A 70,231-nucleotide genomic window follows, 5' to 3' on the forward strand; every position below is an offset into this window, starting at 1 on the left:
TGCTAGATACAGTAATTCCTAAATTTTAGGGTAAGGATAGGGTACTATAACAAGTATATGCACAAGCTGACAAGCTCATAACAAATTAAAAATAAAAAATAAATAACAAAAAATTGTAAACAAGTATCTTCTTATATTGTAAAATCCGTCAAGGTCACTGTAGGTCTACAGTTGTTTGAACAGTAAAGTTCTTTTCTTGCCCTTCTGTTTTTATTTTTCATTTTTCACGAGCTGTCCTTCCCAATCATTAGCCCTTCACCTTCTGTCAAGTTCTTTTTTCCATCCACGGCTTTCTTCGCCCACTATGCTTCTTCTCCATCTTTTGTTATTTCTTCTTTCAATGATCTAAATTCTTTCTTCTTCTTTATTTTTCTCTTAAATTATTTATGTTCAGCTAACATTAAATAATAATTAAGTTAAATAAACCAAAATCTTCTACCACTTCTCTCCTCTCTATAATGCTTTAAATTAAATAAAATAAAATTTTCCTACCTCCTGTGCATTGCACGGGTTAAATTCTAGTTTTAATTATAAAATAAGATGTTCACAATAAGTTGCAAATAAAAATAAAAAGAAAAATAAAACTATATTTTTCAATTATACTAAATATCAATCTTCATCTCCATTCACCTCACTATAATTCCCCATAAGCTCTTCCAACTCCAACTCATTACTCATCTCGAGAAACATAGAGAGACAAGAGGAAAATAGGGAGAGGAATTCAATTTCCTTCATCTCATTATCATTCTCAAAATCTTATTACAAACTGACTGACTCTTCTATTTACAACCTAATACCCTTAACTCTAATTAACTAACTAAGCTAACTACCCATTAACCCCTTAACTACTCCTTATCTATTTATTTATTTATTACATAACACACTGAGAGACACTTTGTTGCAAAAGGAGAGAGATTCATTAAACAATAAAAAGTAGTGGGGTGGGATGAAAGTGAGTATAGTGACAAGCGGTAGTATCTGATACAAAATCAAAATATTTGAAGACAAGGCTGGCCAAGAAAGTGCCATCATGACGCTAGGTACAAATAAACCAGTGAAATAGGACTAGGAAATGTAACTTGATGGGTTTAAACTTTAAAGAGTACAAGGGCGAATCCTACATGGCTAACTTGACGAAACAAGTAATTGAAGAGGCTAGATCTGAAAATCTCAAGTCTTTAATGCTGATAAGGCTACAGTTGATTTGTTATATGATAAGTGGGATTGAATGATAGAAGCAGTAAAGGAACTGAATTACAAGCATGAGAGAAAGGAACTTTTCAAGCGTTCAATCTTTCATGAAGTTTTAGAGTATCGTAAATCAAGAATATTGGTCACTGACTATGTTATAACATGAAATAAGTCCATAAATATACGGAAAGAAGATCATTATTAAACACCTTCATATCAGTCCTTCTTATATTCATATAATGGAAAGAACTCATAAGCACCAAGATTCTCCTTTCCCCCGTCTATCAGTCTATCTTCCGTTCTTAATCTATCTAACTAAAAGCTATATTATACATTTCCAAATTTTGTTACAATTTATCTATTTCTAATTTTTCCATTCCTCAGCAAACCACAACTAAAGCGAAATGGCCACACGCCGAGTGATAGAGACAAATAACTAAAGCAAAATCTTACCTCAGATTGCCACCAGGCGAATTGACGAAGAGTCTAATATCTTTTGTGGAATCTTGAGCATCCAGAAGCAGCAGCTGACTGATAATTGCATCAGCCACAAAATCGTCGATACTGCTACCCAAGAAAACAATCCTTTCCCTAAGCAATAGCCCCATCGCATCAGTTTCAGCTCCCCTCATGGCCGTAGCAGGCGTCTGAGGAGAAGATAATTTGAAAGTATCATTGAAGATTTCAGGTTGGGACACAAAATTTAGGGTTTTAGGGGATTTCGGTGAGGATGCAAGCATGCATCCGAGCGAAGTTCTTGAAGAATGGGGACGAGAGGGAATAGCAATTTGGGAATTAAACCAGGAAATAGACGGCTTTGAAAGAGGGTGAGGAAGCCTGAGGGAGCTCAGCGAAGTTGAAGGGGGGAAGAAGAGATTGAGAGCAGATCCATGGCCGAACTATCTGAAAAGTAAACACTGGTTTTCGAAATACTGAGTTGGTTATTATCAGGAAAATGGAAGAAATTGACATTTTGGGACCATTTTAAATACAAATATTATTATGATGGAGTATCTGGATTAATTTGGATTAGAATGAAATCTCTAATTTAAATTTACAAAAATTCCTGAATTATGAATTTAAATTTAAACATTTTAAATTATACTTTTTTATAACTTTAAATTTTTTATATTTTAATTTTAATTATTTAAAATTTTAATTATTTCAAACATTATCTTATTCTTTTCACATATTTATTATTGGTAATTAATAATTATATAACTCTGATATTTTTTATTATTTTTTATTAATTAAAAAATAAAAATAAATTTATTATTTTTTTGTTTTCAATTTATTTTTTTATTTAAAATTTTTTAAACTGCTCCAATAAAATATTTTTAAATACAAGAATTTTAAATTTAATATTTAAAACGTAAAATTTTAAATTTTATATTTAAATTTAAATTTATCAATTCTTATATTATATAGTGTTTGTATGTCAAAAGTTGAAGATGATATTTTTCACTCTCAATTTATAAAAAATTTTGATGAAAATAAAACTCTATTAATAATAATTTTTTAATACTATCTTTTTATAATACCCTCTTTTTTTTAATATTATTTCATAAATTAAATATTAAATGAATGATATTTTTAATTTATAATTTTTTTAAAAAATAATAAAATTAAAAGTATATTTAATACTATCTCTATTTAAAAATAAAAATATTTTAAATTAAATTTTATTTTAATAAAATAATTATTTATTTTTAAATTAATATTATTTTTTTATATTATCTCTATTTAATAGGATGTTTCATTTTAAAATAAATATAAAATTATTTATTCAATAGGAGTATTTAAAAAAAATAATAATTATATTTTAAAAATTAAAAATATTTTATATTTTTTAACATTCAACTTTTTAAAAAATACTTTATATTTTTTAAAAAAATATATTCATTGATATATCTAATTTAATTTAAAAATATTTTATAAATTAAGACAGAAATAATAATTAATAATTAAAACTAATATTATCTTTTACAAAATTGCTATTCATAAAGGCTTTTTTTTTAAAAAAATAAAGCTCTCGCTAAAAAAAATCATATCCTGCTTGTAAATATGAAATTTTGATAAAACAAATTAAAATTGCTGACAAAAAAAGATAAAATAAAAAATATAAACTCATAATAACTTTTATAATTTTTACAGATGAAGATGTGAAGTTAGGGGGAAAATTATTAAAAGAAAAATGACTCTACAGTTTTCAAAAACTAATATTTCTATTCCTTTCTGTATTTCATTAACTTTAAACCAAATGCAATAAAACTAAAAGATTTTGTTTTTGTTGTTTATTCTTTTTTCCGATGTATCAAAAAAACTAAAAATAGGTTATCTATTTAATTTAATATATTGCATCATATGAGCGCAACGTCGTGGGAAATGACTTCGTTTCGTCGCGTCAAATTCTGGAACGTCACCATCTTGGAATCAGATGGGTTTTGTTGCTTTGTATCCCCATCCGTTTCTGTTACTAAAATATTCTCTCAGGTAGAGAAGCGATTCGTTTCAAAACTATAAATGGATCAAACAAATGAATCAAAAAACTACGTAATGCAAATGCATCGATCAATTCTATCAAAAAGTATGCTGAGTTTTTCAATCTAATGAGCTTCAAAAAAGAATTATAAGAAAGACGGTTTAAGAGGATGCTGGTGGTTGGGAGATGAATGATGGAGAAGAGCGAGAATGAGAGGTCGTCAGGTGATCGAGAGTTCTATGCAAATGGAAATCACATGAATACTGCAGAAGTTGAATCCAGCCTCGACCAAGGAAATGTCGAAGCCGCTGAATCTGCATTGAAAGAGGGCTTATCTATCACTTCTGAGGTAGTTTTATCGAAATCCCTTCACACGCATCGTCGTATACTCCCTTTGTGCCTAGCTTCTTCTATTTTCGTTTCCCTTTGCCGATATCAATAGCCAATCACAAGGAAATTGGCGCAACTAGCACTCAAATTGTTACCAATACATTCCCAAAAATGAATGCATATGATGCATTTAGAGAGAAATATAGCAAGGATAGATATGAGAAATATAATGATGAAATGTAGATCCCCTCATTGTAAATATCTTATTGTCACTCTTTTTAAAAGAATGTATAATATAGGAGGGGGTCGAATGTGTGGCACAACCAAATTTCAAATATTCAAACTACATCGCCTGATCTGTTTATCTTAATTGCGTAATGTTGTCCCATCAATCATCACCATTGTCTAGCAAGACTGGACCTGGACCTGAATTGTTGACACATTCTGTAGTGCAGTTGAAATGAAATATTCATTTTGATATCTGATAATCTGGCAAGGCACATCTCATTTATTGTGATTGAATAAAAACAATACCTGCAGACTTATACTGGGGAAGTGCTTCATGCTTACTTTTATACTCTTATCAGGAAGCAAGAACTCTTATTGGGAAGCTAGAGTATCAAAGAGGTAATTTTGCAAGTGCTCTTCGTGTGTTTGACGGGGTTGATCTCCAAGCTGCCCTTCAGCAATTACAATCTTTGGTTTCTGATAAATCATCGGCCAAGAAAGCTCGCCCTCGTGCTGAATCACCTACCTTAATCCGTAGGCATGCCGCTAGTTTGATGCTTGAATCCTTCTACTTCAAAACAAAAACTCTACGAAAGCAGGGGAAAATAACTGGTATTAAATATAATTTTTAAGTGATTATCCATTCATTGTGCAGTTTTCTTTTAGTGTAAAGATCCCCTAGAGTTCTTTGCTGTAAATTTCTCTCTTTTCCATCTTCTCTCTCCGAGTTATACAATAACTTCACAATAAAGGGACTAAAAAAAAAATTCTAGCCTCGTTTTTTGTATCTTGCTTTTCTTCCCAAATGAAATAAATCCCCCAACCCCTCTAATATTATACTTCTCATTGAATATACTGTCATGCTTGTTTGATTGCTCATTCAGAAGCTACCACGGAATGCAAAAGTGTGCTTGAGGGTATTGAGAAGACATTCAGTCAGGGTGTATCTGATATTCAATTGGACAACACATTGCAGGAAGTAGTCAGTGGCATTGTAGGACTTCTTCCAGATCTTACAAAACAAGCAGGTAGCTATCAAGAGGCATTGTCTGCTTATAGGCGTGCTCTTCAACTTCTAAGTCAATGGAACTTTGATACTGATGGCTGTGCTAGAGTTCAGAAAGGACTTGCTATGCTTTTGCTGCATGGTGGGTTCGAGGCTAGCCCACCCAAGGCGACTGATCAGTGCGAGGGGTTTTATGTACCAAAAAACAATCTGGAAGAGGCAATTCTGCTTCTAATGCTTGCTGTAAGGAGACTTTGCATTGACAAGTCCAAATGGGATCATTCAGTGATGGAGCACCTGACTTTTGCACTTTCTGTCTGTGGCCAAACTTGTGTTCTAGCAAAGCAGCTTGAAGAGTTAGTGCCTGGATTGTATCATCGTATTGATCGTTGGAATCTTCTAGCTTTATGCCTCTATGGAGCAGGACAAAACGAAAATGCTCTGGATCTACTAAGGAAATCTTTGCACAAACATGAGAGACCAAATGATATTGAATCATTGTTAGTGGCTGCCAGGATCTGCAGTGAGAATCTTCATCTTGCTGCTGAGGGAGTGGGGTATGCACAGAGGGCAATCGGCAATGCCAAGGGCATAAACGAGCATCTAAAAGGTGTGAGTCTTAGGATGCTGGGACTTTGTCTGGGAAAGCAAGCTAAGGTTGCTTCCTCGGACTTTCAAAGGTCTAATCTTCAGTCCAAAGCTCTGAAATCATTAGAAGGGGCAATGGGATTTGAGTGTAACAATTCTGATCTGATTTTTGAGCTTGGAGTAAAGTACGCAGAACACAGAAATTTGACAAATTCTTTGCGCTATGCAAAGCAGTTCTTTGATGAAACAGGAGGATCTATGTTGGAAGGTTGGAGATTGATTGCTCTGATTTTGTCTGCTCAACAACGATTCACGGCGGCCGAAGTGGTGATAAATGCTGCTTTAGATGAGACTGCAAGATGGGAGCAAGGGCCACTTCTTAGACTGAAAGCAAAGCTCAAGATATCCCAATCACAACCCATGGATGCTATTGAAACTTATAGATACCTCCTTGCATTGATTCAAGCTCAAAAGAATTCCTTTGGGCCTATGAAAATAAATACACAGGTAAAGTTATGCCATGTGCTATCTTAACAGTGGTAGATTGCATTTACTACTTTTTATCCTTTTGTCATTTAAATTGTTTTAGTTGCCGAGTATACATGTGACCTACGAAGTGGATATCCTCTGAATCTTTTGTCATTTCAGCGCTTTAATTTTCTTTTATGCAAGTCGCCTCTTGTGTTTGCCGAGCCGTTTCCTCCTTTTGGTTAGGATAGTTGCAGAAGCAAGAATTTTTTTTTTAATAATTTTTTCGTACAGGAAAATATTGGGTTATTTGTTGGAGATGGATGCTCTTCAAGAAACTCAACTATAATTATTTTAAAGCAAATACTTCAAAGCTGTCTCCATGATTTTGGGAGAAAAGAGAACCCTAAGTCATGAAGAAATGAGCTTACGTTTATCCCTTTACTAATTTGCTTCATCTTGGAACTTATTTGCTTCTAAAATTTGAAATCAATTTTTTATTTTACTTTTATCTTTTATATCAAACAGTAACTACTTGCTTCCCTTTTAGTTTTGCTGAAAGAAAACGATTGTACTGGGGAAGAAGAAAACAAGTTGTATTTCTCCAACTAATACATATATGTTCATCCTTTCATGTGATCCTTCATGTATAATTGCATGTTTTGAATTTAATCTTTGCTTTGTTAATTTGTTTTAGGTCCAAGATGATGTGAAGGAAATTGATGTTTGGCATGGTCTGGCAAATTTATATGCAAGCCTTTCTCATTGGAAGGATGCTGAAGTTTGTTTGCAAAAGGCCAGAGAATTGAAGGAGTACTCAGCAGAGACAGTGCACATTGAAGGCAAGAACAAAGCCTTAAGTTTGATATTCTAATCTAGCTTGTTGAACTGTCGTCTTCTTCTTCTTCTTCTTCTTTCGTCTTCTTCTTCTTCTTCTTCTTCCCCCTTCCATTTTTATTAAAATCACAACCTTACCTTAGGGGAGGCAGTACAGAGGATTTAGTCCCCGACCTGCAAAACTCCAATGGTATTGGAAGAGCACGTATACAAGAATAGTAAGGTTATGTTTGAATTAAAGAGAGTAGAAAACAAAATTATAGAAAATTTATTCCGAAGATTCTCTTTTGCTTTATAACTAAATATAACATTTATTTTGTGTATATAGACATTTAATACTTTCCTGTATGATTCTAACAGGTCTTTTGTGCGAAGGACGTGGACAAAATCAAGAAGCTGTTTCTGCTATCACGACAGGTCTCCTGTTTGGACCATGCTATGTTCCAAGCAAGATCCAGATGGGTGTTTTGCTGCTGAAATTGGATTCAAAGTCAAAACCTTTGCCTTTAGCCAGAAGCTTACTTTCTGATGCACTTCGATTAGAACCCACTAACCGTACAGCTTGGTTTCACTTGGGAAAAGTTCACAAGTATGATGGCCGAATAGGTGATGCTGCTGACTGCTTCCAGGCAGCTTCCATGCTTGAAGAATCTGATCCTGTTGAAAGTTTCAGCACTTTGCTTTGACAAGATTTTATCACTAAAGGGTATGATCTGCAGACAGTCTGATGCATCTTTTCTGGGTTCATTGAAGACAAACTGGGGTATTTTGGGAATGAATCCCAGTTCCTTTCCCCTCATTTTAAGTTCTTGCCATCATCAAAAATTAGGTTCAAAAAGATAAATTGCGTTCATTTTTTGGGAAATAAGAAAAAATAAGCAATTTATGTTAACTTGCTTGTAGGGTCGTTAATGTCAAGAGCCTGGCCTAGTGAAGACTTATATGTGGTCCGATTGCTGCTCTGCATTGTAAATGTGTGTCGCTTAACCGAGAGTGTCACTAAAAGAAAGTGGAGATTCATTGCCTATGTTATGTAAGCAGCGCAATTTTCTAAAATCCAACTGAATTTCCCCAATCTTTTCAAGTATCAAACACTATAGGAGGACAATCAGTTTAACAGAGGGAATGTTAAAATTTGGAAAAGGCAATGTGATCGAGCAGATCTTGCCGTAGTCCATCACAAATTCCAACTCGAAATGTTAGGTACAAAACCAGTTCTTAGACATAGTTCATCGAACGCATCTAGAATTGCCACTTGCCTTACAGAGCTGTCAGTTGGCTAGGTTGACGAAATTCCGAAACGTTTTCGAAGAGAGTCAATTGCCTTGTCAAATGACTGCGATAGGTCTGCAATGGACGTTTTGCTGGCTGAAATTTTTGGAGGAAAAAAAAAAATCAGCAGCTTCTCTATTCAAACGGGTGTCTCTCAAAAGATTTATTGACAATCTGACAAATGCGTGCAGTATGTGCCGTGTGCGTGTATAGATCCGAATTCTGTATAAAATATGTCCTAAGAAAAAGAAACTAAACTGTAATAACGTAACGTGCGGTCATGTATACATAAAATTCTATGACGTATGTGCAGGCTAAAAGCTTACCAAGGATAATGATAGAGTATAATAATTTGAGTAAAACAAACATACCGCGCGATGAGTTGATCTGTGCATCTGCAATAAATTCACTATATGAGGCCTGAAAAGAACAATAAGAATCTCAGAATGTTTTCAAACCATCATATAAAGTAAAATAATGGAGGCGACACCTTCATTAATTCTTGATTTTCAGCAATTCTTTCAGAAACTTTTTTATATTCTTTATCTGCTTCATCCATTATTTGCTGGCATGACTGAGTCTGCATCTGTAGAATTTAAAAATAAATAGTGAAGTTAATAAGATTAACAATCCGAATTTACAGAATGTCACTGTCAAACTTGTAAACAGAGACGAGATTTAATCAAACAACGACGAGCGTTTTGACTAGCGTTCCTTTTTCTTTTTTTTTTTTCATTTTTCTCGAAAATGGTATCGAATGGCTAGTTTGACGCTAAACCACACAGACACCATAGCAACATTGCTCTGGCCTAAAAAAGACTATAGAAACAACGCAATTTATTTAGATCACCGTGGTTGTCGAAACTTAATTCCCGACAAAATTAATTGAGTCGAATGTGCATCAGGATTTATGAAGATGAAACAATCAGCTATCAGGATTTCTTATACGTGACTACCAAGAAAATGAGAATACGATGATAGATTCCAAATTTATATTTCACTTTTTCTACTGCTCCGGATCATGCGACGTCATTTAGTCTCTTCAATGAATTCATTCTTTCTTGCAGCCAAACAAAATTCGAAGTTCTCAAAAACTTCGATGCTACTTTGGAGCGCATGTGGTCTGATAGCTTCCAGAAGACAAATTTACGATCACACTAATGCTATTATACCAAGAGGCCAAGTGAAATGAACGAGCAATACCTTAAGTCTCTTGCGGAGACGTGACTGGGAAGCCTCGAGATTGTTGAGGATCTCTGAGTGAGAGCTATCAATCAGGTTCTTGAGTTCGTCAAGACGCGTAGAAGCGAGGTCCTTCAACTCCGAGACATTGCTGACAGTCTTGAGAGTTTGAGATTTGGAGAGGCCAACCGTTGTTCTCTTAGTGTTCTTGGAGATCGAAGCCGTTCTGATGAAGATCGCCGAGTTCGGGGAATCGTACGGCGGGGAAGATCTCGGTGATGGCGTTGTGAGAAGATCAACCATCGCGACCTTGCTTTTCCCCCTTTTCTTCATCCTTCCTAGTTTCCTCTTTGGCAAAACAGAGACACACAGCTCTTCAATAATTCAATTCGAAACGTCGAGACGATATGGCGTTGGCGGGTGTTGACATTTACATTTTAAATATACTCCTTCCATTAAATATTTTTAATTAAATTTTTATCTTTTAATAAAGTATTCCCTTAGTTTTTATTTATAAAAAAAATTATCTCACACAATTTAAAAAATCAATTAACTATATTAATCATGTTTAAAAATAAAAAAATTAAATTACAATATCATTTATTAATTATGTTAATTACATTTTTATTAATTATTTATTATGATTATGAATAATAAAATTATTAGAGATAATTTAAAAATTTTATATGATTATGAATAATAAAATTATTAGAGATAATTTAAAAATTTTATAAAAATGCTCATTGAGAACTGTGATTTTGCTTACATAAAAAATAAATTAAAAGTAATAGTTTCTCTTATAAATAAAAATTAAGAGAGTAATTATTTATTCCTTCTATTTAAAAATGTAAAGTATTTTTTTAAGAAGTTAAATGTTCAAAAATATAAAACATTTTTAGTCTTTTCATATGTAATCATTATCTTCTTTTTAAAAGTATCCCTATTAATGAATGGTTTTATATTTATTATAGGGTGTTTAATAGGAGTAAATATAAAAAGATAAAGTTAGTTTAAAAGTAAGCAACTACTTTATTGGAGGTAAAATTTAATTAAAAATGCCTTACATTTGTTAATGGAAGGAATATTTTTAAATTAACTCTATTTTTTCATATTTATTCATATTTAATAAGTGTTTCACTCTAAAATAAATATAAAGTAATTTATTTAATAGAGGCACTTAAAAAAAAGATAATGATTATACTTTAAAAAATTAAAAATATATTATATTTGTAGCATTCAACCCTTCAAACCATTAGGACTTAAAAAAGAAGAAATATAGAATGCGCATACATGTGCGAATATGTTTGTGGATATATGTTTCTTTCTTTAAAAACAAATATGTTTGTGGAAACGTCGCGCGGTAACCAAGTCCTGTCACTTGCTCTTGAATAAAAAGTAAAAAATATAATTAATTCGATTTTAAAAAATGGAGAAATTGAGTTTAAAAAAATCTAATCAATTTTCTTTTTAGTTATAATTTACATCTGTTTTATTAAAATTTTATAATTTGACTTATCCATTCCTTTTTTTTGTAGAATGAGACAATGATATTAAAGTTTTATAATAATAAATATATGACAGTTAAGTCCATAACAAATGTTTTTGTAAAATCAGTTGTGAATATTAATTCAGATAATTTTAATTACAAAAAAAATTAGATTTTAAATATAACTCTTAATTTACAATTAAAATTTTTATTTGCAATTATTCAAATGCAACTTATTTTTTTGAAAAAATTTGTTGAGACCTAATTGAAAAAAGAATTGTATTTTAGAAATTTATTGTCATTTTCTCTTATAGAATTGTGACTTCAAGTAATGGCTTGATTCTTGATAGTAACAAACTAACAATATATAATCACATCTTCCCCCTCCCACCCCGGACGGTATGAGACTATGAGCGATAAATACCATATCAAATTGCTGGCACTCCTTTAAGTAACAGGAGCCCTTATCTTACACTGTACAAAATAGCTTACCCCACATGAAGGATCAAGAATATATTAACGGTGAAAACTAGCCAAGTCACGTAATTTGCCACGTTTCTTATTAATATAAAGCCAACAATAATTCCATTAAACCAAACGAAACACGAAATGTGACACAAACGGATATAGCATAGGTCATTGCGTTTTTCTTGATTTCGGGCTGGATCATGCTTCATTATTTGGCATGCATTCATGTGTGCGTTTCTTTTATAAGGATAAAAATATTTAATTGTCAAAATAAAAATATTAAGATGAAATCTTAGTAGTGAAAAAATTCATCATAAAAATTGTAAATTAAACATTTTCATTATAATTTGAAAAAAAAATATTCAACTGAGGATCAAATATTAGGGCAAGGAATATGTTTCTTTGGTGTTAAAACTTTTGTCCTCATAAATTACATTTACTAGGTACTATTTTTCTTTAATTAAATGCTTTGTCCTGACAATTGAAGTTTCTATCCTCGAAATTAGAAATTTAATCAATGTCAAAAAAAAAATGGCACATGCAAAAACAAGTTAGACTTATACATTTAGCATTACAGAGAATTTATATTCTGCCTGTGGTCAGAAGGTCCACAGCAACACTTCGACTGAAACAGTTTAGAAACTGCCAAAATGACATAGCACCAGCACGAAACAATTTAAGTCACATGTAATAGGTAAAAAGTGCAATAGGATACCCACAATGGAAAGAAATTAAAAAAAAAGACAAAAGAATAAGTAACTTTATGAATGGAAAATGGTCCTCAAGTTGCAACTTTAAAAAGTTGTAAAAACAAAGCATAGTGGAGATTACAAGAAAACAATACTTTCACTCTATTCCTTCGTGATGCCACACAGAACCTAAAACTCAAGAAAGATGATAAAGCAGAACGGAAAGAGCAAAGCCACGGAAAAGTAGCAAAAGTAAGTGGCCTAAGGATTACCAAGAAAGAGCTTGGAGAATCACGGAAGATGGCTTAGGGTTTAGGCCTAAGGATTACCAAGCAAAAGCTTGGAGAATAGAAAGGGGTTGGAGATGCGAGATGTGGGAAAAGCTCCAAACCTAAAAACCCTAAGGTTTTCTTTTTTCTGTCTCTCTTCCAAAGCCTAATACATACAAAATAATTAAAGAAAGTGAATATTTTTTAAGTGGATATCAAGAGAGGCTTGCGTTACAGATATTTACGGTAAAGGTTGTACAGCCCGAGATATAACCAAGCCGGCAGTAATTTCATTATTCAATTAGTGACATCAAACTCTCCTTGGACTATCATAGTGCACTTCAATTAGGAAATTCAAGTAGTGATAATTCTCTCTTTTTTTTTTTAAATACCATTTTCCCTCTATAATTGCCTAGAACTACTTTCTGAAATTTGAATCACTTCCAGTTAAAGTAAATATGCAGCCAAGCATATAGATAAAAATGAAGCTACCATATATACCCTTTTTAGCACACAGCCAATGCAGGGATGTCCAAGAATTATCATAAAGAAACTAAGTAACTTCATCTCCCAAGATATTTTAAAAACTACCTTGCATATTTCTAATAACCGTACCATTTATCATCAAATTTAAAACAAAGACGATAAACAGCTAAAGATTATTGGCCCAGGCATACTTGAGCGGAAAGTGGAAACAAAGCTCCCCTTCTTTGTTTCTTGTGATTCGGAGAGGCCTTAACCTGAATATTGTGCATATATTGACCTCATCATCTTATTCTGGATTGCATCTTTCCTTCACACCTCTCGTGAATCAAGAGAAATCAATCTACCAAAGACAAACCCTCCTCATTGTCAAGATCTGAGAGATTACAGTTGATAGAGAACTTCAACCATCTCTTTTTCTCAACAAGTTTCAGACAAGGCTGTAACACAAGACCAATTAACACAGCAATGAGGCTCAGAACCATCACTTTGATGGAGGAAAAAGCCAGTACAACGCAAATCAATATTGTTGGAGGGATACACATAAGAATAGCTGCAACTGTTCCCCCCGGTACCTGGTATGGCCGAGGCATGTTGGGGTGTTTGATCCTAAGCAATATGAATGCTATGAACTCCAGAATCATTCCAAAACAGTAAAGGAAATTTTCTGCAGCTACAATTTCTTGGAAACTCAGCCATGATAGTAGAATCACGCCTGAGGCTGAAAATAGAATGCCAATGAGAGGGGTTCCATATCGAGACCTCTTCCTAAAGAACTCAGGCAACATTCCCCTCTCAGCCATCCCGAGAAGTTGGAAAGAGTCACTGCTCATTTCAGCAACAAACATCCCCATATTTGACATTGCAGCAGCAGCCTGAAGCCACCATCTCAACCAAACTCCTCCAACAATCTTAGCAATATCTGAGAAGTACCCATCGGTCCACGATTTTTGATTGAGAGGAACAGCACCAGTACCAATTAGAAGAGGAAAAAAATACCCAATAACTACCAGAATCACAGCATAAAAGAGAGCCTTAGGAAGAGTTTTCTTTGGATTCTCCACTTCTCCCACAAGAGTACTTATGGAATCCCAATAGTTGAGATTCCAAAATAGAGTATTCAAATACAGATTCCAATCCACACCATTCAAATTTGTCACCAACCATCTTGAAGGTTCCATGTCTGGAATGGCTAAAATTCCCATAACCACAAAAGGAAGGAGAGAGAAAACCCCTAAAAGAGTAGCAACCCATCCCACAATGGTTAAACCCCTATAGTTCAAGTATGTAAGAAGAACTGTCAAACCCCATGCAGCAACAGTTCTTGGCATGCCACCCCCTAAAGCAGGGACTCCTGACTTCAAATAGTCAAGAAACATTACTGGGTACAAGGCATTATCAATTACCCCACTTAGCCATTTCATCCAACCTTGCTGAAACCCCAATAGGGACCCAAAGCTGAGGAAACCCAAACCACATAACCACTGTTTTCCGGAAACATGGTTCCCATCTCTGCAGTAATCAAAGCTTCAGGAATACTCCATATCAATGGGAAAACCAAGAACCCAAGCAAAGCTAAGAGAGGGCCAGCGGCTTGCACAGTGTCCTCCACACCAAAAGGACCCCCAGAGACCTCATAAAAAATGAGAAATACAAGAGGAAGAACTGACACTTTTCTAGAGTTATTTGCCTTCAGAGAAGGTAATTCACCAATAACTTCGTAATCCCCCATTGCAGTAGAGGCTTGTCTAGTAGCAGTAATCCTCAATTTCTGCAGCCATGGGAAAAATATTCACGTTAGGTTTTTACACAGAAGCCGAAACCAAGAAAATATGTCTCCACAGGTCACACGAAAGAAAGAATCTGCTGTTTTCGTGCTCTCAGATAAAAGTCAAAATAGATACTCGGTCAATTTCAACAACTTAATTCATCTCATTCTCCCATGATATCGACAATTACATTCCTACATCTACATACGGGTAGACGGGGGAGAGAGAAAGAGAGATGTGTCTTCCAGTGATTTGCATGTCGAAATTAACTTCAAACTAAGTGAAGAATCCAAAATCAAATAGAGAAAGCCAGCTACTCTTGGACAGAGATCTGGTCTGGCCAGACAAAACCATGAATTAAAAGCTCAGATAAATTAAATAACAAATTGACCCAGCATGTCAAAACGAAACAGATATTGAGCAGACCATGAGAGATTTGGAGATCCTTTAAACCTCGAACAGATGATACCCTCCATTGTTTCCCCGAGCGTTGAGGCTTTAGAAAGGAAAGGAACAGAAAAACAGAAGAGGGTGACCATATGTTCGTCCGAACCGCTCAGTCCCTGAGAAACACTTATTTTTAATAAAATAAAGAAACACATAGCTTTTCTCCTGCAGTTTACTTATATTTTATTATATTTTATTATAAATTCTGTACTTATTTTAATATTTTAAATTTTTAAATGAACAAAATATAAAAATCTTAAATGAAGGTAAAACGTTAAAAATAAAAATACAAAAATTTAAAATATAAAAAAATTAAAAAATTAAAAAATATAAATAAAATGTAGGGAATATTTTTTCATAAAATAAAAAAAAGAAATGGTCGTCATGGTGAAGGGACACGTCAAGGACACGTATCACGCAAATCGTGCATCTCTGGAAATATATATATATATATATATATATGTTAAAGTTACTTTATTTTATAAGACATAAATTCGATCAACAGAAAACATGAAAAAAAAATTGTTTGATGCTATTAATGTCATTGATATTTTCTGAATATTTTTCATTGTCGGGAAAGAGAGACAGCATGCACATGAGTGAATCTGATCGTTTGCTTTTATTATCTGATTAGGCCAAAACACAGCATGAGAGAAACAGACAGACAGAGATTCGATTCAAAGGGATAATTTTGCAATTTTGGAAGGGTAATTTTCTTTATTTATATGTCTGAACATTTAAATTATTATGTATAATACTAAGAAGATGCTCTCAACTACTGTACAAGGTCGATCCAACAAGATGGAGCAATGGCAAGTTTTAACCCGTAAGTTTAATCTTTTGTGCTCAAAAAATATTCTTTATTTGGGAAAAAGTAACGCGGTCACGTGTATTTATATTTTTAATTAAAAGTAAAAAAATAATGACTTGGAAAGAGGAAGAAAACTTTTAAAACTCACAATCTAATCCCAATTCTTTTATTTATATATATATATATAGTAATTTAATTGGGAGAGTTTAAATCTTCATTATTGATAGAATTTACTCTTTATATTATTAAAAAAAATTAAAACTCATAATGCCCGCCAATAAACAAGAAATTCTCATGCCAAAAAAGAAAATCATGTTCATAAGTCAAAAGAAAAGAAAAAAAAAAAAGTCATGTTCATAAGTCATAACAAGTATAAGGAACTGGAATTTGATCACATTATCAGAATCTTTTCAAAGCGTAGGAATATATTCTCTCTGTTTATTGTTGTTATATTTTTTTTTTTTTACTGTGAACTCGTCATGGTGGAATCTATGAGTAGAAGCTGGGCTAGTGACCTGAGCTTTCTGTCAAAACTAAAGTGATACATGCTTCTGCAGTTGCGCTGGCATATAGTAGCGAGGGCCATTGATTCCGAAATGAAAAGCACGATTGAAAGGACAGATTTGCTCACAGTCAAAGAAAAACAATAAAAGGGATCTGTGTCTATCGGAGTACCTTCACGGCGTCTCTGTTCGCCGGAGTGGATGATCTGGCAAAAATGCACGCCGCCTACAACCCTTTCCCTAACTACGGCCTTCGCCACCAGCGATAATGACTTCGACGTGAGAGAGAGAGAGAGAGAGACTACGTGGAGAGGAAAGGAGGAGGAGAAGCAGATTGAGAGTGATCCCTTTCTGCGGAGCCTTGTGCTTCATGTGTCCTCCTATTGCCATCACACGACCATGCGCTTTCTTTGTGTCCTCACATTACGAGTTACTCGGAGGGCATGAAAACTAGGCAACAAGCACACCATTTTTCTTTTACTCCGTGTATGTCTTTATGTTAAAATCAATTATATTTGACATATGATTCGGATGCTAGATGCAAGCTTCTGGTGGAAATTAAAATTCTATGAGATTAGTTTCTTTTTGGTAGGAGAAATTTTTTCATGGACAAGATATATCACCTCACATTTTCTCTATTTAACAGTAAAATTGCATCAATTTTTTGATTAAAAAATTATATCAATTCAATTAAATAAAATTTGATATATCGTTAATTTTGCTGGCTTTGACATTGAGGGATAACGCATAAGCTAATGAACTTGACATTGCATATTTTTTTACTGGATAATATAAAAATGATGTGGCGCATTAGATCTAAAAAAGTTTCCTTCTACGACACTCCATCTCAATTAGTTTCTTGATGATTTATTTTATATAAAAAAATATTAGAGTTCAAAACCATAATTATTTAATATCATCATTAACTATAAAATAGGACAAGATTTAAAAGTTATGTATTCTTTTCACAATTTCAAATTTAAACATATAACTATCATTTCTTATTTCTTAATAAGGAATTGATTGAGTTTGTGTCACCGGTGGAATAATACAATATGGTTGTTTTGAAGTTTTGTGCCATGTATGAAGCAGTGTTTTGAAACTTTGATGGTCTGACTGTCACTCGTTGATCAAAACGGATTGATTCGACTTGTTGAATCATTTTAGTATTTGAACTGAGTTGACTTGAATGGATTCAAGAGAATTGGATTTGACTCAGAACCAAATCGAGTCAACTCAATTCAAAGTTAAAAAAATGAAAAAGAAATAAAAAAAATTAGGTTAAGTCACTTAAATTCACATTTTTTTCATCTCTAATTTCTAGTTCTCTTATATCTTCTATTTTTCTGATGTTTGATCTCTCATTTAAGGCCTCGGTTCAATCTCTAATCTCTCTTTTAGCTTTTACCTCCAGCTCTAGCAATCTAGCTTTTAGTGTCGAGATCATAACGTTCACGAGTCATCACATGACATCATGCTTGTAGCTTTAGCATTTTGCTTAAAGATTGCAAACTTGTGCCAACATACTTCTGCCTCTAGCTCCAACGATCCAGGCAGTTAGTCTTTGGTGTCGAGATCCCAAACACCATCAACAAATCAATGCTTTATTTATATATTTGTGTATATAAATATTGCTCTTATTTAATTTTTATGTTGTCAATTCGACCGTGTATCTAACCAATTAAAGTACGAAAATCATGACTCGTTGCTCATTTCAATTTGATGTCCGATTCAAGTTTCAAAACATTGATATGGAGGACACACCTTTAATTAATTATCAATTCATTAATCAATTATAATTAATGTATCCTTCTTGAAAAATTATTTCACTCAAAATTATATATATTGTATTGCTCATACTGGAGGCAGTCTTATCAAACGTACAATAGGGCACTAAGTATATGTATTTCTTTTATTAAGATTCGAACCTTGGTTAATATATTGTGAGGAACTAATCTCTGCTTTTAAACCAAACCTAGTTAGTAAAGTGATATGTCTTTTGATAAACATCACCTAAGTAATGTATCTATCTCCCAATCAAAATTAAATAAAATTGGACCGCATGTAGGTAAGGTCTTTCCAATAATAATTTTATTGATCGGACTCGAATACGAGAGCTGCTTATTTAGGTTAACCATCAGCTGGCTTAAACTTGCATACCTAACTAAATATCAGGAAACCATTGCGAGACACAATTATGCATAGTTTTAATATATTACGCTGAGTGTGATCAATAAACCACATTGTTTATAAGTCATGAAAATACGTCACTCATTACAGAGTTAGACACATTTTCTCATACATTACACACATTTTATAATGCTAATTAATTTGCATATAACATGTGTTGAATTAAAAATAGTGTAATTTGGTTTGGAATTTATATTTTAAATAGATATTTTTTGTTAACTAAATGTTTTTTATTATTTATATAAGTTCAAGAGAAATTATACTATTTATAATTTACAAATAATATTGTTTGTGGTGAATTTTATTGTATTGAATACTGAGGAGATACTAACATGGTGACATCGATGGACGTGGAAACAAAAACTAATACGTACGAGAGTAAGATTTTGGTGATTTATTATCTGACAAAAACAGCCCCTTTATTTGATTGGGAATGAAGAATGGGCAAATTAAAATCAGGTTCAAAAAAACTAGACGAGTGTGATGGAGGCGGTCTGATTTCCTTAAGTATCATTACAATACTTAATTTATGAAAATGTGTATGAAAAAACATTATTTGAGAGACAATAATAATATTTTAAATAACTTTTACATTGCTTGAGAAATTAATATGACCAAAAAAAAGGTGCGAAAAGGAAAGCTGCAATGCTATTTTTTTTTTTCCAGGCCGTCAAGTTGAATTGCATAATTGGATACACCAAAACGCGGCTGCTGGCCAACATGGCCCCTCAAGTACAGACAGACTCATACCCCCTATTTCATTTTTTCGTACTCAAATAATCAATGGCCAAACACTCATGTTCCGCACCTCCTGCTTCATCTTCTCGTACTCAAACGCCTGTTTTAGCACCAATGTTTTTAAAACTAAATTAAACATTAAATTAGTTCATGATTCATATAATTCAATTTTTTTTGGCCAAAATTCATGTAATTGAACTGAATTAATGGTTAAACTGATAATTCAATAGTTAACTTAAAGAATATTATATATGTATATAATATGTATATATATAATAAATATGAAATTGTTTTATATATATTGAAATATTTATTGTTTAAAAAACAAAAATCCTTTATTTCTATTAAAAATAAAAAGTATAATTGAATGATAATGATAATAAATAATTAAATTTATAAATGAATTATGCATTTTTTATATTTCATTCTTCATATTAACTTATCAAAAAGAAAAGATTATTCAGTGTGAAAAAAAAAAGAGAAAAGAAAAGAAAGATCATCTGAGAGAACGCCAAGCATTCAAGCGCTATATCGCCAAGGTATTAGCACTTAGCAGACGACATACAACAAATAAGGAAAGGAGTCAATGAACCAAAATGAACAAAGAAGGAAATTATAAGAGGCGGGGGAGAGTTGAGTGAGGGAGACGAAGTGTAGAAAGGCAGGTTCTTTTTTCATATTCGAGGAAGTTCAACAATCAAAATCCCACAATATCAAATAATGTCTGAAGAAAGCAAAGGAACAAATGAACCGAAATAAACAAAGAAGTGATTTGAACTTACTCATTGATGCAAGGACAGAGGGACGAGGGAGGACGAACTCGCCATCAGAGCTCTGAAATTGTGAAGACTAAAGACATGAGAGAGGAGGAGCACGAGTCTGAGCACTAGAATCTATAGTGGAGTGGATTGAACACAAAGACGCAAGTCTGCGAGTGCGAGTGATGAAGGAGGCAGCATATTTTTTTTTTTTTTTAACATTTTAGGATTAAAATTGGGAAAAATTGAGGAAAAAGTGAACCGCCCGGTTCATTAAAAATTGCTTTCGGTTTGTGGCTCTTAGGCTCGCAGTCCAATCGCTTCTCAGGAGCGGTCGAACCGAGCCGTGCTAGTAATCAGTCGACAATTTAATCAGTCGAACCGTTCGGTTTTAAAATTATTGTCTAGCACCTCGCGCCCGCACCCACATGTATGTAATTAACAAACCAAATTTATTATAGTTCTTCACCTTTTATTCACGAGCATTATTTCAAAATTTCATTCCACTTGTAAAGACGAGTCATGAATGTAGAAAATAAGGGTTTTGAATCTCAAACTATAAAATTTACGCTAGAGAAAATATTTTATATTTTACAATTATTTTAAATAAAAATTCTATACCAAAATTACAGTTTAAGATCCAGAAATAAAATTTGTAGATTAAAATTTTTACACAGTACAGTTTAAATGCTTCTAATTTCAAGCTCTGAATTGTATTTTTTAATCATTAATGAATTGTTTGAGATTTACCGTATGAAATCAAAAATGAGTTTTCACCAAAAATAATAGAAAACGGGTGATTCATTTTTCATTTGATGTTATGTAATGAAAAAAGAATCAACGCTTCTGTATTCTATGTAGTAGTAATTTTGTTCTTTGGGCCAACCTTAAATACTCTTCCCGTCTTCATAAATAAAAAATCTCTTAATATTTTTATCCTTAAATATAAAAAATTATTAATATTTTTTAATAAATAGATCATTATATCCTCATAAAATTAAAAAATATTCTTATTAATTTATTTTAAAAAAATTATTTTTTATTTACAATAATTAAAAATAAAAATAAAATTTTATTATATATTTAATTAAATAATTAATTTTTATTAATTTATATAATTTAATTAAAAATATTTTATACATAAAAATGAAGGGATTAAATATTTTTGTTTTAATTAATCGCAGGAAGGCAAGTTTTTTTTACACCCTTCTCCAACTGTTCGTTTTTTCTCTCTCCTCATCATTTATAAATTAATGAATGCGCTGGCTTCCACTAAAGGCTGGCCTGGTGCAATTTGCATCGGCCTGTCTCCATCTCGTGTCAGTGGGTGGGGATCATAAACTCACAAGTTACGCATCACAATTTATCTTTAATCTTTAACGAATTCAAACACGTGTGAAAATAAACAATTAAACATGCGCATTTGTGTGTGTGTGTATTTTTTCCTTTGATGATATTCTTTAATCTTTATCATTCTACAATAATTTTTTTATGGTCAAAATTATTCTACAATAAATTAAATCTGATGTGTGACGCGAACAGTCATATAGTATCTATTAAAATAAATTTTGAATCGAACTTAAACTAAACTAATTTTTTAAAAATAAATAAAAATATAAAAAGAAAATAATAAGCAAACTTAAAGTTGTGAAAATTAAATCATGTTGCTTAATAATGATTAATTGGAACAGTATTTTAAGAATTTTTAAAAAATAAAAAAAATCGAGTAAATTATGGAAATACTTAAAGAATTTGTTAAATAAGTCATTTTTTATTATTTTCAAAAAAAATAGACGAGTTTAATTTTGGAAACTGTTAAAGAGTATTTTTAACCTTTTAACCTTACACAAAGTTTAATTTTTAATCCCTAAATTTTATAAAATATCTTTTGAATCATTTAACTCTCACGTCATTAGTTTTATTAATAATAAATTTTTATATTTATTTTTTAAATATTGAAGAAATATTTTTAAATTTGATTATTTAAAGTAATGATGATTGAAACAAAAATAATCATTTAAAATTAATGATATTAAGGTTAGAATAATAAAAATATTTTATAAAGTTAAAAAATCAAACAAAAATGTTATACTCCATTCATTTAAAAATGTTAGAATGTTAAAAAATATAAAGTATTTTTAATTTTTTAAGGTACAATTATCGCCTTTTTTTTAAAGTTCTCCTATTAATGAATGACTTTATATTTATTGTAAGGTGTTTAATAGTGATAAATATGAAATGTTATAATTAATTTAAAAATAAGTAACTATTTTATTGAGATAAATTTTAGTTAAAAATATTTTATATTTTTTAATAGAGGGATTATAAAATTAAACCATCAAGGGTGAATTTTACCTTTCAAAATCTTATTAAAGTTAGGATGGACTCACAACTTAGAAATACACATATCGTAAACCAATCTTCATTTTTTAAGCCACATTGTTAAGAAAGCTTTTGTGTCCATCAGCTAGTGTTTGGATTAAAAAAAGCCACAACTTATGTTTGAAACTTAATTGAGGTTAGTAAATTGAGATTAGAAAAAAGAGTTTGTAACTTTAATATGGTTTATGTTTGATATTTTTTTTAAAAAGTCAGTTTAACAAATTAAAATTCATTTGAATGATTTGATTTAGAAGTCAGTTAAGATGTATAATGATAAAAATGGACATAAGTTTTTTTATATATTATTTCATGACAAATTTGATATTTTTAAGAAAAAATAATAAACTTAAAATTATATTTTTTAAAGGTAGAATTAAAAATATAAAATAAATTATAAAAATTAAGTAATAAGTTATAAAATATTAAATTGTAAAAAGCTAAAATAAATTAATAAATTATAAAAATATTAGATTACAAAATATTTTCCTTGTGAAAGATATATATATATATATATATATATAATCCTATCATATAGATATATACTAAATATCACATCTCATATATGTGATCTAATTTAAAAAAATATTGGTAACAATCTAATTAAAAATTACATTTAATGAAAAAAAAAGGACTTTAACATCAACATTTTAATAGAAACCAAATGGTTTCCCACACTACGATGGAGAAGAGAGAATGAGAAGCATGAAGTAAAGTTTGCAACAAATAACAACACAACGCTCAAGCCTCAATACAATAATTATTTTTTTTACTTTTAATCATATTTAAATGTTCGTTGGAATGAAAAATTAATCAAGCATATTATTTTTATTTTCAATGGGCTTTTAACATTTCAACTGATGTTTGGCGTGCCCAAACATTAGTTTGGGTGTAATCCAAACAAACACTTCATGACCCAAAAAAAATCATTTCCCCTTCTAGTTTAATCATTTGCCAGGCCTTGCTCCCTCTCTCTTGTTAAAAGAGTTGTATTCTTTTAAACTATCGATGTTTTTTTTTTTTTTTGGGATACCATTTGTCAAACTCGTGTCTTACAGCTTACAAGCAATGAAAAACCACAAACGCATGAAGTAATTGGCATATTTGTATTAATATCATATTTGATACTGACATATGCTGATATTTCTTCAATTATGACTTCAAGACCAATATTTCAAGATATTTTATTAAGAAATTAAATTTACAGGAGACTGCTATATTAATATTAGTAGCTCTAGTATCGTTGTATGATTTTTTTTAAAAGATTGAGATTAAAATGTTTTAGAAAACAGGTTCTTATGTTTTCAAAAATAAATATTTTATTTATATGCTAATATCTTTTGCTATTTACTTTTAAGTATTTCCATGATTTTTGGTTATAAATTAGTTTGTAGATTTTATTTTATTTTAATATCTTCCATAATATGGGAAAATTATTATCTGAAACAGAATGATTTAATTCAAATACATATTTATACATAGAGTATCATAAACATATTGCATCCTATATTTTTAAATAAAAGTATTGATGTGTCATATGCATGTTACATATGATTCACTTGTTGTATTTGTGCACCATATTTTGGTTCCCTCCGAGTCCCGAGTGGATTTCAAAACTGGACGACTTCGCATTACCTTTTCGTTTTCGCTGGTACATGCTCTTTTTTGGATACGAAATGCAGAGTAGTTTTTTTTTTTTGGGTTAAGAAAATGGATAGTATTTTCTATGAACTTGAATGCCCAATTTTGTATTGATCCAAAGAATCACTCATTAAGCCCAGGTATGGCCCAATCCAGGCGCAAAAAAGAAAGTGAATAAACCCTAATAAGATCCCAGCCGTTCAACCCAGGATTCGGGGCGTTTTATTTAAAAACCTAGCAGCCTCATTTTCATCCCTCGTTCTTCCTTCTTGCCGCCGCTCGTGGAGAAGAAGCCCCAGGTAGTTCCCGCTTCCGGCCTTTGTTCTTCTCGATGTTCATCAGAGTACCTATAATGTTTCTACTGGTTTATCAAATGCTTTGTGAGAGCCTGGCATGATTTCGCTTCAACATATTTATTAGTTTCTGCAATGTTCTTGCTTTTAGTTACTAGTTAGGCTTTCAAACGTTTAAGGTTTTTTGCCTTTGTCGAGAAATATGTCCGGTAATAACGAAACAAATTGGTGAGATTTTGTTCTGGTTTTGTAAATGTGGAGGTAGAAGATACGTCTCTTTGTTTAGGTTGGTGAACTGATGTACATGAATGGCTTGCTATTATTTTTGGAACAAAAACTAGGGGGAGTTCACGCGAAATGACATAGAATACATAACTTCAATCACAGATAACTGTTCATTTTATGGCTATCCTTGGTCTTAGAAGACTTCAGTTTATATGCATCTCAGAGATCAGAAAACTTTAGTTAATATACTTTCCCTGGCTATCTAATCAATCAGTTAGCAAGAATTATATATATCCTTATCAACAGAACTTATCCTTATTCCTTAATTGGTTTTGTAGATGACTTGAGAATTTCATTTATCATTTGGAGTTTATGATGATCTGCCTCTTTTATCGCCCTGAATGTTGATTGCTGATCCTATTTTTTTATTTTTAATTTGTGGTTGTTTTAGTAGGCAAGCAATGGTTAAGCACAATAATGTTATCCCTAATAGCCACTTCCGGAAGCATTGGCAAAACTATGTGAAAACATGGTTCAATCAGCCTGCACGGAAGACAAGAAGACGATTAGGTAATTGCTATGTAGTTTGTTAATTCTTATTACTTTAAAATCAATCCAAGTCTATAATTTTAATTTGAAAGTCACTTTTGGTTGCAACTCATTGTTTCCTATTTTTCTTTTTGGGTCATGTGCTTGGTGCAATGATCAGCTCGCCAAAAGAAAGCTGTTAAGATTTTCCCTAGGCCTACAGCTGGACCTCTTAGGCCTGTTGTTCACGGTCAAACTTTGAAATACAACATGAAGGTCAGAGCTGGCAGAGGATTTTCACTTGAAGAGCTGAAGGTATTGCCTTTATTCTTCGGACCTTTGCCCTCTGTGCTGTGTTATGCTTGATTCTTTATTGGCAGTGGCACATGAAAGACTTCTATTCATCTAATAAATATATGGGGAGCTTGATGTTCATATTAGTTTTAGTTGCTGACTATTACTTTAGACTTATACTAGTTTTAGTTGTGAACTGTCACCTGGATGTAATTGAGACTCTGCCATCAATTATTTCTGATTGCTCTATGCTGAAATCATTTAATTGATAGCCTCATGCTGGATCCACGCTAATTTAGCTGTAATTTTTTATAATTGATGGTTGTTATTCCTTTTTTATGAATATATATATGTATATACTGAACTATTGTAGGCTGCTGGAATTCCCAAAAAGCTTGCTCCAACCATTGGCATTGCTGTTGATCACCGCCGCAGGAACCGTTCTTTGGAAAGTCTTCAGGCTAATATCCAGAGGCTGAAGACATACAAGGCCAAGCTTGTTGTGTTCCCAAGACGTGCACGAAAGGTCAAGGTAATGCAAAACATGGTTATCAAATGGTTAACCGTTAAAACCTTACTTTCTTGTGCTCATTCACTTGGGAGAAGGCAAAATAGAATTCTCTGTCTGAAATTTTTCTCGGACCTTCCGACTTTTCAGGCTGGCGATTCAACACCTGAGGAACTTGCCAATGCCACACAAGTCCAGGGTCCGTTCATGCCTATTGTGAGGGAGAAGCCATCTGTGGAGCTTGTTAAGGTTACTGAGGATATGAAGGCATTCAAGGCTTATGAGAAGCTTCGCCTCGAGCGCACGAACAAAAGACATGTTGGTGCCAGGCTGAAGAGGGCTGCTGAAGCAGAGAAGGAAGAGAAGAAGTGAAGAACTCGTGAAGCTACTTTTTCTCCTTATAATCGTTAATTTTTGTTCCAGTTTCACTAGTCTTAATCTTATCAAGAGCAAATTTTGTTCAGGGTCTGTGCCCTTCTGCAAGTAACTTCCGGATTGTTATTCCAGTTGTTTTAGCGCACTGGTTTGCCTGAGTATTTTGTGTTCTGTTGCGATCATAAATTCCAATTGCGTACTATGAAAAACCCACAATTCCACTTACTCCCTCCCTTTAATATAATGCATATTTTGAGTAGTTGGATGTTAAAAAATATAAGATATTTTTAGTTTTTTAAGGTATAATTATTGTCTTTTTTTTAAGTGTTTTTATTAATAATGACTTTATATTTATTGGAGGGTATTTAATAAAAATAAATGTAAAAAGATAGGATTAATTTTAAAATAAGTAATTATTTTATTAATAAGTAAAATTTGATTAAAAATGTGTTACACGTTTGAGCCGGGGGAGTATCAGTTTTTCAATAATCACAAGTTGTATTAAAAATTCTGCAGCCTCTCATGTGTAAGCAGGCCGTTGCCCTTAAAAGTTCCAGAAATCAGAGGTTTATTCAGACGTTTGCGACTATCGAAGTTGCACTTGACAAAGTCTCTGTACGAAGCGTCTAATTATTGCGGGCGTTTTAGTGGGAGTGATTATAGTTGTTTATTTACCGGTTTCAAGTTCGAGTAGATCTTAGCCTGAGGGAGTTATGGTTGTTTATGCACAAATTTCGAGTTTGCATTTGTATAAATGTAAAGAATTGTGTTTGGAAGAGTTACTCTTAAGGAAGCTCTGACAATGTTTAATAACTACATGAAAAAACATCTAATTATGGCCTTTTAAACTTGCCAGTCATATGTACCCCTTGTCTTGGCATGGTCTTCACACCTCAGGCGATCCAAATTCCTGTAAGCAACTTAGAGCATCTAGCAAGCCGCATCTCCCAGTCTCCCAACAAAAATGAAAAAAGGGGTATTTGGTTACCTGTTCTCTTTGATACCATTCAAATTAAGTGGATCTCTGATGATGGCATGAGGAAAATATGCCCATATCACTTACATGATATCACTAATACAAGATATAAACTATATAATAATAATAATTGGTGATGCCGTTCATAAGATAATGTCAAACAAATTAGACATATCTTGCTAAATAATGCAGTTATTTTTTTAGTTTTTATACCAAGTTTTAAGGATGAGTTACACAGCTTACTATTTTTGAATAATGCAGTTTTTGAGTTTTTTATTGCATATTGATATTGATGTTCATATTCATATCATGATATTGATTTTCAAGTATTTTTTATTTTTAAAAATAAGATTTCAATTAGGAAAATAAAAATCATACATGGGTACTCACGATTAGCCGTTTATATATCTCCGGGGAATCCGAATCTAAGAGGTAAATATACTTAGAAATATTCAATTGGCTATCGAGACTTCAAGCTAATTAACTTCACTCAAATTCAATTTCATTAACTTTCACAACACTAAGACGAGGACTGCGTAGAAGAAGCCTGAAGCAGATCTAAGTGTAGATCAATTTTAGAAAACTAAATGGGTTTGAAGGTAAACACTAATTTCATATTCCTTTTTGAAGTTAAATAATCAATCTTGTATCAATTCTATCCTGCTTTACTTTACGACAAGCAAATCATATCAGATACCATTGTCTGTGTGTGTTTTTATTTTTCTTTTTTTGGTAGAGAAATAAACACATAATATATGTACATGTTTTAACGTGTGTTCAAGTAAAATGAAATAGAGAGTTCATGTGTAATTAATCTTAACTCTGTGCATCAGTGCATTTGTTTAGAATTTATTCTTATCTGTAGCTCATGTGGACAAATAGTCTTACTGCAAGAAACAGACTCAACATCATTTTTAGATTAGTTTCTGACATTGATCTTTAATAATGTTTTGTTCTTGTTATGTTATCACATATTGTAAAGTAACGTAATAGCTCAAAATATTTAGTAAGATAAGAACATTCTTGATAAGATTAGATTGAAAATCCACAAACTACACTAAATCCAAATCCATTTCGGCATGGTACTCCAAAGATGAAAATTAACTAGAACATGCAGATGTACTTGATGCAGAGAACCATAATCCCTTGATCTGAAAACTATAGTATAGGCTTCAAATGATACGTTTGATGATCTGAAAACCATAAATTATAAGGTTAACTCTAATATCAACAATCTGAAAAGTTAGTAAACAATGTTTTGTTTTTTAAATTAAGTTTGTTGATTTGAGGTGGAAATGGGATTATTGTGTTTTATGATATGAAGGAGGAATTTGAGAAGTATGCAGCGAAAGCCAAGACTTTGCCAGAGAGTACATCAAATGAGAACAAACTCATTCTTTATGGATTGTATAAGAGAGCCACTGTTGGACCTATCAACACTAGTGAGTGATCTTGTTACTTCATTCTCTCTACCCATTGGATCCCCTCTTTTTTTCCTCATGGGATTTGAGAGATTTTATTTGAAAAAATAATTCATAAAATTGATTTCTTGCAATTCAGTTTTTGTCATTGTGATGATAATTATCTCATCTATATTTTATGATGCCAAGTGAAAAGCTACTTTGAAGCCTTGGTCTGATGACACGGCATGATCACATGTGATGGATCAAAACAAATAATGAAAATCTTCTCAGCAAGATTGAAATGAAAATTTACAGTGTGTTTATCTGAAAACAATGTATATTGGATCCACGTCTTTATAATTTTATATTTTTCTCGTAACTACATAGTTATTTCCCTATCTACATCACCAAAATTTTCTATATTTGTGTGTGATTAAGGCCGTCCAGGAATGCTCAACATGAAGGATAGAGCTAAATGGGATGCATGGAAAGCTGTTGAAGGTAAAATTCAATCACTTTGAACATTTTCAGAATGCTTATTCATAAAATCGGATATTAATTTCGGAGAAAAAATAGGGATATACAGTTTTTTTTTTTTTGACCAAAGGGATATACAGTTTAGATGTCTATTATTATTCAATGAGATCTCACATATTTTAAATCTCCCTCTTTTTGAAACTGATAGATTCAAACCTCAATTCCATTGTGGCAGGGACATCAAAGGATGAAGCAAAGAGCGACTACATCACAAAGGTGAAACAGCTCATGGAAGAAGCAGGCATTGCTATCTGAAAACATTTCCATCTTTCTTGTTCTTTAATTCTCTCTCGCTCTCTATCTTTTCCAATTTTCATGCCGCAAACTTCTCATGACTTTGAAAATAAACCATTAGTAATGTTTACTCTCATATCATACTACCATTAATGTCTAATTTGTTTGCAATGAATTAGAAATCCAACCATCACCCTGTGGCTGCGATCAATTCACATACCACAAAAACAAACTTGTTCGGCTTTGTACTCAGAGTGATAGAATGATACAATGAGGAGAGAGAACATGGACATAAATGATAAATCCTTTATATCATTGCCACAATGCTTTTGGGATTCTATTGAATGAAAGGATATCTTGAAGTATAACAGTCTCTCATACGAGAAGCAACATCCCTTGCCAGAATCCCCTCAAGATCTCCAATAATTCTGGCCAGCCATATCTCCAGATTTCTCTGTATCTCCTTCATGTTGTTCTTTATGGAATCCATGGCCCTTCTTGTGGTTGGTGTTATGAGCTCATCCCGGCCATAACTCTTCCCAGTTTCAGTTTGCAGTGCCATCAGCTTCTGCCCTGCTTCGGACGCTTGCTGTTGCAGCCGGAATGCCTCGAGTAAAAGCTCAGTTTGCCTTTGCATTTGAAATTCTGAGCTGAGTGCAGGTTCAGAATGATCGCTTGCCTGCCGGGGAAGAAAACTGTTGAGCTCAAAACATGCACTATAAGTGAAACCTAATAAATGCTAGACAAAATTTATGTGAAGTTTTTTAAGAGCTTACTATCAGGTTTTTTTGATAACATCATGACGCTCAGAGCCAATTGTTTTGAAAGAATCAAGAATGTGGTGATGAGTGAGGGAAAAAAAATATTCATATGTTATATTTGCTGTAAAGCCTCATAACAAACAAAAGAAACTGCATATATCATACAGGCATGTATAGTTGATGTTGCCTCTACCTAGAATAAATTTGCAAAGCACTTTGATCAAACCTTAGATAAATATAAGCTAGCCAGCTGCAATCAGATAATCATAAAGAAATTACTCTGAGAATAATAGATAGAATTGGCACTTCCTTATAATGATCCCAAAACATAATGCTCATGACATAATCATTACTCCCTAGATATTAAATCAGGAGAATGACAACTAAGGACCTCCTAGAAAGGTTAATACCAGATCAGGACCTTTTAAAGATTTTCAGTGTTGAGACATCAAAGGATGAGCATTGAAGTTGGGAACCTAATGAGATCCTGATTTGGCATTCATTTTCTTACATGGTCTTTAGTTGTCATTCTCCCTTAATCTCTAATATCCATACCGACCAATATATTGTAACCAATCATCAGGCATGTTTAAAATGAAGGATTATTTACAAGAGAGCAACAACGACTATGGAAGGCATAAAGCAGGAGTTCACTTACTATTCGTCTACATAAATCGTCAATCTTTTCTGCAAGAGTGTGATATCTCTTTGCCTGTTTCCTTGTTAATGATGGCACTTTTGATAGATCACATTTACCAATCTTCTCCAGACTCAGTAGTTCCTCCTCTAGTAATTTGAGTTTAGAGTAAACTCCAGCTGAATCACCATCTACCTTCCAAGGAGATTCCCTTCTGGGTAAAAGAACAATATTTATCCTTCAATTAGCTGCAAATTAATATAATTGCTTCCTGAGTTATCAGCATTTAGATATTTAATTAATTACCTCCCAACAAAATGCTTCATATCATATGTTGATTCAAGGGATTCATGCTGTACATCCTACAAAAGTAAACAAATTTAAGGCTTGAATGACCTTTTACAAGAAATTCAAACCTGCAATGTTGAATATTCTTGGTAATAAAAGCCATCTTCTTGTTATCAAATAATAATAAAAGCCATCTTCAGAAGCAACCAATAGGGTTCTAGGGAATGATGACACAGTACATATAAAGCACTTAATTCCTTTCACAAGATACTCTAAAAGAAACAGAACAGAATAATCAAGTGGAAAAATAATATATACCATAACTGCAGGAAAAACTTGAAGCGAGGTAAAGAAGCATAAGAACTTTTATGCAAAGTTTGGTGGATAAAAAAAAAATGTTTTCTAATAAGGTAAAGAGAGATGCACCAGTCCCATTTTCTTTTTAGGTACATTTTCTATTTACTTTTTAGAAAGCACTTGCTGTATACCAAACACTGACGAGATAATAGAAGCTTGAATAATAGAAGCATAAGTGGGTTTAAAGTATTGAAGAGCGAAGAATCAAAGATACCCGTACAACACAATTAGTGCTTTAAGAATAATTACACCAACATAGACAATAATAACGAAACCTGGCGAATGCTCCCTCAAAATGTCAGAACAAGATAAGGGTGGACCAGTAAACCATGTTTTGCGCAGAGAGAAACCAGAAATGGACCAAACATGCATAGCAACATATCAGCTCGTACAGGACAAATTGCAACAAGAAAAAAAGCAGAAACAGACAGACAACATGGGACAGCACGAATCCATTATGAAATTGACTGAGTCCCTTCCAGCTTCTGAGAAAGAAGGCATCTTGTACCCAAAATTCATCAGGCACACCAGCTTCTTTCTACCATCTCAAGAAAAGTTCCAGTTTTACTTTCATGATTTTGAATTGAAACTTGATTAAGTGGTAAGGGAACACGAATGACTCTAAAACAAACATTTTATTCAATATATCAGAACCTCCACCATTCATGCATAAACAAAACATGTAACAGTTACTTCAGTTTTCTGATTCTCTTGTATTTGATTGAACTATGAATTTAATACAAGATGATAGATGCAATGAAGAAAAATGAGCAAGAACCTGCCAAAGGGCGCCTCTTTCTGCCCAGTACTTTGAAGCAGAGGTCAGAAACTCAGACTCAAATTGTTTCTCTTTTTTCTGATATTGTTGAATCTGTTCATAAATAACCTCCACTTTCTCTGCACCTCCACCATAGTCCCTGCCCTCGCACTCACCTGATTCCTCATCCTCTTCTTGTTCCCTTCTTGATATCAAGTTAAGCATTTCCTCCTTCTCTCTCACAACCCTCTCCAGATCCTCGATCCTAGCCTTCCATTCGACCTCGCATTTCTCGAATTCTTCAACCCTAGCTCTCAAATACGCGATTTCCTCTGAACATGCGTCGATTTGGTGAAGCAACCGCTTCTCCTCCGCCTGCCACGCGTTGCGGTGGCCGGCGAAAATCTCGACGACCCTCGCGTTGGCCTTCGAGTCTTCTTGCCTCCTCGACTTCATTTGCTTCAGCTGCTCTTCCGCTTGAAAGAGCTTTGCAGAAAGCTCTTTAAGCTGAGACCCAAATTTTTGAAATAGAGGGAGCAAATTCTTCGGAAGAAAGGCCAGAAACAATGAGAAGCTAATACCGATATACGAAGATGCAAGGTTCTTTAACTCATACTCTTCTTCTTCTTCTTCTTCTGCCATTGTAACTTCTGGGGTCATCTCCTAAATTGAGAGAAAAAGAAGACCTGCATGTGATGGAACAAGTCAGGTAATTGTGTGCAGTAGTGTGTGATTCTTCTGCTTCTGCGTTTAAGAAGAAACAGAGATCAAACTCAATTTGGGAAGTTTTTTCATTTCGAGTCTGTGTTGGGTGGTTATTAACTGAAGGGATGGTGACGGTGGCGGCATTATCAGTTTGGGATTGTGAAGGAGTGTGAGAGTAGATGCTGACACTGTATGAATGAAGGAGTGTGAGATCAGATGCTGTCACTGTATGAACTGTGTGTGTGTGTGTGTGTGTGTGTGTGTGATGTGAATAAAGCGTGGGGGGTTTTAAATGCGTTTGTCAGGCCATTCGAGGCGTCCTGGGTGCAGTTTAGTGTGTAGAGCTGCAGAGGAAGAAGGTGGTCCGCACCTATTCAGGATGACGCTGAAATATCAGTGTTTTTATGGCGTTGTTTCCTGGGAAACATAACTCCCTCTTGCAGCGGGAAAGAAATTAATATAAAATCTTCCAACTTTTGATTAGCTTAAAATTGTATTTTAGTAATTAATTATGAAAAATAATTAATATAATTAATTTTAAATATAGCTGATCATGTTACATGGCATGTAATTGATTAATAAAATTGATTTTAATCAAAATAAAAAAGTAGAATTGAAAAAGCAGAATTAAAATTAAGTGAAACTAAAATAAATCCAAACATTCCTGTTATATATTAAAATTAATTATAAATTTAAAATAATATTTTTAAAAAAAATATAAACATGCATTATACATGTTAAAATTAATTGTAAAATTAGAATCATGATTATTTCATAACCTACTGTTACTTACTTTTTAATTATATTTTTTAAAAAAATTTATCCAGAGAATATTATGAACTATTTCAAAAATTATATTTTTTTTGTTCATAGTTGATTTTGACATATATAAAAGTGTTTTGATATTTTATTTTTGAGAAAATCATGATTTCATTTCATGGTTAATTTTGACATGTATAATATGTGGTTGGATAAATTTAAAAAAAACATGATTTTAAATTCATAATTAATTTTTACATGCAATAGAAGCATTTGAATATATTTTTGCAAAATAATGATTTTGGTTTTTAGAATTGATTATGGATAAAATCCAAACAACCACAAACATAATAGGTGCAACTCAAGCCCTCACTTTTTAACTTATTTTGAGAAGGGAAAGAGGAATGAATTGATATTGAAAATAAATATAGGAAGGCGTATTGGTAGAATGGAATGATATTTTTCAGAAAAAGTTTGGCTTAAAATGAATATCGATGTTGCATGGGCTAAGAGAGTCATGGATTTATCTGTAACTTGAATCTTTTTTATATATTTAATTTAATATTTTTTATAATTTTTAAAATACTTTTATAATTTTTTTAATTAATTAACTATCAAAAATAATTTATTATACTGTTTTTAAAAATAAAAAAAACATTGCATCAAAGTTCAGAGTGTTAGACACTCATGAACTTATTACTTTAAAAGTGAGATTGCTCTTTAATCTTTTAATATTTACAAATGATTTTTTAATATTATTTTGACTTTTTTAATTTAAATTTAAATTTTTATTGCATCAGAGATCAAATTATACATGTGTGCTATAAAACATGTCTTTTTTAATTACCATGACTCCATAAACATATTTTTAAATTGGACTATTAAAATAAGTTTTGATTTGTCACTAATTTTTTTAAAAAATATTCAAACATAAATCACCTATAATATTTGATTTTTCCTTAAACTTCAATTTGCAAATCTTAATTTGTAAGAATTATAGTTTTGTGACGTGGCATAAATTATATATACACTACTTTTTCAACGTAATTCAAAATAATTAAATTATGAGAGATAACCTTTTAAATTTAAATTTAACCAATTTTAGTCTAATGAAAAAGATATTTTTATATAAATTTAAATAACTAAGTTTTAAATTAGAATAATTAAATTATAATAAACTAATATTTAGCTCTTTATTGAAAAAAATGCTCATATTTAGTATCCTGTTTCAAATAGAAAGATACATATAAGTAATAAAAAAATAATATTATAGATGAATTTGAATTGAGCAATAAAACAATGACATTCAACATTATAACATTCATGTTAACATGGAAAATAGACCTTAAAGAGTACTCTGCTATTTTCTTAATAATTTGTTTCTGATAGATTTTTTTGAACATTAACATGCTATCAGAGCACAATCCCACCCTCTAAACTCTCCAATTTAATAATAAAATTTCGCAATAAAGACATGTTTAGCTGGTTTCGGGATTAAATTCTGAGCAAGTAATCAAACGTTTATTTTATTTTGAAATTTAAATATTTTATTCAAAAAACAGGATAAAAAAGCCATCGAGCATTTATAAATACAATAGTACTGATACTATTCTCATTTACAAATACACGCAACTTTTTATTGGGTTTTTGGGTGAAGATTTGTGCATGACAATTTTGTAATCAAAAAGGCAAAAAGTGAGAAGGATATAAATAGAGTTGAAAAAATTAAGACCCTTATATATGAAGCCCGACCCTTGACATAACGGACTCAAGGCTGGCCCTGCAAGCTTTATGTCCTTTTAATTATTTTTATTTTTTTAAATTTTTTAATCAAATAAAAAATTACTTCATTTTAATATAATACCCAATTAAGAAAGGTAAAAAAAACCAACTAAATAACATCCAAATGAATTAAAAACACAAATAAAATAATAGCAATGCAATAAATAATGGATCAGCTAAGCTGACAAACACCCAATCAAAATTAAATGAGATTGAGCCTTGAAGAACTGAGATATGGGACTAGGAGATCAACGAAAACAAAGAGCACGAGCACAATATGTGTATTAGATGTAACTTAGCTCACGAGTCACAACTGCACAAACATGATAAGTGATAGGAGGGCTTGGAAGATCAATGACAACGAGTGTCAACTAGTCAAGCATTGTTGAGATTTAGTTCTTGAGAGGGAGCATTATCAGAGTAAGCAACAGGGACGACTAAAGAGTGAGCAAAAACAGTAGCAATGATAGCTTGTGAGTTATGATGACAGGGACGGGGATAGCGATCTGATGACTTGCTGAAGAGCAAAGACAACTTATAGCGGCAAAAAGGAAAGAAGCATATTGAAGAAAGAGTAAATGTTGAACTGAATGAATCATTATCATGAATCTAGATGAATTAGAGGATTTAAGGTTGTATTTTTTTTTAGAAAATAGCAGGTAATGATTTTTGTGTGAAGTTTATATCAATTAAGAATCAGTTGTTATTAAAACCTGAATAAAAAACAAGCTACAATAAACCATTGTTAATTTAAAATGAGTTGTTATTAAAACCTAAATGAATATTTATGATAAAGGCTAACCTGAATCCATAAGTATCTACTTGAATTTTGACAACAAGTGATCCTTAACTAATATAATTTTTAATCAGTGATTCTTCATTGTTATTTTTTCTCTTTTTTTTTTTGCCTTCCATCTCAGTAGATATGGGCTAATATATGATGTGGAGTAAAATTTGGTTTAATTTTTTTTTCAAATCTAAAAAGAGTGAAAACCATGAGAATTAATTAAAAAAATAGATATGCAGGCTTAAACGGCTTGGCCCTCAGCCCTGCAGGGCTAGCCTATTTAAGCCCTAGATTAAATGGGCTTAAACGGGCCAACCCATGTAAGCCCGATTTATCATTTTAGAGTTATATTTGCAAGCCCGATCTTACTATTATACGAGCTTAAACGGGTAGCCCGATAGGTTCGGCTCGTTTCCCCTGCTCTAGATATAAAGGGCTCTTTAAAAATATTATTTATAGTTAAGATTTTAATATTTTTACTCAAAAAATTAAAAAAGCTCTAGAGCATTTATAAATAGTAGTATTAATACTATTTTCATTTACAAACATACACAACTTTTGCTGTTTTTGCGCAAAGATTTGTATATAACAAATTTTTAAGGAAAAATGTCAAAAAAATCCCATTCAATTAATTAAATAACATATTGATTTTACAAAATAACATAATTTTTTTAGAGTCTCAAGTGATGTTCCTGTCATTAGAGAATTATAAAAAATAACACTTTTATCCTTTATTCAGATTAAAAAATTTCACAACTTTTCTTTCACAACTTTTATTCCTATATTAATAACTTTTATTTTTAAATTTGCAACAATTTAATAGCCATTCACAAGTCCAAATTTACAGGTCCTGATATGCATCAAGTGTTGAAAATTTGTAATTTTTTATTTATAACTTTTATTTACAAATTTACAACAATTCAATAGTCATTCACAGCTCCACATTTGTGGGTCCTGATATGCATCATGTCTTGAAAATTCATAACTTTTTGCCTATAACTTTTATTCCAATATTAACAACTTTTGTTTCAAAATTCATGACAATTTAATAGTCATTTTGCATTTGCAGGTCCTGATATGCATCAAGTGCTAAAAATCTACAATTTTCCATTTACAATTTTTGTTCCTGTATTAACAACTTTTATTTCAAAATTTATAATAATTTAATAGCTATTTGCAACTCCGCATGTGTAGGTCCTGATATGTATTAGGGGTTGAAAATTTATAATTTTTTATTCACAACTTTATTCCTTTATTAACAACTTTTATCTCTAAATTCACAACAATGCAATGAGGAATCGTAATTTATTAGTACCCTTTATAAATTGACTAAATCAGTATGACTTCAATAAATGGAACATGTGGCTTTCCCCTTTCATCTCCAACGCATCCACATCTCTTGAAAATCTATCCTTCTTGAGCAATTTTTTGTAATTCAAGCCCCTATCTCTTGTCAAATCTTCCTCTACAATACACATTAGTACTCTCTTATAGTGTAGCTTTCCCAAATTTGAATCCTTCTTTGGGTTAACCAACGAATTGTCGCCCCTTAACACACTCAGACACAGAAAATTTCATAGACAATCCAACTTTGCTGTATACGTGGATGAGGCTTGATTCCGTTCGAATTCTATTCATTCCTCGCCCTAGAAAAGGTTACCCCAAAATTAAAGCTTCCAGCGTCAGGTTTGATGGTTTTTCTAAACCAACCTGAATCGACATGTGGTGTGTGATATTGGCACTCGTACTATCCTTGGTGAAGATTGCCTTCTCCAAATCAATGTGACAATAAAGTAGGAGAACACATGCCAATTACTCTGCATTGAGACTTAAGATTTTTGTTTTATTTGAAGGTGATCTGATTATTTCCTTTGATTTTTGAATGACAGAAAAATCCCATGTCACTTTAGAAAAATTATGCCATTTTACGAGACCAATATGTTATTTAGATAATTTAAATGGATTTTTCTATCATTTTTTCAATTTTTAATCACAAGAGATATTTAAAAATATTATTTATAGTCCAAAATTCTAAAATTTCAAAAAAATCATACTGTTTAAAAATATAAGATATTTTAATCAAATTTTATCCTTCAATAAAATAATTACCTCCTTTCAAATTAATTCTATCTTTTTATATTAATACCTATTAAATACCCTACAATAAATATAAAGTCATTCATCAATAGAAGCACTTTTGAAAATTAAGGCAATGACTACACCTCAAAAGATTAAAAATGATTTATATTTTTTAACATTCAATTCCAAACATTTTTAAACGGAGGGAGTAGTCTTTAATTGAAATTAATTTTGTCCTTGAGTTAATTTTCTTAATATTTATCCACCATATCTTCATCACTCATCTTCCATGTTATTTTTTTTAATTTTATAATATTTATATTTCACCTTTCCGGGATTAAAAATATTTATTTTTAATTATTTTCAACAGCAAAATTATAAAAGATGAATACTGAAAACAATTACTCAATGAAATAAAAAAGACAAGAAATAAGCACTGAAAAATGTGAAAGACTGAAAGTTGAAAAAATTCAGTTGAAAATTTTAATTTTAATTTTAACTAAAAACAATGGTTTTCTTCCTGAAATTACATAATTTCAAGATCTTTAAATATAATTAATATTCTTAAAAGTTCTTTAAATGTTATTTTCGCGAACATAAAAAATATAATACTTAGAAACAAAATCTAAAAATCTGAACCCGCCCCACCCCGTTATAAATACCGCTCGGAGCCCCTCTCATTGTTCATCGAAGTGCCTGGCGTTGCACAGAATATAGAAGCCGTGGTAATCAACGAAAGGCTGGGAATTCTTACTTCTTTTAACTCATGCTTACCCTGGATCGATCGAACCGCTGGCTCGAAGTTTGCCGCCGTTAGCGCTGGGGTTCACTACGGTGCCCTGAGCTGCTGCACCCTGAATCGCTGCTTCGTCCTGGTATCGTTGATGCTATGGGGCCAATTGGGAGGTTATAAAAGCTACAGTTATCACGCTGAAACTACTGATTTGCATGTTCTTGGAGCATTTCCTTTTTTTTCTTTTGGCTTGGGTGATTCTCCTGGAAACAAAGCTTGAAAGCATATGAATCTTTTTGGGGAAGAATGCTGGGGTTTGGTTTTCTGGGATAAAGGTGAAATCGCGTTGAAGGGTTCACTCTCTGAGCTGGGAAAGCTGAGCAGAGGAACAGATTAGGAAATTCAGAAGGCTATTTGTAAGAGTTCGCCGGCGAGAGCGAGGTCAAGCGATTTGCCGGCGATGCCACTGGGGTTTTTTTACATGACAAATTAACGAAAACTAAAAGTGAATCGCGATAATTAAGTTAAAATTTAGGAGTTTTAACGTGGCAATTTGTCATTGGGGTAGACAGCCACCAGCACAGGAGGCGCAAGAGGAAGACGTAAAACGGGATTAAGAAAGAAGCAAAAGGCTAAAGCTTATTGGTCGAACTTATTACATTGAAGGTGGGGTTTTGCGTCCTTCTCTGTCGAAAGTTGACGACTTTTCACAGCACTTTTCTTCAATCTGAAATCATTTTATTTTCTTTGTCATTTCTGAAAGTGCCCTGCGCTCTGGCTGTGCCTTTGCAAGCTACTGAGTCCTGTGTTGATCTTGTGATGTAGGCCTATCTATACGACATGGAGTATGATTCCGATAGCCCCTCACAAGATGGGAGGGATGAAGGTGAGTTGATTGAATTTAAAGTATATGAAAGCCGAAAGCCTGTAAGGAAATCAGCACTTATTTTGAATTTTTGCTGGGTAATATGAATGACTTTGTTAGCTGCTATTCAATATTTGTATAATTAATTAATTATTTAATTTATTCTGTTGATGATATAGCAGCTAGCACCGTGAAGGCAACGAGTGAGGATTCATTAGTTCCTTAGGTGTAAGGCAAGGAAAAATTGAAACAAAAACTGCAATAAGCCATCCAGAGTCTAATTGTCAGTATTGTAGTCACACACGTCATAGCTAGTCCTGTCTATTGATCAAATTAATGATTTCCCTTTATTCTATTTTAGGTAGGCTTGCTCCCCGCTTTCATTAAATAACTTAAAAACACTTTACATGTGATTTTTTCAAAGTTTAAGAGGATTAAGGTACTCCAACGTGAACAGCCTGTGCTCCCTTATTTGGATTTTTCTCCAGAAAACTCTTTAAAAGTGGTTCAAATACTACTTCAAACTCTTGCTATGTGCTGAAATCCTTATCCTCAAATTCACTGTGAGCTGCATATGTAATTTTTAAACGTAGTTTAATTTCTTCATTTTATAGTTTATTTATTCATTTTATAAAATCTGAATTGTTAGATGATGATGAAGAATATGAGGAGGCTGGCAAGGGCAATCGTTTGCTGGGATTCATGTTTGGAAATGTTGACAATTCTGGTGATCTTGATGTCGATTACCTTGATGAGGTATTTGTGCATCGCTGGACCACACTCAATATTCAAATCTATGTATGTTCATAATTGGGCTCATGCATGGTCATATGTTATGTGCATGTTGCTTGTCACTTTATTTGTCAATTCTTATTCCATGATTCCTCACTTAGTTTATAAAGTTCAAGTTTATTTGTGAGCCCTGGTCATTTATGCTATTGTGATGATTCTGTTTTTATTAATTTGGTTATGAGAATATGTTTAAATGGTTGCTAGGATGACGGCTTAAGTTGCTCTCCATCTGGCTTAAGTTATGATAATATGTTTAATTTATACTGTTTTGCAATAGAAGCCATGCCTTTGAGACGGATGAGGGGGTGGGTGGGGGAGGGTTAATTGTTGTGCCCTTAATATTTGTGGAATTACAGAGATATGCATATATTTGTTGGAGATTTGTGCCGATAAGTTAGCTGGTTAAAAAAATTGAGGTAGTTTGGAATAGCATGGGATGAGTGCAAGACACTAAAGAATTTTGCCTTGCTTATTTATTTGAACATAAGTTTATCCATGTAATATTCATTGATAAATTTCCATGCCCAAGTTTTTGGGAGAAAGAACATGAGATTCTTTTGGTTTTGAAGTTTTCTTTGTCCTTTGGAAGGAGGGGGCATGAGCAATTTTATGCTTGCATTGACTATTTCCGACACCACTTAAGACTTGCAATTCAAGACCATCAATGAGCCAACAATGGATCTTGTTTGGTTGAAAAATGGAGAGGAGGTACTTTCCTTCCCACATTTGGTTTAAAAAAAAAAAAAAATTGGAGGGGAGGGGACCTCCCGTTCCATTCCTCTACTCCAAGGGGGGTGTTGGATTTGGAGGGATAATTGAAATCTTTCCTCTCCCCTCTGTCAAACCAAACACTAAGTTTGAGGCGGTGTTGGAGGATTACAACGTCTTGAAAATGGTTTCATGTTGATTGAGGTCTTTCAGAATAAATAATATTTCCTGATGGAACAGTTCTTCCTCCTCCTCCTCCTCCTCCTCCTCCTTTTTTTAGATTTTCTGCTGGTTCCTTCCTCTCTGCTTTTTGTCCGGTGCTTTTGATAGAAAGTGGATAAAAATGGAGAAAGTTCATTTGAATTCCTTCTGAGTCATATACATTGTGCTATGCCCTATATATAGAAGCACACCGATCAATAAGCTCGCAAGTTGTGCACATACACCAGTCTTTGATTCATTGGCTTGATATTGGCAATACTCTAAGATGGAAGTCTTTTGTGGCTGGAAAATATGTTATCTCTGCCTTTTTCCTTTGGCTTTATGCACTGGAATTGTATTTGTGGCCCTTTTTGGTATAATGTTCATGGTTGCTTTGATGCTGTCTCATGATTTCTTTTAGGGTCTTTGTCTATTGAACTATGTAGAGCCCTGTACAAATATACGGGATTTTTAACTTTACAAAATTTGCATAGAGTCCAACAAGTTGTCAAATTATAATTATGTATGGTAAAATAACAATAGTATGGATTCTACTTTTATATATTGATGATTGATTACTTTTATATATTGATGATTGATGATGATGATGATATTGATATATTAATTTGTTGAGGGATTCAACAGCTTGGCCAAATGTCTAAGACTCAGTCTGTGTATCACTTTATTTATTTATACTTGCAATACATCCTTTTTGTTGTTGGAAATCTTGTTCTCCTTTATTGTATTTTATCTCTTCCCAGTAATGTTCTTTCTTTTATCTGGAAAAAGTATGCTATTGTGTCTAAATCCTTGTTTTTGGGGGACTTGTTTTCATTTGATTTTGGAATGTTTATTTGCTTGTTTGAGGCTCCTGTCATGTTTCCAGACTCCAGTATTATCTAAAATTTGTTCTAGTTGAAAACTACTCAGTTGGTGCTAAATTAAAATATTTCCTTTCTAGGATGCAAAGGAGCATCTTTCTGCACTTGCTGACAAGCTGGGTCCTTCCCTGACAGATATAGATGTAAGCATACTTGTTTATTATTATTTTAATCTGGCAGCGCTATTTTATTCTGTAGTTCAAATAACCATCTCTTTTGGGTAGTGTTAGCAAGAATCTAATTGTCAATTTTTTGAGTTGATGAAGCACTTCTTCCTCTATTTTGTTGCTAATGATGCCTTTTTTGGGTAGTTGTCAGGAAAATCGCCACAAACACCACCAGACATTGTCGAACAAGGTGAAATTGTCTGTTGGGAAAACTATATCATTTAGTTTTTGATGTTCTGTTGGTATCTTCTTGTTTGACACTCATTCACTGATATTGCTTAGCCCCTGTTTTATTTCTCTTGAAGCCTTTCTTCTGGAAAATGTTTAGTGGAAATAGCATATAATGTAAGGAACATTTCCCATATGCAAAATTTTCTTTGATTGGTAGTGGAAGATGAGAGATGATTAATATTGATGTTTTTTCATGGAATTTTTTACCGGCAATTTATCTCCTTTCAAGAACTGAAAACTTTTGTGGTTGTAGCTGGTGCTAGTTAGTACAAGAGAAAGTGAACAGGAGTAGACTGGAACAGCAGGCTAGTCTGAAGTTATGGTGATGGCTGTTAAGTGTTAAGTAGAACTTAACAACATTGTGAAGACGATGACTGTACTTTGGCAGCAAGATGGTGTCAATTGACTATTAGTTGGCTTCTAGTACCCGGGGTGAATGGTAGCTTTTGGGACCTGATTCTGTCAAAAACAAGAATTTATCATTTTTTAGGGATTAGAGGGTTCTGGTTGAGGTGATTTGAACTATACATGGTTTTCATTTAGGGTTTCTGGAGGAGGAAAGGAGAGATTTTTCCATTCACCAGTGGATTACACCATTTTATAAACAGTACGTTATTTTTTGTGTGAAAATATAAAATATGAAGGCCAAATAAATGGGTTTTAAAAGAAAATGATGGGTCTCCATTTATAGAAATGATGTATTGCATTCAGGTTATTTAATTATTTCTTGAAAGGAGGGGCTGAGATCTGGTGTAGTTGTGCTATTTTTGCAGGCCTCCAGTGCATGTTTGGGAATATCTTTTGTGCTGATGCTTTTTATTTCTATCGTCTGGTTGTATTCTCTGCTGGTTTGAAATTCGGATCCTCTGGCTCTCAATAATTTTTTTTAATAGAAAACCATGAAAACTTGATTTAGGCTTGTCTTTTGGTTGATTGAACATAAGAGAAAGCTGTAAGCACGCCTGGGTAAATTTTGTTGGACAACTTTAAGGTTCATTAAAGGAATTTCTTTTCTAAAATGGCAAAATAGTTGTAATTTATTGGAAAGCGCAAAATAAATACTTTTCTTCCTTTTGTTTGGTTGATGAGGCAGATTGACTTTTAAAGTGAGATTTTTGTTTTACACCGTGTGTCAATTTCTGTGTGACAAAAGGAGGGCTTGTTTTGCATCTAATAACTCATGATTCTCATTATGAGACTTGTTGTTTACAACTTTAGTAACTCCTACAAATGCTTAAATTATGAAAATAAAAGCTGTGGTGAAAGTGCCAACCTACACTCAATACAACTGTAGCCCATCTTGTTTTGTTTCTGATATTCTAATATTCTGCCAATTCTTGAGTTTGCTCATTGGGATCCTTCAATTGTTAGACTATGGTGAGAAAGCTGAAGATGCAGTTGATTATGAAGATATTGATGAAGAGTATGATGGTCCAGAGACTGAAGCTGCAAATGAAGAGGAACATTTATTGCCCAAAAAGGATTTTTTTTCTGCTGAAGCCTCTCTTGAAGCTTTGAAATCCAGATCTTCTGTCTTTGATGATGAAAATTATGATGAGGAATCTGAAAAGGAGGAGGACTTGGTGAATAACACTTCTGAAATTAATAACATCTCTTCAACTGGTATTTGTTTTTTGTGGGACTTTGATCTGTTTCTGGTTGTTTATGATATGATTGATGCCCTAGTTATTGATGTTTGCGGTACCTTCTACATATTTTAAAAAGTTGGTCCAGTTCTTATAGAAAGAAAGAAAGTTGGTTCAGTTCATTTATCATAGGATTTCACTTTCAGCAGAGCTGGTAGAGTCTCTTATTGATGCATCTAAAGGAGAGAAAAGTCTAGAACTTGAATCACATGATGGCTCACAGCAGTCTGAAGAATTGGATACTGACTCGCAAAAGCTCCAGGAGGTTAGTTCATTTGTCCTTCATCGCTAATGCCTTAATGTTTGTTATTGTCTTCTTTTCTGGACATTTGATGTCTATTATCTTGCATGATGTTTAAGTCGTGTACTTTTTGATGATTACATGACCATGAAAACTAGTTTGATGCTCCATCTTGATTGTATCTCCAAGTTCAATTAATGTCAGATTAATTGTAGATGAGAGAATATAACCAGAAAGGCATTTAGGGAATTGCTCTGATTCTATCTCTGTTCGTTCCGTTTGAAGAAAGGAAGGATCCCAACAAAGAATCGATCTTTCTTTTAGTTGTTGAATCTCTTTTTGATTGATCAATGTGTGATATTCCGAATCCTCATTACTAATGGAATCGAAATGAACTCTGGATTGATCAGAAGATCCTTTCAATTATTGAGGACTGAAAAAGATGCATGAGCTCGTTTAAATTATGTGCATGAGCTGCCTTTTGGGGACAGTTGAAATTGGCTCTTTTGATAAAGTTGAGCTAAGCTACTTGTAACTTGTAAGCATGCAAGCTGTTTCTTAACGGGAATTGAACCCCATAGGTCCCAATAAATGGCTTGGAAATTTAAATTTATAAAAGCTTTGGTTTAAGATATAAGGAGATTTTGTTGGAGAGAGATACCTTATGCCTATCGTGTCCTTAAGTAAGTTAACATAGAAGGTTGTGTTTATCACCTTTCTTTGCTGTTGAGCCCTTTGTTATTTCGAGGAAGTCTTAATTTCTGATATGTAGAGGTTGGTCAGTGATGTATTATCGAGCCACTTTGGTCCCCCCCCTTTCTTTGTAATCCTCTCTCCCAAGTTGTATTTTTCACTTGTCTAATAAGGTTTTATATTTCTTTTCTTTTTCTTATTTATGTGAAAAAATTGATATCAATTGCTTAGAATATCTAGAAGTTTTTTTTTTTCCACAGAACAGAAAGAAAGGTGGATGATTAATTGCATTTTTTTTATTTTTGACTAAAGAATAATTTGTTGACAAAAGAAAAGTGTCACAATGCGGAAGGAAACTCCCTTGCTGAGAAATACAAAACCAAGAAAGAAAACAAAGAAACATGTTTAAAATCCGTAGCCCAGCAAGAGGCTGAAAGCAGACTTGTTCACAAAAGATGAGCAGGAATATATCCCAAGCTGAAAATCATAGTATTCCGCATCTATAAATGTACCAATTCCTATATCAAAAGAACTACTGCTTTGACCTTATTCATCTTTTTTCCCCTAGCCTTATTGACTTTAATGTTAGATGGTATGTTAGTGTAAATACTATTTCAGGATCTTCAGTATCTAAGATTGTATGTTGAGGGCCAGATTTTTGTTAGTTTAGACTTTGCCACACACACCTGCAGAAGGATCCGAGCCCTTCCTCTGGCTCTAACTGTTAACTTATTTGTCAATTGCATTAATTTCCTTTCTTCTCTCGTCAGAAGTGTATTGTACATGCAAATTTTCTGAATTTCAAAATATGCAAAATTCTAAGTTGCAGTTTATTGGTTCTTATAGATGAATTTTCCTTTTCTTTTTGTTTTTTTTTACAGGATTATAGAACTATCATGGTTAAATTTCTGTTCATCTGTTAATGTCTTGATTGATGATACCAACAGGAAGGGCCTGAAGTTTTGAAAGGTTCTACTCCTTTGCCTGTTTTATGTGTGGAAGATGGGATGGTCATTTTAAGGTTCTCTGAGATTTTTGGTATTCATGAACCTTTGAGAAAGGGAGGGAGGAGAGAGCAACGACCTTCTATTCCTAGAGGTAATTACCTATAGATTGGGAATATTTTGCATAGACTTTATTTGCAGACCTGAGTCAGTATGGTACTCCCAGCAGTGGGATGAACCAAAAACATACACATAAATATGCGTTGGCATAGTGTCAGTTTTGAACTTTTAATGGACTGCAGTTAGATTTAATATTGGTGAGATTTAGGTGATGTAAGAATATGCTTGCTTTGTATGTGTTTGCTTTCTGTCCTAATTGTTTGTTTCTTTTGATCCTTTTGTTTTTCCCAGAGAGATACAAGTCCTTTAATTTATCTGATATTGTAGAAGAGGATGAAGAGACATTCTTCAGAGGTTCTTCTTATAGTCTCCTACTAAATAAACAGGCTTGTGTAGTTCAAAATGGTATATCAGAAAGCAGTAATGCAGACTCAGACTTGTCAAAATTTGGATTTCTTCATGGGGTTGCCTCAATGTCCGTGAAAGATGGACCACAACAGAAGCACTCTTGTCTTAGTGGTGAACCAATGAAACATGATTGCTCAGGCCTTTCTTGGGAAGGGCATTCTCTCTTTTGCTCTGACTTTTATCCCCTTGATCAGCAAGACTGGGAAGATGAAATCATTTGGGGAAATTCCCCTGCTGTAAGTGACAATAATCTTGAGAGCTCTGAAATTTCTGGACCTACTTTGGGACCTCTAGGGTGTGATGGAGAAATTGAAAGTGGGATGCAAAATATCCAGTTGGAGCTGCCGAAGGAATTGGAAGAAAGAAATCATGGTGTTTTCATGTGCAGCTCTCCTGTCTCATTAGAGCCCTTTGGCTCAAGAGATTCTTCAGGAGCTAAAGCCAATTCATTGTCAAAGAGCCTATTTCACCCGCAACTATTGAGGTTAGAATCCAGGCCTGAAGTGGATGCCTCTAATCCTGCCGATGACAGAAGGGAGAATATATCTGAGGAGCATAATCAAAATGGACTAGCAAAGCATTGCACCAAACTTGCCTTGCAAAACCAGGATATGATGGAAGGGTCTTGGTTAGACAACATTATATGGGAGGAGGTCAATAGACCTATTGTGAAACCAAAGCTTATCTTTGATCTTCAGGATGATCAAATGCACTTTGAAGTTTTGGATAGTAAAGATGGTAGGCATCTCCGCCTGCATGCAGGAGCAATGATTTTAACTCGTCCTTTAAGATCGAGCAGTGGAGATTCTTCTGAGCTACCTGGACATGGAAATCAGTATGGATGGCGATCCATTGCTAATGATAAACATTATTCAAACAGGAAAACTTCCCAGCAACTTAAATCAAATTCGAAAAAGCGCTCAGCTCATGGTGTAAAAGTTTTTCACTCTCAGCCTGCGCTGAAGCTTCAGACAATGAAATTGAAACTGAGCAAGTAAGTTTCTTTTTGGCCCTCATTTTCTTTTCTGTTGTTTTTTGAAGGGGCAGAGGTCAGTGGGGGTAAGGATGTTGTCTTTGCTCTTTTGTTACATCTCTCACCCGCCTTTTTTCATTGTTAAGAAGAATTGCTTAGAATTTAGGGGAAAAAAATTCTTAATGAACTCAACTCACTACTTACATGTAGCTGGATAACTTGTTTAATGCCGGTTTGTCTCCATATATACCCTGTTTTGGTAAACACTAAATTGGAGGGTTTCATTTTGTGCTTTTGGAGTAATTTAAACTTTTTCTTTATATGAATTTTCATGATACTTCTAAAAATCTTGAGCCAAAATTGCTTGGGAGAATAACTAAAGAAGTAGAACTAATATTGATCCCCACTAAAATATTATTATTCCATTGAATCAACCTAGAGGGCAAGCTGCAGATTTTAGATAAACTTGTTGAAGATCAAAGGTTGGATTTTTTTTTTTTGTTAATCTTATGCAAAGGTGATGGGTTTCACATGGATAATTTATCAACTACATGTGTGATTAAGAGAGACACTGCAAAATGCTCTAATTTTATGAGAAGTGCAGTGTCGGCACTAGTGCTTTCTATGGGTGTGGGGCCTACTATCTTAGGTTTAGTTTTGAGTATTGGAATGATTTTCTCCCAATATCTGCAGCTATTTTTCATTATTGCTTTTCAAAATCTGTTTTATCTTCACTTGTTTGGACTGTAAGATGGTCTTGAATGATTTTCATCCTGCGTATTCCATGGCATTGAAGATTACATCTCAATAGATTAGTACATTGTAATTGTATGATCTGTCGGTTGCTAAATGATGTATTTATGTATTTTCACGTGCACTTATCAAGTTCTTGCAAAGCCTTTGTTTTGATTCGTGTTTTGTCACATACTATTTTTAAAAAATTGTCAGGCTTAGTATGATAGGTTGCATTAATGTGCAAAGTTATTTTTCTTTTCCATATATTTTTTTGGCCTTTATGATGTCTTACTAGCTCCATTGCAGCAAAGATATTGCTAATTTCCACCGACCAAGAGCTTCGTGGTATCCCCATGACAATGAGATGGCTGTCAAAGAACAAGGGAAACTACCAACGCAAGGACCGATGAAAATTATCATGAAGAGCTTGGGCGGCAAGGGGAGTAAGCTGCATGTTGATGCTGAAGAAACTCTCTCTTCCATTAAAGCAAAAGCATCTAAAAAGCTAGGTTGTGAATTTTGTTCAACAAATATGCCTTCTGTAATATTTCTTAACATCTTGAGATCCTGATATGTTTCTTTTGGCTATAATTGTTCACTTTTTAGTTCTTTTCTTGGCATTATTTTACTCTTCAGGTTAACCTGTTCTATATATCGCTTACTTTTTTTCCCTTACTTTTTGTAGATTTTAAGCCACTGGAAACAGTGAAAATATTTTATCTTGGGAAGGAACTTGAAGATCAGAAATCACTTGCTGCACAAAATGTTCGACCAAATTCCTTGTTGCATCTTGTTCGTACAAAGATACATTTGTGGCCTAGGGCACAGAGGCTTCCCGGTGAGAACAAATCCTTGCGTCCACCTGGGGCATTCAAGAAAAAGTCTGATCTATCTGTTAAAGATGGACATGTTTTTCTAATGGAGTAAGTGACTTGAAATTATTACTGTGCTACAGTTTTATTTATCTGCAAGGATAATGCTTTGTTTTTCCATTTAGTTTCTTGTTTGTGATTTGCAAGTTGTTTTTTCATTTTAAATGTAGGGAAAACACTATATTTGATTTCTATGCTTTACTCGGGTTTTTGTTATAGATTCCTACACTTTTTTTTCCGATGTTGTAGGTCCCTATATTTTTCTCTGTCTGCACGGTTGGTCCTTATAATTTCGGATGTTGACGTGGCACACACAGTATTAAGATTGCTGTCATGTGTACTAACACTGTTTAGTTTGTGCTGATGTGTTAAATGGATGTTAGGTCGGATTTTTATCAAGCAAAATAAATTACAAAAAAGCTACTCCCTCCTGTAAAAAATGTAAGTAATTTTTAACTGTATCTCATCCCTCAATAAAGTAGTTACTTACTTTTTAGCTAATTCTATCTTTTCATATTTACCCCTATTAAACATCTTACAATAAATATAAAGTCATTATTAATAGGGGCACTTTTAGAAAAAAAGGCAATGATTATGTCTCAAAAAACTAAAAATTTCTTATATTTTTGAACATTCAACCCCTCAAAAAATGCTTTATATTTTTTAATGGAAGGAGTACATCAGATATTAAAAAAAAAAAAAAGCTAACCTAGAGTTGAGAAAATTCTCAACCTAAAATATCTTTAAAATATCTCAAAAAATATTTAAAATATATTTTTATCTCGATTTTTAAACTTTAAAAAAAATTGAGTCTTCCACATCATTTAAGTATCTCAAATATATATATATATATATATATTTTATAATATAACAATAAGTAATTTTAAAGTGAAAAATTTGGGCAAGGCTTGTTTGGGCCTGAATAACTTAAGAAAAAAACAATTTTTACTTGAAAATTAGTTATTTTTATATTATAAAAATGTAAAATATATTTTTGGACTACTTAAAAAATGTGGAAGACTCAAATTTTTTTTTAAAAAAATTCACGGGTCTTAAAGTTTAAGAATCATAATTAAAATACTTTTAAATTTTTTTTAGATATTTTTTAGACATTTTAAGTTAGAGTGTTTTTAACTACATGTCAGCCATTTTTTTTATCCGATGTTCCTTTTTTTTAAAATTTATTTTGCTTATTAAAAGGTCTATCCCAATACCCATCTAACACATTGGCATAAGTTGATGGTATTAGTGAACACTTCAGCAATTTTAATGTCATTTATGCTTCATCAACGTTTCTCTGAAAGTTTAAGGAATGTTGTAAACGGAGAAAAGTATAAGGATCTGAAACACCAAAAAAAGTGTAGAGACTTATAACAAAACTTGAGCAAAGTATATAAAATAGTGTTTGCCCTTGAATATATCATGGATGTGAGGTGGTTGTTTCTTTAAATGATTTTGGGTGTATATCATGTTATCTTCCTCCCCACTTGAATATATTCCTTTAAATAATTTATCTAACGTCTTTTCTGTTTTCTCCCCCCCTTCAATCTGAAGTTTAAAGTGTTCATTCATTTTCTACTTTGTTTTTCCTTGGTAGTTAGTGTGCACAGATAAATGAATGAGAAGCATGGGAACTTCATTCAAGAGCTCCATTGATATGTTCTATTTGTAGGTACTGTGAGGAAAGACCTTTATTACTGAGCAATGCTGGAATGGGTGCCAGACTTTGTACGTACTATCAAAAATGTTCTCCAGATGATCAAGGTGGCTCTTTATTACGCAACACAAATAGTAGTTTGGGGCATGTGATTTCACTGGATCCTGCTGATAAATCTCCATTTCTTGGAGATTTGAAACCTGGCTGTAGTCAGTCATCACTGGAGACAAACATGTACAGGGCACCCATATTTCCTCATAAAGTGCCACTAACTGACTACCTGCTAGTTCGGTCATCAAAGGGAAAGCTATCGTTAAGACGGATTGATAAAATTAATGTTGTTGGACAGCAGGTTTGTCATCAGTTAATAATGGAACTCTGTTATTTCTCTGAAAATCATTTATTGAGAAATTGAGAGAATTCTCACCATAACTGAAGTATGGTTTGGCAAATAGCATTCATCTGAGCTCTAGCTGGTTTTATTGTTCTGCTGTTATCCTCAATCTACTGGGATGATTTGACCTGTCATTAGGTGTTCTTTAACTCATGACTAGTTTTGCATTGGTGGTTACTGCAAGTTGGCTACCAAAGCATCACTAGGAATCTATGGAAGAAAGATTTTCAATTCGTAGGTAGTTGTGAGTGGATCTGATGTTTTCCGCCCATTACTCCTTGCAGGAGCCTCTTATTGAGGTATTGTCACCTGGTAGTAAGAATCTTCAGACATATATGATGAATAGGCTGCTGGTGCACATGTGCCGTGAATTTCAAGCTGCAGAGAAACGTCGCTTACCTCCATACATTCGTGTTGATGAGCTGCTGTCACAGTTTCCTTACCTATCAGAAGCTTCTTTTCGCAAGAAAATTAAGGAATATGCTATTTTACAGGTATTGATGGCTTAAATTCAAGTTAAAAAAAAAATGTATGAGCAATAAAATCTTGATAGAATGTGTCAAGTTATCAGCATATATTCACGCCAATGTTTTCTGCTTCATCCTTTCTTGTCTCTGATGTTTTCTTTCTACCAGAGTGTTTCTTATTCAATCTAAATTATTGCAGAAGGGAGCAAACGGACAGTCAATTTTGGTTAAAAAGCGAAATTTTCACATGTGGTCGGAGGATGAATTGAGAAAAATGGTGACGCCAGAGCTTGTAAGTTATACCATATGCAAATCAGTTTTTTGTTGATGAAGAATATCATCTCTCAGCTTAAACACACTGCAGTCATTAATGAAGAAATCATTTATTAAGACTGGGCAGGAGTTTGGATTCTCATGGTAAAATTTATTCAATAAGTGCCTGATTTTGTTGTTTTTCTTTCATGGTAAAAATGAATACTAATTGTATTATTTCTACTAATTACGTTCATGCCTGTTCCTTACTGCATGATAACTTTTTTATGATTTAGTTACTTTGAGGCTTCTGTTATTTGATCTCATATTTTAATTAGAAGTTTCTTATGTAGTAGCTGTTCTTAATTGTTCTTCGATTGTGCTTTTCTATTTTCTCTGAGACGTGCTAAATGAAACATTATTAAATTTCTGTGTGCGCGCCATTAATTGGTGCATGGCGATGAAAAAATCTTGGTCCTTTTAGTTTGACTCTTTCTATTTTCTATCCGTTCTTATTTCTTTCTAGGTTTGTGCTTATGAAAGCATGCAAGCTGGTCTCTACCGTCTAAAACATTTGGGAATTACTGAAACTCATCCTACTAATATATCTTCTGCTGTGAGTCGGCTTCCTGGTGAAGCAATTGCACTGGCTGCCGCATCTCACATTGAGAGGGAGCTGCAAATCACTCCATGGAACCTGAGTAACAATTTGTTGCCTGCACAAGCCAGGTGATTATTGTTTGATCTGATTTCGGGATGATTTATCGTGGTCTTTCAAGCATTCTACTTGCTTCAATTTTGTCCCTTTACAAGTGGTTGCTGAGGACGAAATGCTTCTTATAGAATAATTCCATAGCTGGTTGTCCTTGTAAGATAGACATATATATATATATATATATGATGTCATCCAGAGTTTGACACTGTACGTTACTTGTAGCAATGTTTGTTCATGGCTATATTTTTTATTATTTTATAGTGAAAGGGATTATCATGTTGATATACCAGAATTTGATGCTTAAAGTATGGAAACGTGGTATGGCATTTTACTCTGGTTCTTTTGCCAAGACCCAAAGGATTGCTGATGTACCTCTTGTGTGCACTAAAAATTCATTCACTCATTTGAAGATATTTCTGAAATGCATTTCTGTGGACATAAGTAATTGGTTGTACTTATGATGATTTGGAAGAAATTTTTCAGAAGATGGATTATTACAATTAATATCTATTTCTCACTATGAAGAATATTATTCTACAGGGTTGTAGTGAGGTTTAGTATCTTTTTATTCTGGTAAGTGACAGTCATGACTCTAAGAATTTTTTTATTTCTAACATTCTGGCAGGGAAAGGAAAATATTGAGCGAATGGAAATCACCGGTGTTGGTGATCCATCTGGGCGTGGTTTGGGTTTCAGCTATGCTCGGGCTCCTCCAAAGGCACCAGTGTCAAGTGCAGTGGTGAAGAAGAAAGCAGCTGCTGCCAGGGGTGGTTCCACTGTCACTGGAACAGATGCTGATCTACGCAGATTAAGCATGGAAGCTGCACGAGAGGTGTGTGTTAACTCTTGTATAGGCTTGTGCTTGAGTTTGTCCGTATCAACTAAATAGCTTGAGGTATTTCGTAAGGATTGCCTCAGCTTATGTACCCTTCATTTTTCTTAGTGCTTTTAGACGTTGCATTTCTATTCTCCAACATTTTCTACTGACTTTTTTTTTTGTAGTTAAATTTTTTTATTAGCTTTGGGGGTGTGTTTTTAAGTCTTAGAGGCTGTGTCTCAATTTCCATTTTTTTGCTTGGACTTGGACTCTTGAACCTCGAAGACCTGGTGTCCATCTTTTTTCTTTCTTTCGCTCCTTTTGTTTTTTGTTTTTAAATGGTTCTACTGTATCTTGCGGCCATTAGGCTACAACACCGTGCTAAGTTTGTTTGTGCTTGTTCGTATCACAAAAATAACTTAAGCTATTTGGTTAGGATTGCCACAAGCTTATATTTCCTTCACCTTTATTAGTTTTGCTTCGGCATGTGTTCATGTGGAATGTAAAACCTATTAAATATTAAGAGAGATTTTCTTCTCTTATTTGTGGCGGGCCTTGATTGTGCTTCTTGATGTTGTTGCAATCAAAGCTGAGATGAATATCATGTCAAGTTATGAACTGACCTACAAGGTACGGATTTGGCAAAAAGCTTAGATATGCATATCTGAAAAGATGAACTGACATATATGAATTTCATAATTGCTGTAAGATAAAGTATTTCATTGATTTGATTTTCTACATTGAAGAACTGAAATTGATTTTCTATATTGATACTCTCTTTTTTCCAGTCTCTTTCCCTTTGGTGCAGATGTTACACCAATCGCTTTTTTTTTTCTCCTGCACATATAACCATGTGATTGTCTTGAGAAGCAAATACTTGCCTTGCACACATACAAAGATAAATGTAGAAATAAAACAATAAATATGCATCAATGGCTTCTCATCTGTCAAAAGTCTGCTTCTGCTCAATCATGAGGAAATTGTTTTTCCTCTATATCTTATGTAATCTCTAGTATGCACTTATTTCCAGGTTCTTCTTAAGTTCAATGTTCCTGAGGAAGTCATTGCAAAACAAACCAGGTGGCATCGCATTGCTATGATACGCAAACTTTCAAGTGAGCAAGCAGCATCTGGAGTTAAGGTTGACCCAACAACTATCAGTAAATATGCTCGTGGCCAGCGAATGTCCTTTCTTCAGTTACAACAGCAGACCAGGGAGAAGTGCCAGGAGATTTGGGACCGACAAGGTCAAAGCCTTTCAGCTGCGAATGGTGATGAAAATGAGAGTGATTCTGAAGGAAACAGTGATCTGGATTCTTTTGCTGGTGATCTGGAAAATTTACTTGATGCTGAAGAGTGTGAAGAGGGAGAAGAGGGTACCGATGATTTTAAACGTGACAAGGCTGATGGTGTTAAGGGTCTTAAAATGAGAAGACGTCCAACCTTAGCCCAGGCAGAGGAGGAAATAGAAGATGAAGCTGCGGAGGCTGCTGAACTATGCAGATTACTTATGGATGGTGAGATTTCAAATTGATCGATATTGCAAAACTCTGATGTGATTTTAAATTAGCAACAAATGATCTTTAGGGTTACTGATGTGATTTTCTGAAGTTCGTGATTGAATCACTAGTTTTTAAACTCAACCAATGATGGTACTTGTTATACTTTTTCATGTATTGTTGATCACTCGGTTTTATCCAGATGATGAAGATGAGAGGAAGAAAAAGAAAAAGACTAAACTTGTGGAGGAAGCAGGAGTAATTTCAAAACTACAGTCAAGATTTGTCTTTGACAACACAGAACAGGTTAAGCAAATAACTAATACTGTGCAACTAGATGGAGCCAATATATTGAAAGAAAATACTGTTACAAATATCAGGGAGGTAGAAAACTTAATCTTAGCTAATTGTTCAGTCTGGTGGATCTTGTTTAGCTTACTACTGATTTTATAGTTTGCATGGAGTTCCAATGCAAAGTTCTTTCTTCTAACGAGATTTAACTCTTACTAATCTATTATATATATATATTTTTTTTTTTTTTTTGTGGTCAGGAGGATGGTATTTCTGCTAAAAAAAGCAAATCAGTGAAGGTCAATAAAACTAAGAAGAGTGACCTTTCACCTATTAGTGTGGCGAATAAGAAAATAAAGTTAAATATTGGGGAACCACCAAAGGTAAGCCATTTGTAAACCTCCCCCTACTATTCATAAGCTATGAGACCCATATGTAGTTAATTACAATTTTGGGGCAACGAATTTCTGGAAACATGTTAAGAAATTTGAACCATGAAGGTTTGGTAAACTAGTGACTAAACGTACACATACTATACATGAATATATTATTTCTCGATTTAATAACTTGCTTTTAGGAAAATCTGTTCTTATATTCTTACATACAGTTTACTTTGAAATTCTGCTTCCTGAAGCGTCGTAAATTTACTCTGAAAAACCAGGTATTCAAGGAGAAAAAGCCATCAAGGGAAAGTTTTGTTTGTGGGGCATGTGGTCAGGTGTGTATATTCCTGAATTGGTTGAAGCCTTTTTGGTTTTTTGATGTTTCAAAGTTTGTATTTTTTTTTTTCCCCTTCCCAATTTATCAATCAGCTTGGGCACATGAGGACAAACAAGAACTGTCCAAAATATGGTGAAGATCTGGAAGCACAACCTGAATCTATAGACATGGAAAAAACCGGTGGAAAATCAAGCTTGTTGGATCCTTCTGGTCAGTCCCAGCAAAAAGCCGTTTCCAAGAAGCTTATTTCAAAAAGCTCATCGAAAATTGCTCTGGTTGAGGCTTCTGAGGGAGAAAAAACTAGTTTGAAGGCAAAAGTTCTTCCAGTGAAGTTCAAATGCAGCTCCACTGAAAAACCTGTTATTGAAGCCACACAAAGCTCTGATAAGCCAGTCACTTCTGACTCAGAAACTGCCAAATCTGCTAAGATTAGTAGAATCTTAATTCCCAAAAAAGTGAAGCCAGATGATATGAAAGCTGAATCTCGTAGGCACGCTATTGCTATACGCCCTCCAGCTGATCCAAGTAGAAGTCAAGTCGATTCTCATAAGCCGTCAATTATAATACGGCCACCTACAGAAACAGATAGGGAGCAACCTCAAAAGAAAATTATTATAAAACGCACAAAGGATGTTATTGACCCAGACCAGTTCAGTCCTGGTGAAAACATGGGATTTGAGCACAGGAAAACAAAAAGAATTGTTGAATTGTCAAATTTTGAGAAGCACAGAAAACAGGAGACCATGTATAGGGCTGAAGCCGCTCTGGCAAAACATAAAGCTAAAGAGGACAGAAGATGGTGGGATGAACAAGAGAAGAGGAGAAAAGAAGAAAGACTTCGAGAGGAACGGGCAAGGAGGCTTCATGAGGAAGAAATGAGGATGCTAAAAGAGCAAGAAAGGTTAGCTGAGTTAAAAAGATACGAAGAAGATATTAGGAGAGAGAGGGAGGAAGAAGAACGGCAAAAAGCAAAGAAGAAGAAGAACAAAAAAGCGGAGTTTAGAGATGAGTATATAGATGACCACAGAACAAGAATTAATAACAGAGTGTTAGAAAGAGAACGAAGTGGAAAAAGAAGATCCGTTGTTGAGTTGGGAAGATATGCAGCTGAATACACACCGCCACCAAAACGGCGGAGAGGTGGAGGGGGGGAGGTACATTTCTCTACTTCAAAAATCTGCAAACTTGTCAAGATTTAACTTCTTTTCATGTAAAAATGTAAACCACATTTCCGTCATGTGCATGTCAATCGTGGGATTACTAGCATGGGTGTGGCAGATGCCTGGGTACTAAGTTCGTGTTCCACTTAGCATGATGTCTGTTACTTCTAACTTTCCTGTAGGTTGGTTTGGCAAATATTTTGGAGCGCATTCTCGAGGCACTCAAAGAACGGTATGACCTGTCATACCTTTTTTTGAAACCCGTGTCAAAGAAAGAAGCTCCCGACTACCTGGACGTTATAGAGAGGCCAATGGATCTTTCAAGAATCAGGGATAGGGTGAGGAATATGGAGTACAAAAGCCGGGAAGATTTTAGACATGATGTGTGGCAGATTGCGTATAATGCCCACAAATATAACGACGGGAGAAACCCAGGAATTCCTCCTCTTGCGGATCAGCTTTTAGAGTTGTGTGATTATTTGTTGAATGAGAATGACGATAGCCTAACTGAAGCTGAAGCTGGTATTGAAACTAGGGATTTCTAGGATATTCTTTATGTTTAGATCACATCTTTGGTAGTGATGTTTCAGCTTATGTTTAGATCATGTAAAGTGTAGAAGGGAATTTTTATTTTTTACTTCAGAAAAAAAAAAGCCTCTTGTACTATTTTTTATGCAATTATAGGGGGATTTTGTATAGAAGCAGAAGGGCGGCATTGTATCATCATGTAATTTTCTATTGTATCAGAGAGAGCGAAAAATGCAGCCGTCAATGGAGATGTCATTTTATTCTATTTATTTTTCAGGTGGATTGTATTGGATATGTTGTTTCATGCATACCTGGAGTAATAATTTTTTTTTTTAAAAATTATAATTTCATAAGCCAAATCAACTTGCTCGGCTCTGCATTAAAAGATCTTTACTGAATACTTGGATAAAACATGAGTTGAGAATGAAATGTTTCGAATTTCGAGCTAAAGATTGAGTTTTTTTAGAGTTCTTACTACTTGGATGATGTTCTCCGATCGGAATAAAAATGAGAGTGAGGATAATGTAACCATTTAAAAGCACTAGGAGGGACTCGCAAACTTCTTAACCACAGGGGTCTGGTTGAAAATTGAGGGAAATTACTGAATTTTAAACGTCCGTTTGAAAGGTAAAAGATTTGTTGATGTATAATAAAGTAGTAAAATGTTATATTTGCTTTTCAAAACCATGCCTTTCTATTTTTGGATTAATTAAAGCCTTTCTTTATATCTTTTGAAGCATTGTATACATGGAGAATGTAATGATTTTCATCCTTAACCCTAATTAACTCCATTAACTAACAACCCTTAGTGAAAAGGATTAACCATATCTAAACTAGAATATTTATCTCTAAAGAAGACCAAAAGATTGAACCCCAAAATCATTAAGAATCAAATAGTATAATTTAATCATTCAAGATTAAGAGTAGTTAAAAATATGCAGAAACATGATATACAAGATTTAGCATTGAAAAAACAATGATAAAAGGGCAAACAGTCATTTAAGAAAACTGTACGAGTTTATTGTGGCTAGGAGTACCTTCTTCACAGCCAATTACTAGCTGAAATACTCGCTGTGGCTTGTAATATTCTAGAAAAATTAACCCTCAATTAGTTAAGTTAAATGAGGTTAATTAAATAAATTAACATGGTATGTGGTTATATATAATTAATGGATGTTTTGGATTGTGATTTCAATCTTAAGATTAGGTTTGGAGAGGGGTTTGGAGACTCAAACCTTAATAAAGGAGGAAAATGAGGGAGAGCGTTTATATGCCACATGCTGTGATGTGTGCGTAAGATGCTGTGGCTTATAGGTCACATAAATGCAAGACTCCTCTCTATACCACATGTTGTGGAGCATATAGCATGCGCCGCGGTACATGGTCAATTTCTGACAAAAATAAGAGCATGAATTAGTTTGAAAATAGAAAAGAAATAAAGGGGAAAATGAAGAATGCATGTGAAGCTCTACTAAGGCTTGTTACTTTAAAGGATTATAAGCAATTTGGAACTTGATAACAGTCAAGGTAAGTGTACCAAGCTTCCTTCTTCTTTTCTCTTCCATTTGTCTCTGGATTTTGAGTTAAGATTGAGTTGTGGAAGTGATTTTCGGACATATAGAGTTATAGGTTCGAATCCATTGACTTAAATAGAGTTAATATGAGTTATTTAAGTTATTAAGACCTAATACTTATGGCTTTATAAGTGTTGAGTGGTTAGAAGCCATAAGTGGCCAAAAATAGCATTAAATGAGGTCATTGGAGGAGTTAAATCGCCATTAATGGTGGTTTGAGAGCTTAATGATATTAGAGTGAGCTAAAGGAAGCCAATAAATCCAATGAGCATGTATGTGAGAAATTGAAATGTTGGGGGTTTTGAAAGTGTTGAATCAAGAGTTGAAATCTCTAATTGTAGATTAATCATTTCTTGACACTATACAAGCTTGATGAGAGCTTTAGAAGTAATTATTTTGAGGGGCAAAACCTTTGACCTCTAAAAAATTTAGGGTAACAAGAAAAAATTCAATTTGTATATTTGTTTGTTAGTAAGTTATAATTATTTATAACTTACTTTAGAAAAGAAAAGTATGCTTTGAACATGTATTGAATGCAAATATGGCATAAATTATTGGTTAAGTCATGGTAATATGATCTTGTATGTGAAAGTGTTGATAAATGACTTGTTTAAGCTTAAACATGAGAACATGCATGAGAAATATGATGTGATGATGATGATGTGATGTGAATGAGATTGAGAAGAAAATGTTGAAATTGTGAAAAGTGAATATATGTTATGGATAGAAATTTATGTGAGTAAATTTGATGATTGAATATGCATGCAATAAATTTAAGGGTTAAAGTACAAATTTACCCTTAAAGTTTTTCAGAGGCGTATTTAGTATCATAAAGAATTTAATGGCACAATTTTATCCTGACATCTTTCAAAAAGGTACAAATGTGCCTTGTTGTGATAGAAGTATTAAGTTGATTGTTAACTTAAGCTTTTTGACCATTAAACCTTAAATGTGGCAACCATATCACTTGCTTCATCAGTTTTTCCTCGTTATCCCACCTTACATCACATGCCTGTTCTTCTTCCTCATCTCACCAGATTTAGTCATGTAAGCTCTCACCTCTTCTATCCTTCTCTTCAATTCTACTCTCGCCTTTAGTTCACTCTCCCAGCCTCTTGAGACCCTTCTCTTCACTATTTCCCTTCCTCCTTCACCTCTCTCTTAGCTCTTCCCACTCTTGACTCTTCTCAACTCTCCTTACTCTTGCCTCTGATTTGTGTGATTATTAATTCTCTTTCTTGCTCTCACACCTAATTTGTGTGATTCTCCATTCTTGTTCTCAATCTCGCCTATGATTTGTGTGATTTTTCACTCTCTTTCATTCTCTCGCCTTTGATTTGTGTGATCCTAAACTCTGAAGCAGGTGAGTACTGCCAGTGTTTACAAGATCCTTGCATTCATTGATCTGTATTGAAGATGAGTCATATGCATGCATTTGTTGATCTAGGTTGAAGACGAGTCACGTCCCTGCTTCCATCGATTTGGGTTGAAAATGAATCATATCCCTGCGTTTGCTATTTTGTGCTTGTTTGATTTTTCCTTCTTTGATTTTCGCTTTGCTTTTACTGGTAGGTTTGATTTTGCTTATGCGAATTGAAATATTTTGCAAGATTTTGGCTTTGATTTTGTTGGTGTTAAAATTGATAAAGGTTCTTTACCTTCTTTGAGTTATAATGAAATTGGTAAAAGTTCTTTGCCTTCTTTAGTTCTTTTTATAATTATTCATCATTTTTGCCACATCCATCTTCAATCCCCATATTTGATTCCTGGCATTGTGATTTTTTTTCAAACTTTCATAGATTAATTTGATTGCTGGCACTATGATTTTTATTTTTGGTTTGATTTTATCTGTTCAAACTAGGCCCCCTTAAGGAGTTTCATTTCTTGTTTGATTTTGTTTGTTCATTTATGGTTTGCATTACGTTTTGTTTGTTTTGATTTGTATTATGGTTTGTTTGTTTGGGTTTACATTATGGTTGTTTCATTTTTGGGAAGATGATGAAGAAATGAAAGGACGAGTAAACAATTGAACACATGGTCTTCATTTAAAAAGAAAAAAGAAATTCATTTTCAAAAAAGGAATCTCATATGGCTTGCTAGCTAGGCATTTAATGGTCAAAAAGTCAAAATAAATGGTCAATGTGGTCAAAGTATTAGTTCAAGGCAAATTTGTACTGTTTTGAAAAACATTAGGGTAAAATTGGGCCACTAAATACTTTATAATACCAAATGTACCTCCAGAAAAACTTTAGGGGCATATTTATACTTTAACCCTTAATGTAATACTTGAGAATTTGTATGCTAAGGGTTGATGGATAAGTGTATACATATTATAAGCTAAGCATATGTGCATTGCATGACCATTGAGGCGAGAGTTTGCTTAAGAAGAGGAGTAGAGATTTCTAAATTTACATGGTATGGTTGCCATTCGAAGCTCAATGGCTTGCCTCTTTATTTATATTATCCCATTTATTCTTTGAGGGATTGTCCTACTAGTTCAATAAGGGATTCAAATCTAACTAGTCTTCATCTATCCATAAGAAGGCTAGCTTAACAGTATGACACCTCATAGTTGTTAGTTTTGGTAAAAACTGTGACTTATAAGTAGGTGTAATAGCCTTAATTGAGCAGCTCCTCACAAGTGAAAGGCTTGAGTAGTCTGATTGAATAGACAATCCTATTAAATAGCTAACAATTTTATGTTGGGAGTATTGGGAAGATATAAGGATGGAATTGGTCATGCATGTCATTATATAGATATATGATTGTTATTATTGTGGTCTTGTATAACTTGAAAGGACACATGATTGTTAGTATTGTGTTCCCTTATATGAATTGATTATTATTATTATTATTATGAGTTTTTATGTATGATTGTGCTAGGACACATGATTGTTAATATTGTGATCGTGGCAAACCTTTTGAAAGAAATAAGGCTCTCATTCGAGTTGATAGGTTGCCCAGATTGTTTTTATACCTATTATCCCACTTATTCAATGAGGGACTGTCCTACTGGTTTAACAAGGGACTTGAACCTAGCTATCTATCCATTGGTTCAACAAGAAAGTTAGTTTAGGGAGAATAACACCCCATAGTATGAGAAAATAAGGGAAATCGTGTTTCACAAGTGAGGATAAGCCTTAGGTGGGGAATCCTCTCACAAGTATTTAGGTCAGGGAAGTCTTGGATTATAGATTATCCTTGTGCTATAACCATGGTTTCATGTTATAAGGGAGGTATAATCATGCATATACTGAAAAAAGGCACATGATTGTCTGTATTGTGACCTTAATGATGAGAATTATGAATTGAGTCTTAATCCCTTGCGAGTATATGTCAATTGATTGTGTGATAAACTCTCTCTCCTATATGAAAGCTGTTAAAAGCATTATTTCACGAGTATGTGCTATTATGCCTGAAAATGTGAATTTATGCTCTTGAACATTTTTACATGGTTTGGAAATTTATTGTACTTGCCACTTATATTTAAATTAATTGACATGTACTAGTATGAGTTAGTTAGACCTTGGTTACTAAGTGGTTGTACTCACCTCGCTATCTTCAATATTATAGGGAATAGCTCAAGAGGACTAGACAGAGGAAAGCAACCAGAGACTTAGACTGCGATCCTATTTAATAGGCCTCTTTATTTTGAGTCTTCATGTGTATGTGATAATTGAAATTGCCAACTACGAATAGTTCATTTTTTATTCTTACTTGTATTATGTGTTTTATGAGTTGTAAGTGTATTTTAGGCCCCAGAGAGTGAATTTATAAAGTATGATATCTGTGATAAGGCCAAAATACTAATACAAGTAAGAGTTAGGCATATTGTGTGATGATTATGAATTATTTGATGAAAAAGGTGCTTAAACTCCTTATTTTATGTTTTTGAATCAAGGGGTCGAGTATTGAAATTATGAATTGTAAGTGTTTGATATGATGTAATACGCTGCACAAATTAGTTTTGGTATATTTCATGTGATCAAGTGGTGTCAATAGCTATTGGTTTTTGGTGAATGAGTTAGATACTTAGTTTTGCGAAAAAGGTTGAAAAAGTATAAGTTTTGAAAAGAGTGTTTAAATTTTGATTGTATAATAATTTGATAATTTGATTATAGACACCTAGTTCATGTCAATTGGATGTTGAATAGAGGAATGGAGTGTGTCGGAAGTTGCCCTAAAAGGCTGTCAAAATTAACAATAGAGTTTGCTATCATGAAACATATAATGTGTTGCGGCACATGGTGTCATGAGCCACAGTGCATGGCACAGAGACGAACAAGTTATAGCGCATGTTCAACGAGCCATGGCACATGCCTTAATTTCTACAAAATCATTTTATTTTTTGATTCTTTTGTGAATACACTAATGTTTGAAATGATCCCATGCTTCCACATAATTGTGAACTCTGATTTATCTATTTTAAAGCCTTTGAAAAGGATTTTTAGTTTTAAAAACTTGGGATCTTAACTTTACCATCTATTTACAAACTTGGTAAACTTATTTTTACCTTAATCCAATCTCTTAACTAATTGAGATTTGGATTTAATCATAGTTAGAGAAGGAGGATATTACAAATTTCATAGCTTGATAATTTATGCGATTAATCTCTTGTTAAGATGAGTTTGGAGTGTTAAATTTATAGCTCATAGAGTGAAATAAGTGTTAAAGACATCATATGACCATTTAGAGATGTTGCACAGTGATTATAGCTGTTGATGCAAAATCTTGTGAGCACCCAGAGCAAAATCACACATGTTTTGGAGATTTCACAAGCAAATGTGATATATTAGGCATGTTTTAGAAGTGCCTCACATGTATTTGAGAGTTCCACATACATAGGTGCAAAATCTTGCTTAGAAACCTAACAAATCACGCAAGAAATTGCATGTGGTAGTTCCTAAAAGACAAATCACATGTGTTTTGGAAGTGTTTCATGCATGTTTTAGGCCATAGAGGCTATGTAATGAAACATAAGGCTTTGGAGGTTATTCAGGCGTGTGTATAAGGTGCTTCACGAGTGATTTAGCTTATAAAGACTATTTAATGCAAAACAAAGCTTCTGAGTGCAATTTCACACTTGTGTACAGAGAGGTTTCATGTGTGATTTAGACATTGATGCTAAATTATGCATGCATCTCAGCCGCTCTTACGTGTGATTTTGAGGGTTCATTGTACATAACTTCATAATGTCCTAACTCACTCAATACATCTCTAAATTTGACAAATTATATATTACTAGAAAGCTCTTGAAGTCTAGTTTTCAATAAAAGAAATTTCATACTAAAATTAAATGCATCGCATGAGATATGATCAAAAAAGTGGATGAAGGTCAAGACTAAAAGTTGTGTAGAATCAATGTCTCAATACTTAACTTCTAAACTTCATATTTTTCTCAATAGAACTCCATTTTAAATAAATAAATTATCATTGAAAAGACATTGAAGTCTATTTTTAAATGAGATATGTTTCAGATTAAAATGGTCTATGACAAGAAATATGACCAAAGGTCAAAACTAATTTTTTGCATAATTGCTATTTCAAAGCTTAGACTTCAAGTGTTCATGACATTTTTAACTTAACCCCATTTTGAGTAAATATAACTATTTTGAAAACTTTATGGAGCTAGTAATAAAAGTATTTCAAACGTTGTGAGACAATATGTGATTAAAGATGAAAAACATGATTATATAAAATTATATCTCACTCTTTTTCTTAATAGCTAAAATGCAAGTTTTGATTTAAAATATTTTGAGCTAATATTGCATATCTAAATAAATGAGTTTAACATAAAACTTCTAGCCTAATGATATTATACCTATTAAGTTTAAGGCTTTCAAGGTGCATCCAAGCTTGTATGAATATCTTCATTCTTTTTAAGCTTTTCTTGGATAATCCTTCTCTTTATCTTTATGTTCTTAAATTATAAGTGTAGCATTCAAATGATGACTTCAACTTTGTTCCTCTTCATGCTCACTCTCATCTTCACTTTGGACAACCTTAAATGATATATTATGAACAAAATGATTATTTCAAGTGTCAATATGCATATATCTAAGTTATAGAAGATGATACCATTAACACTTTTGGATATAGAATTTAAGATAAGAAAAAATATGATAGTATAAAATAACTTTAATGCACACAAATCATTTTTTCAAATCTAATGTAATATGGAACAACATAAGTAAAAACACTTTAAAGCACTTATTCCATAATCATAGTCAACTACTATATATATGAAACCAATTAGGCATAAGTATAATTAACTCATCTATATTTATCATCATCAAAATTTAAGCTAAATATAATGTCACAAGCCATTATATCCAACGTAGCCTTTATCCATGATTGATTCAGGAATGTCCCACTTGTTTTATGAGGAACTCAAATCTAACTAGTCTCCACTGATTTATGAGAAGGTTGGCGATACACAAGTGAGTGAGTTAACCTTGGCCCCAGTAGCTTCTCACAAGTAGAAGGCTAGGTTAGTTCAAATTAGGGACGTAGCCATATAATAGTTATCGATTTCATGTCAGAGGTAATAAGAGGGTATAAGGTTAGCATTGGTCATACATTTAGCTCTGGCTACATGATTGTTATTGTTATGGTCCGACATATTTTAGGGGCTCATGATTATAATTTTTGAGACCCCATGATGTGTATAGTTGTGATATGACATGTGATATATATTGCATGCCTGATCACATGGTTGTTATTATTATAGTCGTAGCTATATTTGCATGTGTGCGTGTTATGTATGTATATTGTCATTTGCATCTGTTTCTAATTAATATACAACTGTATAAATTAGGTAGATCTCAGTTAGTAAGTGATAGTACTCACATCTCATTCTTCAATATTTTTAAGGCCTAGCTCATTAGACCAAGACTAGGAAAAACATGCTGAGGCTTAGAATTTCTATGTAAATCCTACTTGTAGGCCTCATGTGTATTTAATGTTGTTAATTTGCCAACTATGACTAATGTCATTATTTTGATCTACTTGCATTATCATTATAAAATTCATGTGTATTTGTGCTTAGAGATAAGTGAGTTATGGTTGTTTAATTTGTATAGGATCAAAATACTTATGCAAGTAGTATAAAGTGTATTTTAGGATATTTTGGAATGATATTGGTGATTTGTCAAAATTTTCCTCCCTCTTGCATTTTGGTGATTTGATAGGTTGAGTGGTGAAATTTTGATATGCATGCATCTGATTGGTTGTGGTGTGTTGCATGAGTCCTATACGGTCCATTGAGTGTGGTCTAAAGGATGATTTAGGCTTTTGGCACTTGTGTAAGAGTTTGGACACCCTAGTTGTAAGTTTTTGTGAAAAACAGTAAAAATAGATTTGGGTATCTAGCTTTTGATAGAAAATAAGTTTCTCTATGAAATGTGTGCCATTAACTAGAGTTAGAAGAAAGCTCTTTATAGACACCAAAATCACCCCAATCAAACATCGGATAAAGATTTATAATGCATTGGAAGTTTGTCCTCGTGCAATCATTTGACAGCAAAAGTTTGCTATCAAAAATCGTGCAATAGGCAGTGGTATGTCACAGAAGCTCACAAGCCATATCGCACCTGCAATTAGCCGTGGCACATGTGTTATTTTCTACACAGTTTATCGTTTTAAGACTTTGTGCACATATTTTGATTCTCTCTGATCTCTTGGTTTTCGTAATTGTTTTTAAAGCTCAAATTTGCATAAAGGAAGTGTATAAGAGTATTTCAAATATGAAAATTTTAGGATCCCATGTTATTGTTAGAAATTTGTTTGTCCTATTTGTAAATTATTAAAGTTTGCTTAATCCATTTGTACAATTATGAAAACTTAATAATTCCCATGGAGTTTAGTGATTGCCTTGACTTTCGAAATTAATGGTGGTAAGTGTAGGGAGATTACAACTTGGTAAGGGCAGCCTTACATATAGACAAGGAGAAAGAATTACTATCTAACTCAGGACAAACTTTTAAAAAGAAATCTTATTTTACTCTTAATCATGTCCTTTAAGTTATTATCTTTCTTATCTCTTTCTTAAACTTAAAAAAAAAGGTATTACTTAATCTGATTTCAAAAAAAAATATTGAAATACTTTTCATTAATCTAGACATATTTTTGAAATTAAAATATTGTTTATTTTTATAGAAATTATTTTTTAAAAAATTTGTATAAATTATAACTTAGCTTGAAGGGTATGTTTGGTTGTGGGTGAGAGGAGGGAAGGGAAAGGAGAAATTTGTTTTCCTTCCAAACCCTCCCTTCTAAATGGGGGATAAGTAGGGGTGTTCATAGGTTCGGTTTGGTTTGATTTTGGGCAAAAACCAAACCGAACCGAACCATTCGATTTACTGATAATTGAAACCTAATCGGTTTTTATGAAGTTCGGTTTGGTTCGGTTTAGTTAAGGTTTTGATTAAGTTTTAATGCACTTGTTTAATTTTTTTTCCTTTTTTTCATCTTCATAATGGTGCTATGTACTAAAATTAAATTTAATTCTTTTTGACTCCTTTTTTTTCATAAATAGAGGTATAAAAATATAATAAAATTTCAATGTGATAACAACAATTAATCATAAAAATTGATATAAGTTTTTAAGATTAAAATTATTTAATATTATGTATTTTTATTAAAATCTTTTGAAAATGTTTATCTATGTATCTATATTTTAATAAATAATGAAAAACTTATTATACAAAATTCAAAACAAAATGTTTCTTGTAGATAAATTGAATGCTGAGGCTTTTAGGTTGTAAATAATTAAATGATGATCATAGCATGATTATTATAATTACTTAATATTATGCATTTTCATTCAAGTATTTTAAAAATGTTTATTTATTACTATAAAAAATTCAAAACAAAATGCTTCTTGTAGATAAATGGTTATATATTTTATAAATAAATAAATAAAATTTTTTTAATCAGTTTGATTCAGTTTCTAGTACTCAAAACCGAACTTGAACCGAACCAATCGGTTTTTATATCATAAAAACCGAAGCAGACTGATTGTTGTTCAGTTTTGGTCGGTTTTTGTCGGTTTGGATTGGTTTGGATCGGTCTTTTCGATTTGGATCGGTTTTAAACACCCTTAGGGATAAGGAGGAGAAGGATGTAACTTTGTTATGTTGGGACTATTATATTTCTATTATAGTTTGATAATCCAAAAATGCCTTTATTTTTTTGTTTCTCTCGCCTTGTAATGCCATCGTTTTTCCCTCAGTTCAGGTCATTGTTTGTGTTAGAGATTAGATTTTTTTTTTCTTATTTTTGCTAAGGCTCCCTTCTTTCATTTTATTTTTGCTATTTTTTCATTATATGTTAATAAATTTACTACTTGTTCATACCTTTATTTTATAAACTATAAATAAATTATTATTGAATGTATTATTGGCAATATATGTATAAATTATGAATAATTATATATTAAAAACATTAATTACTATATTTTACGAGGAAAAACAATTTTATGAAGAAAAGAGTAAAATTATTTATATATATATATATATTTTTCTTTCCTCTTAAACTAAATAAGGTATCATCCCTCCCATCTTTTTATTAAAATCTCTTTCCTTCCTTTTTTCTCAGACCAAATAGACCCGAACAGATTGCAACGGAAATTGATTTTTTTTTTTAGTCAATGAATATTTGTGACAATGAATCTTTCTGATTTTATATTTGATATATCAAGTAACGAGGGAAAAATAAAACATGCCCGTAATGACATCGCTGTTACCAGCGTTGCGAAGCGAAATGACCGAAATTTCGATTTGTAACCAAAACAAAACGAATCCAAACAAAAATCCAATGACTGCTCAATTTAATTCAGTGGCTTAGGAAAAAAAGATCTGGTATTAATGGCAATAATTTGACGCCGCCATCTATGTTGCTTCGAAATCTAACTGGTGGCCCTCTCACTCAATCGTCTTCTTCAACTTTTTCAAATTTCAAATTGTCCGCGTTCTTCCCAAACAGCTACACATTGTTTTGAATTAAATAGAAAAAAAAACTAGACATTGTACAGGAGGTGGGCGTGTCCTCTTCGAACCAAATTGAAACTCTGAGCATCAGTTTCTCAGCTCCATTATCGTTCTAGACTCATGTGATTCAGTGCACGAAACATGTCGCTTCTTAGCAGATTCTTTTACAGGAGACCACCTGATGGTTTGCTGGAATTTGTCGATAGAATTTACGGTAAATATCGAAACCCTCTATTTCAAAATTTCGTTTTCGAAGTTTCTGCATTTCTTAGAAGTCATGAGCTTTCTTGGATATTTGTGATATGCAGTTTTCGATTCCTGCTTTTCCACTGAGGCATTGCTTGATGGAATGTACCAAATATATTTACATGAAATTATTACCGAGTTACACGAAGAATTCCCGGACTCTTCCTTTTTCGCATTCAATTTTCGTGAAGGAGAGAAACGTAGTCAATTTG

At 33.1% G+C, this 70,231-nt stretch overlaps 9 protein-coding genes across 15 annotated transcripts in view; 5 read left to right on the top strand and 4 right to left on the bottom strand.

Moving 5' to 3' along the window:
- LOC129310541 (ATP-dependent Clp protease proteolytic subunit 4, chloroplastic) overlaps nt 1-2,125 on the bottom strand; it is a 3,021-nt gene extending 896 nt beyond the window's left edge. Inside the window, exon 1 of the mRNA XM_054952407.1 lies at nt 1,645-2,125. Within this exon, the coding sequence (XP_054808382.1) occupies nt 1,645-1,931 (287 nt within the window). The 5' untranslated portion in view covers nt 1,932-2,125. The remainder of the gene's footprint in view (nt 1-1,644) is intronic.
- Nucleotides 2,126-3,806: 1,681 nt separating this feature from the next.
- Nucleotides 3,807-8,044, top strand: LOC129311012 (protein NPG1-like). Its single transcript, XM_054952941.1, has 5 exons — nt 3,807-4,022; nt 4,591-4,843; nt 5,116-6,332; nt 6,991-7,135; nt 7,491-8,044. Exons 1-5 carry the CDS (start codon nt 3,864-3,866, stop codon nt 7,814-7,816), a joined length of 2,100 nt encoding a protein of 699 aa, XP_054808916.1. The 5' UTR covers nt 3,807-3,863; the 3' UTR covers nt 7,817-8,044.
- Nucleotides 8,045-8,176: 132 nt separating this feature from the next.
- On the bottom strand, nt 8,177-9,980 carry LOC129311013 (uncharacterized). Of its 4 annotated transcripts, none has more exons than XM_054952944.1 (4): nt 9,606-9,980; nt 8,893-8,988; nt 8,774-8,797; nt 8,177-8,498 (listed from the first exon to the last, which is right to left on the bottom strand). In XM_054952944.1, exons 1-4 carry the CDS (start codon nt 9,915-9,917, stop codon nt 8,391-8,393), a joined length of 540 nt encoding a protein of 179 aa, XP_054808919.1. In that variant the 5' UTR covers nt 9,918-9,980; the 3' UTR covers nt 8,177-8,390. The 4 variants fall into 4 exon arrangements, with proteins under 4 accessions (XP_054808919.1, XP_054808918.1, XP_054808920.1 ...); XM_054952943.1 differs by having other exon boundaries at nt 8,774-8,822; XM_054952945.1 differs by lacking the exon at nt 8,177-8,498 and adding an exon at nt 8,551-8,640.
- Nucleotides 9,981-12,969: 2,989 nt separating this feature from the next.
- Nucleotides 12,970-15,316, bottom strand: LOC129310426 (probable polyamine transporter At1g31830). Its single transcript, XM_054952265.1, is given in 3 exon segments — nt 12,970-14,411; nt 14,414-14,750; nt 15,175-15,316. Coding segments are annotated over 3 exon segments (1,434 nt in total). The 5' UTR covers nt 15,178-15,316; the 3' UTR covers nt 12,970-13,317.
- A 9,056-nt stretch (nt 15,317-24,372) lies between these two features.
- On the top strand, nt 24,373-26,663 carry LOC129311460 (60S ribosomal protein L13-1). 2 transcript variants are annotated; one of them, XM_054953790.1, is made up of 5 exons: nt 24,373-24,514; nt 25,185-25,303; nt 25,443-25,576; nt 25,929-26,087; nt 26,214-26,663. In XM_054953790.1, exons 2-5 carry the CDS (start codon nt 25,195-25,197, stop codon nt 26,433-26,435), a joined length of 624 nt encoding a protein of 207 aa, XP_054809765.1. In that variant the 5' UTR covers nt 24,373-24,514; nt 25,185-25,194; the 3' UTR covers nt 26,436-26,663. The 2 variants fall into 2 exon arrangements, with proteins under 2 accessions (XP_054809765.1, XP_054809766.1); XM_054953791.1 differs by having other exon boundaries at nt 24,490-24,514; nt 25,188-25,303.
- A 643-nt stretch (nt 26,664-27,306) lies between these two features.
- LOC129310968 (acyl-CoA-binding protein-like) lies at nt 27,307-29,828 on the top strand. Of its 2 annotated transcripts, none has more exons than XM_054952873.1 (4): nt 27,307-27,414; nt 28,739-28,856; nt 29,256-29,318; nt 29,530-29,828. In XM_054952873.1, exons 1-4 carry the CDS (start codon nt 27,403-27,405, stop codon nt 29,607-29,609), a joined length of 273 nt encoding a protein of 90 aa, XP_054808848.1. In that variant the 5' UTR covers nt 27,307-27,402; the 3' UTR covers nt 29,610-29,828. The 2 variants fall into 2 exon arrangements, with proteins under 2 accessions (XP_054808848.1, XP_054808847.1); XM_054952872.1 differs by lacking the exon at nt 27,307-27,414 and adding an exon at nt 27,904-28,013.
- A 46-nt stretch (nt 29,829-29,874) lies between these two features.
- LOC129310967 (uncharacterized) lies at nt 29,875-33,490 on the bottom strand. Of its 2 annotated transcripts, none has more exons than XM_054952871.1 (4): nt 32,410-33,490; nt 31,293-31,348; nt 31,008-31,197; nt 29,875-30,267 (listed from the first exon to the last, which is right to left on the bottom strand). In XM_054952871.1, exons 1-4 carry the CDS (start codon nt 33,046-33,048, stop codon nt 29,926-29,928), a joined length of 1,227 nt encoding a protein of 408 aa, XP_054808846.1. In that variant the 5' UTR covers nt 33,049-33,490; the 3' UTR covers nt 29,875-29,925. The 2 variants fall into 2 exon arrangements, with proteins under 2 accessions (XP_054808846.1, XP_054808845.1); XM_054952870.1 differs by having other exon boundaries at nt 31,008-31,200; nt 32,410-33,487.
- A 5,705-nt stretch (nt 33,491-39,195) lies between these two features.
- Nucleotides 39,196-58,486, top strand: LOC129310452 (transcription initiation factor TFIID subunit 1-like). The gene is given in 23 exon segments (XM_054952297.1): nt 39,196-39,899; nt 40,059-40,119; nt 40,748-40,854; nt 42,761-42,823; nt 42,992-43,037; nt 44,450-44,701; nt 44,871-44,989; nt 46,606-46,756; nt 47,014-48,124; nt 49,145-49,347; nt 49,524-49,761; nt 51,383-51,719; nt 52,046-52,255; nt 52,428-52,520; nt 53,007-53,184; nt 53,187-53,209; nt 53,821-54,027; nt 55,043-55,529; nt 55,714-55,895; nt 56,063-56,185; nt 56,464-56,520; nt 56,615-57,676; nt 57,865-58,486. Coding segments are annotated over 22 exon segments (5,658 nt in total). The 5' UTR covers nt 39,196-39,899; nt 40,059-40,073; the 3' UTR covers nt 58,228-58,486.
- An 11,117-nt stretch (nt 58,487-69,603) lies between these two features.
- LOC129311237 (formin-like protein 14) overlaps nt 69,604-70,231 on the top strand; it is a 10,409-nt gene continuing 9,781 nt past the window's right edge. The window contains 2 exon segments of the mRNA XM_054953379.1: nt 69,604-69,987; nt 70,082-70,231. The exon segment at nt 70,082-70,231 is cut by the window's right edge and continues 384 nt beyond it. Coding sequence (XP_054809354.1) covers nt 69,915-69,987; nt 70,082-70,231 — 223 coding nt within the window. The 5' untranslated portion in view covers nt 69,604-69,914.

Source organism: Prosopis cineraria, unplaced genomic scaffold (assembly GCF_029017545.1).
Source record: "Prosopis cineraria cultivar Desert tree isolate PC_DT_omini unplaced genomic scaffold, ASM2901754v1 PC5, whole genome shotgun sequence".
Taxonomy (NCBI): Eukaryota; Viridiplantae; Streptophyta; class Magnoliopsida; order Fabales; family Fabaceae; genus Prosopis; species Prosopis cineraria.

Bases quoted from the DNA above. Each gene is read 5' to 3' on its own strand.
- LOC129311012 (XM_054952941.1), top strand. From the start codon at position 3,864: ATGATGGAGAAGAGCGAGAATGAGAGGTCGTCAGGTGATCGAGAGTTC. The intron at 4,023-4,590 runs GTAGTTTTATCG...TACTCTTATCAG, and splicing joins GCTTATCTATCACTTCTGAG to GAAGCAAGAACTCTTATTGG. The intron at 6,333-6,990 runs GTAAAGTTATGC...AATTTGTTTTAG, and splicing joins CTATGAAAATAAATACACAG to GTCCAAGATGATGTGAAGGA.
- LOC129311013 (XM_054952942.1), bottom strand. From the start codon at position 9,917: ATGAAGAAAAGGGGGAAAAGCAAGGTCGCGATGGTTGATCTTCTCACA. The intron at 8,798-8,892 runs GTGTCGCCTCCA...AATTTATTGCAG, and splicing joins AAAATCAAGAATTAATGAAG to ATGCACAGATCAACTCATCG. The intron at 8,641-8,728 runs GTAAGCTTTTAG...TCTTTTTCTTAG, and splicing joins ATACTCTATCATTATCCTTG to GACATATTTTATACAGAATT.
- LOC129311460 (XM_054953790.1), top strand. From the start codon at position 25,195: ATGGTTAAGCACAATAATGTTATCCCTAATAGCCACTTCCGGAAGCAT. The intron at 25,304-25,442 runs GTAATTGCTATG...TGCAATGATCAG, and splicing joins GAAGACAAGAAGACGATTAG to CTCGCCAAAAGAAAGCTGTT. The intron at 26,088-26,213 runs GTAATGCAAAAC...CCGACTTTTCAG, and splicing joins GACGTGCACGAAAGGTCAAG to GCTGGCGATTCAACACCTGA.
- LOC129310968 (XM_054952873.1), top strand. The intron at 28,857-29,255 runs GTGAGTGATCTT...TGTGTGATTAAG, and splicing joins TGTTGGACCTATCAACACTA to GCCGTCCAGGAATGCTCAAC. The intron at 29,319-29,529 runs GTAAAATTCAAT...CCATTGTGGCAG, and splicing joins TGCATGGAAAGCTGTTGAAG to GGACATCAAAGGATGAAGCA.
- LOC129310967 (XM_054952870.1), bottom strand. From the start codon at position 33,048: ATGACCCCAGAAGTTACAATGGCAGAAGAAGAAGAAGAAGAAGAGTAT. The intron at 31,201-31,292 runs GTAATTAATTAA...TCTTTTACCCAG, and splicing joins ATGAAGCATTTTGTTGGGAG to AAGGGAATCTCCTTGGAAGG. The intron at 30,268-31,007 runs GTAAGTGAACTC...CTTCCCCGGCAG, and splicing joins ACGATTTATGTAGACGAATA to GCAAGCGATCATTCTGAACC.